This window comes from Chlorocebus sabaeus, chromosome 9, assembly GCF_047675955.1.
Source record: "Chlorocebus sabaeus isolate Y175 chromosome 9, mChlSab1.0.hap1, whole genome shotgun sequence".
In the NCBI taxonomy this organism is placed as follows: Eukaryota; Metazoa; Chordata; class Mammalia; order Primates; family Cercopithecidae; genus Chlorocebus; species Chlorocebus sabaeus.
The window spans coordinates 48,435,543-48,507,631 of NC_132912.1; the positions used below are offsets into that span (position 1 = coordinate 48,435,543).

A 72,089-nucleotide genomic window follows, 5' to 3' on the forward strand; every position below is an offset into this window, starting at 1 on the left:
CACTGTGCTGCCCAGGCTGTACTCGAACACCTGGCCTCAAGTGATCCTCTTGCCTTGGCCTCCCAAAGTGTTGAGATTATAGGCATGAGTCACCACACCTGGCCAGGACCTCCTGGTTTCATGATTTGCATCCAGCTGCTGCTGTCCCCCAAGTGAGAGGTGACGACATGCTAGCAGCCCTTGTTCTTGGCGCGGGCGCCTCCTCAGTCTCGGCGTCCACTCTGGCAGCGCTTGAGGGGCCCTTCAGCCCGCCACTGCACTGTGGGAGCCCTTCTCTGGGCTGGCCGAGGCGGGAGCTGGCTATCGCTGCTTGTGGGGAGGTGTGGAGGGAGAGGCGCGGGCAGGAACCAGGGCTGGGCGGAGCGCTCCGGGCCAGCGCGAGTTTCGGGCGGGCATGGGCTCGGCGGGCCCAGCATTAGGAGCGGCCGGCGGAGGCCGCAGGCCCTTGGCAGTGAGGGGCTTAGCACTCGGGCCAGCAGCTGCAGAGGGTACGCCAGTTCCCCCAGCAGTGCAGGCCTGCCGGCGGTGCGCTCCAACTCTCGCCGGGCCTCAGCTGCCTCCTCCACCCCCCCACGGCGCAGGGCTGGGGACCTGCTGCCTGCCATGCCTGAGCCCCGCCCCCCGCGCCTTGGGCTCCCGTTGCCCCCTAGCCTCACCGAGGAGCGCCCCTCCTTGCGCAGCGTTGCGCGGTCCCATCCACGGCCCAAGGGCTGAGGAGTGCGGACTCAGGGTGCGGGACTGGCTGACAGCTCCGCATGCAGCCCTGGTGCGGGATCCACCCGGTGAAGCCAGCTGGGCTCCTGAGTCTAGTAGGGACTTGGGAGAACCTTTATGTCTAGCTAAGAGATTATAAATACTCTGTATCTAGCTAACCTAGTGGGGACTTAGCGAACTTTCTGTCTAGCAGTCTGTGTCTAGCTAAAGGATTGTAAATGCACCAATCAGCTCTCTGTAAAATGGACCAATCAGCAGGATGTGAGTGGTCCAGACAAGGGAATAAAAGCAGGCTGCCGGAACCAGCAGTGCCAACCCACTGGGGTCCACTTCCACGCTGTGGAAGCTTTGTTCCTTTGCTCTTTACAATAAATCTTGCTGCTGCTCACTCTGGGTCCACGCTGCCTTTATGAGCGGTAACACTCGCTGCCAAGGTCTGCAACTTCACTCCTGAAGCCAGTGAGACTACAAACCCACCAGAAGGAAGAAACTGCGAACACATCTGAACATCTGAAGGAACAAACTCCGGACACACCATCTTTAAGAACTGTAACACTCAGAGGGTCCGCGGCTTCATTCTTGAAGTCAGCGAGACCAAGAACCCACCAATTCCAGACACACAAGCACCTGGGCTATTCCTCCGTGTTGTGAAAAGTGGGGCACAAGCTCTTCATTTGGTCATTTTGCTGCTGCAGAAGTCCTCGCCCTGTTCTCTTTTAAGTCTCTCTTTATTCTCAGGTCTGATCACACAATTTGATTGTGGTGAGGGAGGGGAGGAGAGGGAAAGGAAGTAGGAGATCAAGGAGGCAGATGAAGTTTCCTTTCCTCTTTGAATTTTGAGATGGCCGATCAAATTGCCACCTCCACCTGCCTCTCTTGCTCGGCTTCATCTTACTCTCCAATTAATAATGGTTCTGCTGGGCTCGTTGGCTCACGCCTATAATCCCAGCTCTTCAGGACACTGAGGCGGGAGGATCGCTTGGGGCCAGGAGTTTGAGACCAGTGTGGGCAACATAGTGAGACCTCATCTCTACAAAAAATTTAAAAAAGAAAACAGCGACTGGGCGCAGTGGCTCATGCCTGTAATCCCAGCACTTTGGGAGGCTGAGGCAGGTGGATCACAAGGTCAGGAGATTGAGACCATCCCGGCCAACATGGTGAAACCCCGTCTCTACTAAAAATACAAAAATCAGCTGGGTGTGGTGGCATGTACCTATAGTTCCAACTACTCGGGAAGCTGAGGCAGGAGAATCGCTTGAGCCCGGGAGGCAGAGACTGCAGTGAGCCAAGACAGTGCCACTGCACTCCAGCCCAGTGACAGAGCAGGACTCCATCTCAAAAAAATAAAAATAAAAAATAAAAAAGAAAGAAAGGAAAAATAGCCAGGCCTAGTGGCATAGCCTGTAGTCCCAGTTACTTGGGAGGCTGAGGTACTTGGGAGGCTGAGGTGCTTGGGAGGCTGAGGTGGGAGGATCGCTTACGGGGAAGTTCAAGGCTGCAGTGAGCCATTATGGCGCCACTGCATTCCAGACTGGGCAATAAAATGAGACCCTGTCATTCTCTCTCTCTCTCTCTCTCACACACACACACACACACACACACACACACTCAACAAAAATGATTGTAATCAGTACTTAAGCTTATATCAGATCAAATGACAGAAACCTGAACATTTGGCCCTGTAGACTCTAGGCTCACACTGAGGTCTGCTTGCAGGGACTCTGGCTAGGATTTTCTGGAAAGAAAAAAATAAGCCATCTCATTTTCGTTTTTAATTAATGCAGTCTCCAGTTTTTCATTCCAAAGTGTCACAAGCAAGAAATCAAAGAAAGTCTTATATAAATAATAAGAAAAAGAGGTTCTATTAGTAATGGAAAACATTTTCAAGGAGAGCTCGACAGAACGCTGATAGTCTCCACACCCCCTTCAGGTGAAACCCCTCACAAAATTCATAACATAATTATAGATATGTCCAAGGCTTTTTAGGATAAGATATTAAAAGCCTTTTGTTTTTTTGAAACGGAGTCTTGCTCTGTTGCCCAGGATGGAGTGCAGTGGTGCGATCTCGGTTCACTGCAAGCTCTGCCTCCTGGGTTCACGCCTTCACGCCATTCTCCTGCCTCAGCCTACCGAGTAGCTGGGACTACAGGCGCCTGCCACCACGCTCGGCTAAATTTTTTTTTGTATGTTTAGTAGAGACAGGGTTTCAAAGTGTTAGCCAGGATGGTATCGATCTCCTGATCTCTTGATCCACCTGCCTCGGCCTCCCAAAGTGCTGGGATTACAGGTGTGAGCCACCACACCTGGCCCTAAAAGCCTCATTTTAATAGTGTCTTAAGTCAAAAGAAAAAAATATAGAAGAGCTTCTTATCTAGGTCATAACACAAATTCTTCTAATTCAACCAAAATGAATAAAACTTTTAGCTTTTTTTCTGATTGGTTTTTGTTTTAGCTTAGTTACAATTTTGAGAAGGAATCTGTGAAGGATTATTCTAGGGATTTGTTTTTGTTCTCTCATAGTTTCTCTGAAAAACTTGATCAGGGAGTAGGAAAGGGTGATCCTGGTTCATTGGACCTGTCAGATCTGAATCCTCAGCTGGAGAAGGGATGGATTCCTTGCATCTTCTTCAGCAGCTTGCCACAGTGAGTATGAACTATCCATCATGGGGGTGTAGAGCTGTGCGCTCAGTCCCCTTTGGGGCTGGTTGGTTTCCTCTGGGTTTTGTTGTGTTAAGCCTGCTGAAATGTGCTGGCTGAAGCTTGCCACCTTTAACTCCTGTGCTCACAGCGAAATGTCTCTCTAGGACTTGCCAAGACAATGCAAGCTAATATTCACTTCAAATGGCAACAAGCCCTGGGCATTAGTTGCTATTTCCATTTTTATTCTTCCAGAAGAGGTTTCTTCGCTTACACACCATCCTCAGCTAACAAACCCATGACGTCATTGTGTTTCTCACCTGCGACTCCTCCCTCGCTTCTGCAGATTCACGAGTAGACTTGAAGCGAAAGCCATCATGTGGCAGGCAGTCCACAAGTATCCGCTGGGAGGCCATTGTTTGCTGGGAATGTTGTGTCTTGATGTACATCATCTTGTGTGCTTATCCCAGTCACCAGAGGAAGTTGGCAGGGAGGGAAACTTTTTGTCATCCCAACTTTACAGAAGGAGAAGCTGCTGAGGGTAGCATGGCCGGCAGACGGCAAGCTGACCTTTCAATGAGGAGAGACGTTCCTACTTCTGGTCGAGGCCTGCTTTCATGAGACAATGTTGCCTCTTAGAAACTGGTGTTAGGAGACGTGAAAGGATGTATGGTTGATATGAAATTAAAAGACCCAGGTTTACATGCAGCTCTGACCACTTCCTACTCATACGACCTGAACATTTGTTGTTTGTTTGAGACAGAGTCTCACTCTGTTGCATAGGTTGGAGTGTGCGGTGGCATGATTGTAGCTCACTGCAGCCTCAAACTCCTGGACTCGAGTGATCCTCCTGCCTTAGCCTCCAAGTAACTGGGACTACAGGTTCATGCCAAATGCCTGGCTAATTTTAAACATTTTTTTTTTGAGATGAAGTTTCAGTTTCATTGCCCAGGATGGAGCGCAATGGCATGATCTCGGCTTACTGCAACCTCCGTCTCCTGGGTTCAAGCAGTTCTCCTGCCTCAGCCTCCCGAGGAGCTGGGATTATAGGTGCCCACCACCACACCCAGCTAATTTTTGTATTTTTAGTAGAGACGGGGTTTCACCATGTTGGACAGGCTGGTCTCGAATTCCTGACCTCAGGCGATCCACCCACCTCAGCCTCCCAAAGTGCTGGGATGCCACTGCACCCAGCCAAATATTTTTAAAAATTATTTTTTTCATACAAACAGAGTCTCACTACATTGCCCAGGTTCGTCTTGAGCTCCTGACCTCAAGCGATCCTCCCACCTGTCTCCCAAACTGCTGGGATTCCAGATGTGAACCACCACACTGGGCCTGATCCAAGCGTTTAAACCTCTTGAGGGTTCCATTTTCTGTCATTCAAGAATATACTATTTCTACTTCGTATGATCACAGAGGAGCCTGAATTTAAAAATGCCCAGTGATAGTTTTTAAATATCCCTTTATTCCCCAGTAAAACCCACAAGGCTATTAAACATTTTGAAGTTGCCTGGATTTTGCAATGAAGGACATCAATCAGCTACTCTCTGTACAAGGAGGTGGGTTCGAAGGGTGCATGGAAGAAAGCCTGGGTCGAGAGCTCTGAGAGCGCTGCTGCCCTGGCATCACTACAGCAATGACAAAAGAGCAGAACCTTCCTAAAGTAATTTAGAAAACTTTCCATGCTACCAGGTAGTTCTTTTATTTGTAAATGAGGGGTGGAATAATTAAAGAAAAACCACAACTGCATTCTTAGAATGTGAATTCACTGATTTGCCAACAGATACTTACTGATTATACAGTATATACCAGGCATTATTCCAGGGACAAGTAGTAAGCAGGACAGACAGCTACTTTCTCTTATGAGTCTTACATTCCAGTGCAGAAATGGAGATAATAAAGAAGTAATGGGCTGGGTGCAGTGGCTCACACCTGTAATACCAGCACTTTGGGAGCTCGAGGCAGGTGGATCTCCTGAGGTCAGGAGTTTGAGACCAGCCTGGCCAATATGGTGAAACCCTGTCTCTATTAAAAATATAAAAATCAGGTGTGATGGCGTGTGCTTGTAGTCCCAGCTACTCAGGAGGCTAAGACAGGAGAATTTCTTGAACCCGGGAGGTGGAGGTTGCAGTGAGCCAAGATAGCAGCAATGCACTCCAGTCTGGGAGACAGTGTAAGACTCTGTTTCAAAAACAAAAACAAAAACAAAAACAAACAAACAAAAACAACAACAAAACAAAAAACAGAAAGCAATAATACATAAGAAATCATGGGTGTTATAATGAAAACAAAACAGTGTGATACCAATTAAAATGATTGGGAAATTTCTTTCGGCTGGAAAGCGAGATAAAACTTTTGTAATGGGGTGCTCTTTGAATGTCATCCTGAATGATAAGGAGACAGCCCTGTGAGCCTTGGGGAAGAGTGTGGCATCCAGTGGACAGAAGCCCTGAAGAGGGCATTCTAAAGTCATGGCTAATTGAAAAGTGGTCAGTATTTGCCCTTGAATATATTGCAAAAGATGTCCAGAAGGCAGATGTATTTTCACACACAAGGACGGGCACTTTGACATCTCAGAAACTTGGTGCACAGTTTCTGGTCCTGCCTAAGAAGACAAAGTGGTATGGGGTGTCTGTAAGTAACACACTTTCATGTGGCAGGTACCTTCATAGTCCCCAGTGAGGGACAGTGGTGTGTGCTGTGATTAGGTGAGTTGGACTTCCTGAAGGGGGTGAATTATTCTCTGTGTTTAGAAAGTGAAGGGCAGAGAGAAGCTGTGAAAGTCACTTGGGTCAAATATGGACCAAAACTTGGCTGTAGCAAGAGGCAAGCAATGTTTGGGGGCCAGTGAGCACATAGGTTTGGCTGAAGCAGAGGGTTTCCGAGGGACTAAAGAGAAATGGCTGTAGTGGAAAGGGAAGGGGTGTTTGTGGAGGAGGTCCAAGGGTGAGCTGTGGCAGTTGGGTTTCACGGGACGAGCAGTGGAGAGCCTTGGTAGTGCTGAGAAATGGACTTTCTGAAGAGAGGAAGTCTAAAAATGTCCATCTCTCTGTGGGAGGATACTCACAGCTCTTCCCTGCCTCGGGTTCCTCAGCCACCCCCACTTCTTCCCCCACCACTGTGCCCAGTACATACTCATTCCTCACTTGTCCAGTTTAATACGCTTCCCCTTCCAGATATAAGCAACCCCTTCCCTGAGTGTCCAGGTTTATAAATAGGAAGGCTGCCATGACAACAACATAGCAGAAACAACCAATAGAATTTAAACCCATCCATGCTAGAAAAACCTATGGTTTCGAGTGTCTATAAATTAGTGGAAATCAGGGAGAAACCTCACCTCATGCTCAGGTCAGTCCTGGAAGGTAAACAAGTGTTCTCATCTGACAGAATACAAAGGATCCAAAACCAGCCTGGCAGTTAGCATCTGGCAGACATTGGTCAGGAACTGGGTTATTGCTCCTCAAGAAGAAAAGTTGCTTGGCCATATTGCTCACTTAAAAGCTGTTTTTGCTTTTTGTTTTTTCCAAGACAGGGTCTCACTCTGTCACACAGGCTGGAGTGCAATGGTGCAATCAGAGCTTAGTGTTGTCTCCAAATCCTAGGCTTGAGCAAATCCCCCTCCCTCAGTCTCCTGAGTAGCTGGGACTACAAGTGCATGCCACCAGGTCCTGTTAATTTTTAAATGTTTTTGTAGAGACTGGGTCTTGCCATGTTGCCCAGGCTTGTCTTGAATTTCTGGCCTCTAGCTATTCTCCCATCTTGGCCTCTCAAAGTGTTGGGATTACAGGTGTGAGCCACTATGCCCAGCTGAGAGCCATGTTTTCTCATTTCTAGATTGCCTTGCATTTGCGCACCTTCCCTCCTTCTTATTATTAATCTGTCACCTGGTGATTATTCTTGCGTTGAAAATCAGTCCCGCCAAATTTCCAAAGCACCGCCAACCTCAAGAAGAGACTAGGAGGGGTAACTGGGCCCTGTTACTCTACCTCTTTATCCATTCCCCTTTCAGTAGAGATGTATTTAAGCCTCAAACCTGAAATTTGGGAAGAAAAAAATATTAATTAACTATAATTATCACTTTCCAGTCACTTTACAAATCCTATTTCTCTTCTCTGTCATTCATCATAAAAATAAGTGACTTGCTTTGAAAATTCGTTTGTCTTAGCAACTTTCTTCAGGAATTTGAAGGAGGATTCTTAAAGAAGTGAGAAATGGCACATCAAAATTTCAGTTATTTTGCCATGCTTGCTGTGCAACTGTAGGTGACTGGTGATTCTTCAGTAAAGGGGAAGATACAACTTATGAAGGCTGCTGTGGTCTTCTTAGGAGCTATTGAGTTGGAAATGTATGTCATAAGTCTTAGCTATAATACTCATCTGTATATCTACATGATTTGTAATTGAGCAGCACATATTATACTAAATGATTACCAAAAGGAACATAAAATTGATTTCTGCTGATTTTTTATAAAAGTAAACTCAAGTGAATTATATTCTATCTGAAAAGTACTGAATCATTTCATGTGAGGACTTTTGTTTTAATTCCCTGATAAGGCAAAATTACAAAGTGGGTTACCTATATATCTCTCACATCTTCTTTGGGAGCCTTTGTATAACAGAATACCATAGACTGGGTTATTTATAAAGAAAATAAATTTAGTTCTGGAGGCTGGGTAGTCCAAGAGCATGGCACTGGCATCCGGTGAGGACCTTCTTGCTGTATCCAAACATGGCAGAAGGGCAAATGAACCAATGAGACAGAGAAAGGCCCCAGGAGCTGGACTCACTTTATAACAACCCACTCTTGCAATAACAAACCCACTCTCATGATAATGACATTGATTCATTCATGAGGGCTCTGTCCTCATGACCCAGTCACCTCTTATTAGAACCTACCTCTCAACACTGTTACATTGAGGATTAGGTTTCTAACACAGGTTTCTAACTTTTAGGAAAGCCATTCACACCTTAGCAGCTCTGCTTGTCAATGCTGAAATTTATTTTCTGTGCCAAATGCTCTAATTCTGCCTAAATCCATCTGGACAGATAAATGATTCATTAATTATTTCAATAAATAGTTGAATGCATATTCTGAGCCAGGTGATCTGATAAACCAGTTCACCCAGAAGTGAATAGCAGTAACAAGTAATCTCTCTGAAGGCTATTTGATTTTTTTGGTTGTGTGTTTTGATTTTGTTTTCATTTTTTTAAAATTAAAATTAAAATTTTTAATTTTTATGGGTACATAGTAGATATATATATTTATGTGGTACATGAGCTATTTTGATACAGGCATACAATGTGTAATAATCACATTAGGGTAAGTGGGGTATTCTTCACCTCAAGCATTTATCATTTCTTTGTATTACAAACATTCCAATTATACTCTTTTGGTTATTTTAAAATGTACAGTAAATTATTCTTGATTGTAAGCACCCTGTTGTGCTATCAAATACTAGATCTTATTAATTCCATCTAACTATATTTTTGTTCCCATTAACCATCCTCACTCCCTGCCCCCACTCCACTACCCTTCATACCTCTCTCTGGTAACCATCGTTCTACTTTTTATCTCTGTGAATTCAATTGTTTTAATTTTTAGCTCCCACGAATTACGGAGAACATGTGGAGTTTGACTGTTTGTGTTTGGCTTATTTCACTTAACGTAATGTCCTCTAGTTCCATCCATGTTGTTGCAAATGACAGGATCTCATTTTTTTTTAAGGCTTTTTATTTGTTTTTATAGTACTCCATTTTCATTATGTACCACATTTTCTTTATCCATTCATCTGTTGATGGACACTTAGGCTTCTTCCAAATTTTGGCTGTTGTGGAGAGTTCTGCAATAAACATGGGTGTACATATATCTCTTCAATATACTAATTTCTTTTGGATATATACCTAGCAGTGGGATTGCTGGCTCTTATGGTAGTTCTATTTTTAGTTTTTAGAGGAAGCTCCAAACTGTTCTCCTTAGTGGCTGTACTAATTTACATTCCCACCATCAGTGTATGAGGGTTCCCTTATCTCCATGCCCTTGACAGCATTTGCTATTACCTATCTTTTGGATAAAAGCCATTTTAACTGGGGTGAGATGATAGCTCATTGTATTTTGACTTGCATTTCTCTGATGATCAGTGATGTTGAGCAACTTTTCATATGCCTGTTTGCCATTTGTATGTCTTCTTTTGAGAAATGCCTATTCAGATGCTTGGCCCATTTTTAATGGGATTATTAGGTATTTTTCCTGTTGAGTTGTTTGAGCTCCTTAAATATTATGGCTATTAATCTTTTGTAAAATGGATACTTTGCAAATATTCTCTCCCATTCTGTGGGTTGTCTCTCCAGTTTGTTGATTGTTTCCTTTGCTGTGCAGAAGCTTTTTAATGATGTAATCTCATTTGTCCCTGTTTGCTTTGGTTACCTGTGCTTTTGAGTTATTACTCAATAAATCTTTGCCTAGACCAATGTCCTGGAGAGTTTCCCCAGTGTTTTCTTGTAGTAGTTTCATAGTTTGAGGTCATGGCTTTAAGTCTTTAATTTATTTTGATTTGATTTTTGTATATGGTGGGAGATAGGGGTTTAGTTTCATTTTTCTGCATATAGATACCAAGTTTTTCCAGCACCATTTATTGAAGAGACTGTTGTTTCCCCAATGTATGTTCTTGCTGATGTCCCTACATTTAAAACAAAAGATCAGTTTCTCAGAAATTATATATTTGGTTTATCTTCCACTTTCTCTCAAAACTAAAAGTGTTTTAGTACAGGTACTACCCCTAAAATTTCTGTTAAACCAGCACCAGCCTGAGGATCACGTTCTCATCAAAGGGTGGAAAGAAGGGAAACTCAAGCCAGCCCGGGAAGGACCCTGCCTTGTGCTGCTAACCACCAAGACTGCTGTTCGCACAGTGGAAAGGGAATGGACACATCACACCCGAGTCAAGCAAGCACCATTATCATCAGAATCATGGCCATTGTTCCTGGATCAAGCCCTTCCAAATTAAAGCTAAGAAAAGCTTAGTCTATATATGTTTTCCTTTTCTTTCCTAACCCAGTGCCTATATCCATTACTCTTCCTACCACTAGCAACTCTAACCCCACTTTAGAGTGTTTCTATGGTTTAGGCGCAGAGGTCACTGGAAAGGATCCTATAGACTTCTTTAAGATGCACTTTGTTCTCCCTTCTCCACCTCCTACAACTGCCCGTTTCCCAAACCTACAAAATGAAACTATTCCTCGCCTCATGCCCAATGATGAAACCAAGTTCTCAGTAGTACAAATAGGAGACCTAAGGCAAACCATAGCCATTAAAACAGGGTATAAAGATGTAAATGCCTGGTTAGAATGGATTAAATATTCCATTCGCACTTTAAACAACAGAGACTATTACGCTTGTGCCCATGGTAGGCCAGAGGCCCAGGTTGTTCCCTTTCCATTAGGACGGTCCTCAAATCAAGTGGACATGGAGTGCATGGTAGCTCTTTTTCAAGATTCCACCACCTGGAATAAGAAATTGTGCCAAGCTCTTTCTCTGCTATTTCCTGAAGTCCAACACTCTGAGAGTCAGCCCCCAAGGGCCATCCAGCCTCCATCTTTCAAGACCAATTTTACCTCATGTCTCCAACAACAAGGGGAAAATTTTCACGTTCCTTGTAGACTTAACAGGATGCAGTGAAGTCAGGCACTTCCAAGAGCTGACTCATCAGTCTGCCCTTATTCATCCCTGATTATCTGGTGGTATTATGGAGGACCTTCACTGGACACTCTGCCAAATAATTAGAGCAGTGCTTGTGCTCTAGTTCAATTGGCTATCCCTTTTACCCTGGCATTTCATCAACCAGAAAAAGAAGAAAAAGAAAAAAAACATAGCCTCAATTCTTACCTCTTTAACAACTATAATAAGTATACTCCTTCTTCTGAGGTGTTATGTTGTATCATACATCCAGGAGTTAATCAAAACAACTAATCCAAGACATGTTAAGCAAGTTTGAAGAGGAAAACTATAAACAGGAAGGAATTGTAGAAAGTAAAAAGTTTCCTCTTCGAAGTTTCACTTCTTGTTAAAGAATAAATCATAAGTGTTAGAAATAATAGTTTCTTTTACAGACTAACTTTCTTCAAGCCTCCTTGCTTTGTGCTAATAACTCTTTGTTAAGCCCTATCCTATGTAACTGCTGGACATGCTCACAAACACGTTCCAGCTCACAGCCTATGCCCCTTCCTTATTTGGAAATGTTATTGCTTCCTTAAACATTTCCTAAGCAACTTCTTTGTTCGTCCCTGCACCTACCTATTTAGGAAAGTTTTAGGCTATTTGCAAATTGGGTATCAGTTTAAGAGTATGAGGTCCTGCTCCAGTGGATGCAGGACATAGCAGTAAGGATGACCCAAATGTGTAAGGGATAAACATGTTTGCTTTTCCTTTGTTCAGGTGTGCTCTTGCCATTGTTCTATCTGCGATTGAGTATCCTTTCTGCAGAAAGTAAAGATTGCCTTGCTGAGAGATCTTTTGTCTCCTTGCTGACTTTCCTTAACAGCACCGATGATCAATTTCTAACAATTTTGGTATTTCTAACAAGACCTCTTAAAGGAGCCAGTCCCCAAGAGGAACATGAACTGGGGCTAACCAGGAACCCAGGGCCAGGGGACTTTTGGAGGTCTTTTTGTCCTTCTTGTCTTTCTTTTCCTTTTTCTTTTTCTTCTTATTCTTAATGGCCCCAGAGATGACAGGTTTCCTGCTCTTGGATCACCAAGTTCTGATAGTGTTTGCCATGTGGATGGCCCCACATAGACTGCCCATTGGCAAAGTTGAAAAAATATTTGTTGCCCCTTATGTCCTGGCATAGTTTCTACTCCCCAGGCAGTGGGGCCACAATGCCCTCCCACGCCAGCCACATCAGTTCTGGTTCCCTGATGGGATCAATACCAATCTCCCGGGTAAATTCAAGAATGTCTTGCTCACTTAAAATGTAGGTCTAGTTATAAACCTCCTCCAGAACTAGCTGATCTCCTGTGCAGAGGGGTGGGAGGGGTCGGTGAGGTCATCTAGCTATGACTCACCTGGGCTCGAACCCCGGCTGTATGACCTTAGGCAAGATGCTTCACCTCTGTCAGACTCAATAACTGCAAGCGTATAATTGAAACAATCTTGACAATCCACATCAAAAGCCTGCCAGACCCCCAGCCTGCTCAGGAGCTGGTGAAATTTCAAACGGAGGCAAGGCACCGTTGAGGCACCCTTGCAGGTTGTCCGTTTTCCACTTCTTCCCTCAGTCCCTGCCCACACTCTGGCGCATTGTGCACTCACTGGCTCACAAGCTTCCCTCAACTACCCCACCACTCTCCCTTCCCCACCTCCCAACTCCTCCCTCCATGAGATCCTCACCTATCCACCACCCCAGAAGGCTCTGGGTGAGGCTCTGGGTGAGGCGCAGCTACCCCTGTGCCAACCAACAGGCTCTCGCTCTGTTGCCTAGGCTGGAATGCAGTGATGTCATCACAGTCACAATAACCTTGAACTCCTGGGTTTCAGGGATCCTCCTGCTCCTGCCTCCTAGGTAGCTGAAAGTGTAGGTACAAGCCACCACACCCAGCTATTTCTTTTTTTTTCTTTTTTTTTTTTTTTGAGACAGAGTCTCACTTTCTCGCAAGGCTGGAGTGCAGTGGAACGATGTCGACTGACTGCAACCTCCGCCTCCCAGGTTCAAGCTATTCTCCTGCCTCAGGTCCCCGAGTAACTGGGATTACAGGCACCTGCCACCACACCCAGCTACTTTTTTTAAGAAAATTTATTTATTTATTTATTTGAGACAGACTCTCACTCTGTTGCCAGGCTGGAGTGCAGTGGCACGATCTCGGCTCGCTGCAACCTCCGCCTCCCGGGTTCAAGCAATTCTCCTGCCTCAGCCTCCTGAGTAGCTGGGATTACAGGCGCCGGCCACCATGCCCAGCTAATTTTTGTATTTTTTGTTTGTTTGTTTTAGTAGAGACAGGGTTTCACCATGTTGGCCAGGATGGTCTTTATCTCTTGACCTCGTGATCCGCCTGCCTCGGCCGCCGGCCATATTTTTTTTTTTTTTTTTTTTTGAGACTCTGTTGCCCAGGCTGGAGTACAGTGGTGCCATCCCCGCTCACTGCAGCATTTGCCTCATGGGTTGAAGTGATTCTCCTGCCTCAGCCTCCCAAGTAGCTGGGATTACAGGCATCTGCCACCATGCCCAGCTAATTTTGTATTTTTAGTAGAGACAGGGTTTCCCATGTCAGGCAGGCTGTTCTCAAACTCCTGACCTCAGATCTCAAACTCCTGACCGAGGTATCCACCTCGGCCTCCCAAAGTGCTGGGATTACAGGTGTGAGCCACCGTGCTTGGTCACACCCAGCTAATTATTTTTTATTCGAATGAGGCAATTCACTAACCCAGCATGGTTTGTTCTAATGTTTCTTGGTGGCAGCTGCCACCTGTCCAGCGATTCTGTCCAGATCTCTCTCCCTGAAGTGTCAGTTTGCAGCCCTCATCTTAGTCCTTTTCCACCATTTTCAGTCCTTCCAGGGCTTGGAGGACCCAGCAGGCCACACTCTTGGAGCCTTAGCTGAAGTGGCTGGGCATGACGCTATTTCTCTGACGACCCCTGTAGATCTTGGTCATGGAACCAACCTCAGCACCACCCCAGAGGTAGAGGTGCCACACTGTGGAAGCAGCTCAGTTGTAAAACCAGTACTCATCACCGGGAGCAAGCTCTTTGTGCTTGGCCAGCTTGATGGTGTCCACCCATCTGGTGACTTTCAGCTTCCCAGACTTTTTGAGAAAGGCTGCCAGAGTTCTGACGAACTCCTGCTGGTTCACATCTTTTCCACCCAGCTAATTTTTAAAAAAATATTTGTAGACATGAGGTTTTGCTATGTTGCCTAGGCAGGTCTCAAATTCCTGGCCTCAAGTGATTCTCCTGCCTTGGCATCCCAGAGTGCTGAGATTATAAGTGTGAGCCCCCATGCCTGGCCAGTAATAATAATAATAATAATTACTATTAAGTAATTATTATTACTTAATAGAGAAGGATTCTCACTTTGTCACCCAGGCTGGAGTGCAGTGGCGTGATCTCAGCTCACTGCAACCTCCACCTCTCAGGTTCAAGTGATTCTTCTGCCAATTTTTGTACTTTTGGTAGAGATGAGGTTTCATCATATTGACCAGGCTGGTCTCGAGCTCCTGACCTCAGGTGATCCAGCCACCTTGGCCTCCCAAAGTGCTGGAATTACAGATGTTAGCCACCACGCCTGGCCCCAGTAATTATTTTATGGAATTATTTCCTAGCCTAGACTAAACAGCAGAAACTCTCTCTCATTTATTTTTTCTTAATAGGACATTCCTTGGCACCTAATAGGTAATCAGTATTTGTTGATTGGATGAATGGTTGTCTGTTATCAGCAACTGGTGATACTGACTTTACAATTCTAAAACACACCCAACATGCATGGGCATTCTCATGCACCTCCATATCTGTGATCAAAATATTGACAATCCCCAGACACTGCATTCCTTATTTACTTCTTTCAGAAGTGGCCATGGAGGGCAACTTCAGGAGATTCCTGTGGGTCTTTGCTCCTCTTTCCTTACCCTGGAAAGAGTAGAGCATGAAATAAGGCCACTTAATGCTGGTCAGGGGGAAAATCTGCTGTTTTGCAGATGCATGTGGATGAAGGTACTGACCTGTGGTTTGAAGGATATTCATTTTCTGTTTTTTCTTGTAGTGTGCAGTCTTCCATAGCTTTATATTGGCTAAGGTTTTGCTGGATTTTTCTCAAATATTTCTAACTTTAGTGTTTTGTGCTTCTGGAGCATTGGAAATGGAGCACATCCTGTTTGACGAAGGCCAGTTATGGTGTAATGCAGGCAAGTGGAGATACAGATATTACATCAAGTTCAGATAACTGAGATGAGTGACAGAGTAAAAACACCCTTGATTAAGCTTTCTCTACAAAAGTGTAACTCTTTGTTAAAATATTATAACCATCAGCTCACCCTTAATGAAGTACAGTTACACAGCTATTCACGGTGAAGACACCATGATTTAAAGAAATGCATCTATTCTGTCTTCTTAAATCTACAGTTTTCTGAAGGCCTACTCACTTTGTTTCCCCAGGAATTTATTTTCTGCACCATACTTCTCTCTTTCTGGCCAGAAGCAATTTGTAATCCTGGTTCTCTGACTTGACCCTGGGCAGTGTTCACTGAGAAGCCTTGGATTTTGATGTTCGTTGAGGTAGATCTAAGTTTGGGTTAATCATTCCGTCTGTGTACTATAAAAATGACAACAGTGGCAACGATAATAAAACACCCAAAATACCTCCGTAACTTTTTGTTTCAGGTACATAAGAAAAGTGTAGAAACTTATTGCCTCAACCTATTATTTTCTCCCTAGGGTCATAACACCTTTAAATGTTTTACATTATCTTTCTAGGGGAAATCTAATCTCCCACTGCAATTTTTCCCACTGTGCATTTACATTTTTCAATACACACACGTACATATGCATATACACACACATACACATATCACCACCACACAATAATAACAGAAATTCAATCTTTCCTGGCATTTTAAAGCTTTTAGTGTCCATATGACTTTTCAAGGTAGGAAGCATCTCTGAGAGGGAGAGAGACGGCTCTGGGACCAACTTCGGCTGCGGCCTATCAGTGCCTTATCAGATACAGGCAGATTTCTGAAATCGACAAAGTCAGCTTCCGTAGACTCCTAGTTCTTCCTTTTGGTGACACCTTATTAGTTTAAGTCACTTCCACATTTTCTACAGAAACATTCCCAGTGTATGTGAAAAGTACAATTTTAATAGCAAGCAGAAAAAGAAAAGTTCCATATCGCTGTCTCTAAAGAGGGTGACGGAATAGAAGAACATGAGCTTATAATCATATGATTTATACCCTAGAAAGGCCACGTGAGTACTTCAAGGCACTGGGGGACAGGGGCAACATGCTGATTAAACACGCTGCATTGAAGTCAGAGTTCTGCATAAATACTATTATGTGTCACTGTTGATTTTCTCCTTTAGCACAACTGAAAATAAATTGCTCTCAGTGTGTCCATCATCTCACCTTGAATGGAGTTTCCTTAGTGTACAGAATATCAGAAGTGGGGCTGCCTTGCCCCTGCAAAATGGCGAAGTAGCTAAAGTTTATTTTTGCTGCCATCTTACCTCCTCTCTGCTTGCACCCCGATTTCCTGGAGTTGTTCCTTATGCTGGATCCAATCCCCTGTCCAATTCCCCAGGGCCTCCTTGCTGTCAGTTAATAATAGCTTTCAATGCTGTTATTCTTCTCAGAGTTTTTGCATTTTAATAGGACCCCTAGGGATTAAAATGCCTCCAGAACCAAAAGAGTGAATCTCTAATGGTGGAATTTTAGGTACCAGTGACAGGCATTGTGGGAGATTTCATGGGGAGGATTCTCTCAGAAGATAAACACCCCCCACAAAAGCTTTCAACTTGACTGACTTGGTATGGTTGACCCTACAAAAGAGTACAGGAGAGTGAATTAATCAGCCATGAAATACTGAACATTATTGCAAAGAAAGCCTTCAGCTTTGCTAATTATACTTTAATGTTTTAATCAACTTTTCAGTAAATGAATATGTGGTAATATTGGAGGTGTTTCCTGGGTGGGAAAATTATGCAGTATCTTCAGGAAAGTTCTTTGGAGTGACAGTGAAGTAGGGGGTGGAGTGGAGTTGTTGGGATGGAAATGCTTAGTAATCTGTGTTGTAGGTCTTAGCCCATTACTGAAGGAAGCAATCACATTGACACAGAGAGAATCGCCTGATGAACTCTTAGGTACAGGTGTGAAATAATAATAAACTCCATACTGAACTGTTGTTTCTGTATATGTTTTCTACATGGACAAAAAAAAAAAAGAAGAAGAAGCTGGGATATTCTTCTCACCATTGTTCAGCACAGGAGGATGTCAGATTCCTGCACTTTATTTGGACTTCTCTATCATTCTTTTATTTTCTCCTGCTAAGTAAACAGTGGAGCTTCATCCATTATTCAGCTATCAGAGACTCAGGATTTTCTGGTTGTGGAACTTGGGAATTCTTACATTTCTTTAAAACTGTGGAAAAATGTATTTGCAAAACTGCTGGAAAGGGAAATTAAGAGAGATATCAACCCCTACAATTTAATTAATCCTTGTGAGCTTCTCCCCCAGAGGTCTAACTTGAGTTTTTCTTTTTTCTTTTTTTTTTTGGTTGCCATTATTCACACTTAGCTACCTGTGGCAAGTACTGTGGAGGAGAAAGACTGTTGTAAACAGGTTTGGGAAGCACAGGAAGGAAGGGCTTTGAAACCATGCCGGTGAGAAAATGCATAGAGCGGCTGCTCGCCACTCTACCTTAAAGCTGGTAAACACACAGCCCTTCCCATAAGCCAAATGTTACGAATTCTATTTTTATAGCTCTTGGAAGGCTTTCTGCAATCTTTTCCATGTTGAATGCTGCAGTTAAAAGATATCTTTAGGAGAGATTTTCCAGATCAAAAGTCGCAGGTATAAGAATATTGAAAAGAATGTAAAATCTTGTGCATGCAAATATCTATTTTATTGCTTTCATCTTTTGAATCAAGGAGGCACAGTAAATGGCCCCTTTAAGCAGGGGAGTCATTATACCCTCACATTTTCTGTAAGATTTCTTGTGGGTAAATTGCAAAGCACTATTGGAGTATAATAGCGCAAGGCACTATTGGAGTATTTACTATTTTGTAAACTGCAAAGCACTATTGGAGTGTGCCTTCATTAGAATGGTGGAAAAGTTATTCTTGTGAATTTAATCATAATCTGCATCAGTCTGAGGTTGTAATACATTATTAAATGCAGTAGAGAGTGCTCAGAATAGAAAATGGTGGATTCTTTTGAGCCTGCATTGGTGAACAAAGAAAAGGAAGCACACTCCTTTCCTCTGTTTTTTTATTCTTTGATGAAGTGATTACTGTTAGAGTAATGGATTGCTGTAAACTTGATGTAATCATGATTTAATAAATCATTTGAAAAACTCTCTCGTGGTAGCATGTGAGTGTTCAGGTGAAAATAGTGACAATAATGACAGCTGACACCCAGGAAGCATTTGTTACATGTAGGGAGAAATGTCAAAAGAAGAAATCTAGTTAGAAAGATCCATAGCTTGTGAACAACCATATATCAAAAGTCACCAATATTATCGCAAAGAGCAGAGGCTCTCAGGGGAATGTTACAGGGCTTCATATCTTTCGAAATACTTATTAATGGCTGCAGGAAGACGAAGAAGACGCATGTGGAAACCTAGGTGGAATAGCCAACAAGATTGATGAAACTACTAATTTAACATAGAATCCAATGATAACAAATATCTGAGCACTCACAGTTTAGATCTTCAGGAGTGGGTACATATCATATTGGGGATTCTACAATTTTAACTGGGAGATCCAAGCACAAACAACTAAAATAAGATGCAATTAACAAGATGTGCACTTAAGCCTGCATTCGAATCCCTGTTCTAACACTAATTTGTACAATCTTAAGCTAGTTACACTTAGTCTCTAAAATTCTCAATGTTCTTATCTAGAAAATGGGATAATATTAGTGCCTAGAATAGAACTTAATAGGATAGGCCATGTCAAATATTTAGCATAGTAGCACCCAGTACCTTTTAGCTATTATTACTATCATCATAGTTGTTATTAAGAATAATAAATATGGATAATAAACATGGCCAGCATGGTGGCTTATGTCTGCAGTCTAGCACTTTGGGAGTCCAAGTCAGAAGGATTGCTTGAGGCCAGGAGTTTGATACCAGCTTGGGCGACATAGTGAGACTCTGTCTCTAAAATAATAACAATAATAAATACTATAGTAGAGTTATTTAGTCTTTGTAGATAACTGCACATTTAATCAAGATAATGATGAATTTTAACATTTAAACAATCAGTTGTGCAAGAAAGGATTGGGGAAGTTTGGCTTAACAAATGTACATGTGAAACAGAGTGAAAGTTTTTGTTAACCAGTGGTGTAAATGAGCTAGTGAAAAAGATAATGGCTAAATGGATAAAAGCATATTGCCCAGGTTGCGAAAGTTGAAAATGCCTTAGTATTCTAAAACAGTCAGATCTTACGTGAAGGACGGGCCCAGTTATGAACAGCCGGCTCTTTGAGCTGGACTCCTTAGAGATGCCTCTAGAATCTTGAGGGAGGTGATAAAGGATACAGTTAAGGGCACAGAAAAAAGTTTTGGAAGGGACTGGGTAACTGCTTTCAATGGGTTTTCAGGCATCTCACTGATCACACACATCAATTTTATTTATTTATGTATTTATTTATTTTTTGAGACGGAGTCTCACTCTGTCACCCAGACTGGAGTGCAGTGGCTCTGTCATGGCTCACTGTAGCTTTGACCTCCCAGGCTCAAGCAGTCCTCCCACCTCAGCCTCCCAAGTAGCTAGGACTACAGGCCTGCAGCACCACAGCTGGCTAATTTTGTTTCTTTTCTTCTTTTCTTTTTTTTAGACGGAGTCTTGCTCAGTTGCCTAGGCTACAGTGCAGTGGCGCAATCTTGGCTCACTGCAAGCTCTGCCTCCGGCTTCCTGTCATTCTCCTGCTTCAGCCTCCCCAGTAGCTGGGACTACAGGCGCCCACCACCACACCCGGCTAATTTTTTGTATTTTTAGTAGAGATGGGGTTTCACTGTGTTAGCCAGGATGGTCTTGATCTCCTGACCTTGTGATCCACCTGCCTCGGCCTCCCAAAGTGCTGGGATTACAGACGTGAGCCACCACACCCAGCCCTATTGTTGGATTTTTTTCTTGAGATGGAGTCTCATCTTGTTGCCTAGGCTGGAGTACAGTGGTGTCATCCCCATTCACTGCAATGAGTGGAGTACAATGGCTGGAACTTGGCTCAGTGCAACCTCCACCTCCTGGGTTCAAGCAATTCTCCTGCTTCAGCCTCCCAAGTAGCTGGGATTACAGGCGTGTGCCACCATGCCCAGCTGATTTTTTGTATCTTTAGTAGAGATGGGGTTTCACCATGTTGGCCAGGCTGGTCTCGAACTCCTGACCTCGTGATCTTGTTTTTGTTTTTATAGAGGTGGGGTCTTGCCATGTTGCTCAGGCTGGTGTTGAACTTCTGAGCTCAAGCAATTCTCCTGCCTTGGCATCCCAAATTGCTGGAACACACATTGATTTTAATTTATAAAGGTGACTGAGCAGCTGTGATGGAAAGATTTTTGTTGCTTCTACTTCCCAAGAGGAGGGGCATGGCAGGCCACACAGGGCCACACTGGGGGAAGGCCAGTGTTGGACAGGAGGTGGAGAGGAGTGAGGAGAGGGCATGGGCCAGTCTTCATTGTGTTTTCTGTGGAACAAGCGTGGTAGGGCAGGGGAAACAGCTTAAGATTGGTTAGTTTGAATGACGCCAGTGGGTTTAGGGGCAGAGTGGCTGTCCCTAGTTGTCTGGTACCTGGCCCCGCATTGATTTTGGACAGGGAAAGTATTGGCCTGGTATGTGTTAGATACAGGAGGTGGTTGGAGTATAGCCTTTGGATTGGCTGGTTTGTGTATGAAAGGCACTCACACAGATCAGTCATTTATCGTCTTAGGAATTAGCTAGCCCCGAGGAGGGGGTCAGTCTCTCTTACTCAACTAGGTCCTCCAAGAGGTCAAAACATCATAAAATATAAAAACTAAAAACTGTGATTAATACATCAGAGTACAAGCTGTAGCTCCAGGGGAAGAACCAGGAACTACGGGGAGAATTTCTAGAGAGGCAGATTTTAGGGAAAAAGGAAAAGAAATCTTTTTGTGAAACAGGACCATTGGAAAGTGGAAAGAATGTCTTTGTGACATCAAGAATGCCTGAACTCAGATATATTCTGGGACGGCATAACCAGCTTGCTCATGTTGTAGGTGGGATTCCTTCGAGGACTGGGAGGTTGGAATAAGGTCCAACTCATAGATCCCATTAATCAATGGCTGATGGCCTGCCTGGAAGGAAATCGGATGTCCATTGCTTCTCTTCATGTTCTACTTCTTAACTTCTTGGGAGTAGAACTAACTTAGAAAGATTAAAATTCAGCAATGGGAATAAATGACATTTTTATTTATAGTTGTAATAACTGGGGCTCTGACGGGAAGGACTGGAAATCAGCCACTGGAAAAAAGAACCCCTGTTTTAGTGCCAGTTAAGTGGGAGCCAAGTGGCCAGACGCCTACATTAAAAACAATGGGCTGACCTTGAGTTCTCCTGAGAAACCAGAAACTATAAGGTTTGTATTGGCAAAGTCTTTCTGTGAAGTCATTCTTCCACTAGAAATATACTGAGCTCTGGCTTGGCCCTGTCCACTGGGGATTTTACTGTGTATTAGGACCATTTTTTTAAGAATCAGCCTACTTTTTTTTTAATGGTTATCTTTTTAAGTCTGTTCTTCCATTAAGTATTAAAAGATGCTAATGGATGGTAAGATTCTCAGTTTCCTCTTCCTAAACAGGAAGGAACAATACTAGAATGATCTAAAGATTTCCTTCTGATTCTAAAATTATTTGATTTTGTGACGATATTCTCTGTTGACTCTCAAAACTCTATTCCTTGAATTGACTCTACTTGCATGAACTATACACTGTTGTTGACAGTGTACTGTGTGCCTGCCTAGTGTTATTCTAGGCATTTCCATTTGTTATCAGATAGGTAGGGTTGCTCTTATTTTAGAGCCAAAGAAGCAGAGACTCATGTTAGTAACCTGTCCAAAATGAGGGAGCTAACAAAGGGGAAGATTAGGGAAGACTAAGTCTCTCCCTCTAACTCTTCCTGTCCTATTGCAGAGTTCCATATTACAGTGATGAGCATCAGAAGCTGTCAGGAAATGGCTCTGGGAATGCCATTCTTTGTTAGACAGTAAAGCCACTGCCTCTGGCTTGGAAGTATTGATCACTGCATCTGAGATTTGAGAATTGAAGGCGGTTAACTATGGTCCCACTTGCCCCTCTCTCCAGATGAGGGTTTGTTTCTTTCTGGTAAGGGTGTAGAGGAGAGAGAGACAAGAGAAAATATCCATTTAAAAATCATGGAAATATTTTGATGTTTCTTTCATTTAATTATTTCTTTTTATCCCATGTTTAATATCAGTTTCTGTTTGTTCCAATTCTACTTAAGGCAAGAAGAAACTTCCCTTTTACTTCTAAAATTCTGTTAATTTTTTTCTTTTATATTTCTTTTAAAATTTTTAAAATATTTTTTGTGGGTACGTAGTAGGTATATACATTTGTGGGGTGCATGATATATTTTGATACAGACATATAATGTGTAATAATCACAACAGGGTAAATGGGGTATCTGTCACCTCAAGCATCGATTATTTCTTTGTGTTGCAGATATTCCAATTAGGCTCTTCTGTTTCGATATGCAAACACGGATACTATCTGCCTTGCTTTTAAAATCCATCTGAGCTCAGCATGCCTTTCAAATTGGGCATTTTAAGGTAATGAAGGTTGTTTGAGAATCCTGGACATTCAGTGCTCACTTGAGGCACTTGAACTCTTATCCAATCCTAGAAAACAGGCTATTTCCATCTGGATGGCCTCTAACTTCTCATGGGAAATATAACAGATTATTTTCTTTCTCAGATACGGGTTGCTGGATCTCCATTTATTTTGTCAATCACGTGGTCACCATAACTGAAAGCGTCATTTTATGTGTTATTGCTATGAAAAACCTCAACTTTATTTATTTTAAAATGAACACATCAACTATGTCAGGTGTGGTGCTTTGTAATGTACAAAAAATCGGGAGTGGGAGGTTCATTTATAAATTCGTGACATTTAGGCTGAAGCATCTGTTGGGACTTTGAATTGTCTGGAAAATAGATACTAACCAAGGAGGCTAAACAGTTTCTGTGGCCATCTGTTCAGAATTAAAACATGGAGGAGAAATTAGATTAATCATTCTACAGTTTGAGGAATTCAGTATGAAGATCTGTGTTTACTGTGAATGCCTCCATTTGTAAGCATTTGAATGAAAGTTTTTCTACATCTGGCTTCCTCTATATACTTGTGAAAATGAACTTTAAGCTGTGTGTGTGCGTATGGTTGTGGCATGTGGTATGTGGCACATGAGTGACACAATTTTGGGGATATGGTGGGGGCAGGTGAGACAATTAGCCAAGTGACTAGGCATATCACAGGCTTTAAAGTTAAATAACTTTTGGGTAAGAATACCTTACTTTTCTCAACTGTACAAGAGAGTAATAAAAGTATTTACTTCATAAGGTCTTAAAAGGATTACTTAAGATAATTATTGCATGTAAAGTACTTAGTATAATCCCTGGCACATAGTAAACACACACTAAATATTAGTCACTATTCTGTGTCAACATTTATCATCATCATCATCACCATTATCACCTTCGTTCTCTTATTTCAAAATACAAAATGAATTTTACACCCTTCAAAAATAGCTTTCTTTAGATTTATTTTCTAATAGGTATTTACTGCATTAGTAACAAATTAAATGGTGTGTGTGTGAGACTGTGTGAGTATGAGCATAAGTATTAGTGTGTGAAAGTGTTGATGAGTGTGTGTGTGTGTTTTAGTGGATCCAATCTTTAAAAACGCCGATCCATTTAAATTAATTGCTTCATCTGCAGAACTACTGCCTGGTATTAACAGAGAATGACTCCTTTCTCCCTTTTAAATATACAGATACACTGTTGAATATGTTGTTACACTGAATGTTAAAATAATGACTAATACACAAGGGGCCAATTTAGCAGGAACTCTTAATCATGACTTCCTGCAATTGGGCCTCTGATGGATGTATATAATTACGGGTCAGAAACTGTAGATAACAGAACACTGGAAAATTGAGTGTAAGGCCAATGCCAATAGAAATCAGCCCCCAAGCTCCTTTCAATGTAGATTTTAAGAAACTGAAGCTATCTTGGGTATAATCTTGCTTCATCTTTGTGTCTCCTCTTCCACTTATTTTGGACTCCCACTTCAATCTCACCATCCCCAACCAGCAGTTCATAATGACCAGAACTCTTCCTCCCTCCCTCCTTCTCTCCTTCCCTTCCTCCTTCTCTTCTTCCCTCCTTTCTTTCCTTCCTCTTCCTCTCTCTCCTCCTTTATTTCCTTCTTTCCTTCCTCCCTTCCTCTTCCCCGCTCTCCTCCTTCCCTCCCTTCTTCTCCCTGTTTCTCTTTCCTCTATTGCCCTTTTTTCCCCAATACATCAACTGGGTATACACTATGTGTCAAGCCTTGTGCTTGATTAAGTGGTGAATAGTATAGACATTTTATTTGCTTTCATGAAATTTACAGAGCAGACATTTAAAAAGTACACACATAATTAATGTTAACGTTTATGACAATGAAAGAGAAGTTCACAGTGCGTGAGACTTTGTAACAGGGGACTAACTTGTGTTATGGTGGATTGACAAGAAAAATCATTATGGCAGGATTACCTTTGAGCTTGATGGTGGAGGAGGAGTTCACTAAGTGACACAGGCAGACAGGTATTTTTATTAGAAGGAATAGCTCAGCTTATATGAAGGCTCCGAGACAGGAAACGTCACGGACAGTGGAGAACTGAGTCTGGAAAGAAAACAGCTGGAAGAAGAGCAGCTTGAGGCTTTTGTCTTTCTTCTAAGAGAAGTGAACAGCAATGGAACGACCTTCAAAGTGATTGTATTGAAATATTGTATTTCAAACATAATGAAAATTATACAGTATAATAAACAAAGGTATGTATGCACGATAAATAACTTCTTCGGGTTGGTGATTTATCTTGTTTATGATGTTTTTTGACATACAATAAGCTTTAACTTTTAATTTAATGAAAGAATGTCGTGTTTTCATTTATGGTTTGTATTTTTCATTGTCTAGTTTAAAAAATCATTACCCAAGATGTTATTCTAAGTTATTTCTCATATTATTTTCTAAATTTTTAAGAATCTGATACTTCACTTTTAGGTCTTGAATCCAACTGAAATTTTTTGGGGTATGGGTGTAATTTTACTCTATTTTCCTTATGAATAATCAATCATTCTAGTACCATTTGAGTTTTTCATCCTTTCTCCTTCCCTTAATTTACATTGTCACTTTTTCTATATGTCTAGTTTTCATATATGTGTGGTTCTCTTTCTATACTGTCTATTCTGTTCCATGAGTTTACTTGTAGACTTCATTACTATAGAACATGCAATGTCTTGGCATTTTACATCATAAATTGTTGTTCTAGCTCTTGATATTTGTTCTCCATATGAGCTTAAGGAGCAGCTTGTCAATGAAAACCTCTTTGGGGCTTTTAATCAGAATGGCTTTACATTTATAGATTAATTTTTAAAGAACTCATATCTTTACTCTGAGTTTTTCTGTCTATAAATATAGTTGCTCTCTCATTTATTCCAAAATTCTTGTATGTCTGTTAATAATTATTTTTTATAAAGCTCTTATATATTTTTGTTTGTTGGATTAATACCAGGTATTTCTAATTTTGATAGGAATTTTCTGTGGTATTTTTAAAAATTATATTTTATATTACATTTTAAGTGGCTATTACTGGTGTAAAATAAAGTGATGTTGACTTTGTATTTAGCACCTTACTATACTCTCTTATACATTCAAACAATTTGTAAGATTTTAAAAATATTGGTTCCTCTTCTAATAGCCAAGTAAGCTCCAATCAGACTGAGCTTTCACCTTTAATAACTATATACAAATTGAACAGACAAACAAAAGAAAAGGAAAATTAAATAAAGCAAAAAGAGAAAACAAAAGCAACACTAGAAGGCACTGGAAGGTGAACCAAAGCAGGAATATTATGAAAGGGAGTTGATGCTTGGAAGAAGGCAATGACTCTAGATGAGTGTCTCATTTTTAGACAACTGAGGGGATTCTGCAGCATGTGAGGCAGCTAAAATTCTGAGAGAAAATCTATAGTATTTCTGGCATGAAGAACCAGAGGAAAAATTTAAGCAACAGTCTCTGGAAAGTTAAGGAGGAATCTCAGATAGCAGAGAGCCAGAAAGGGAATCTCCAAATTGTTTGTATAAACTCTGCCCAAATCTTGGTTAACACTTGAGCCATATATATGTGAGGCAGACTCTGAGAAGCTCAATCAATAATATAAGAAGTGAACTGAGATTTGAGTTGCTATCAAACATACAGAGTTTTTACTTTGAGTCTAGTCATATTGTTGCCTTGTAAACAAACCCAAACAATCCATACTCTTTGAAAGACTAATGATAAAACCCAGAGATTCCATAACATAATATTCACAATGTCCAGGATAAAATCCAATATTGTTTGGCTGCAAAGATTCAGGCATATGTGACCCATTCTCTAGGGAAAGAAAATCAGCAGAGACCATTCCTGGCTGTTGAAATTATCAGGCAAACTGTATAAAGCAGCAACTATAAAAATCCTCAATGCTGTAAAAGAAAATATGCTCAGAACTGACAAAGGCAGAGGAAATTTTAGCAGAAGAATAAGAACTCAGAAATATGGAAATTCTCAAACTAAAAAATCAAATATATTAAATTAAAAATTCACTAGACAGTCTTAACAATTGAATGGAGATGACAGAAAATTATAGTTATCTTAATGATTGATCAATGGAAATTATGCAATATGAAGAACAGAGAGAAAAAAGATGAGAAAAACTGAACAGAGCCCCAGAGAACTGTGGAGAAATAATGATATCCAACATATGCGTAACTGGGGTCCCGGAAGTAGAGGAGAGAAGTAATGGACAGAAAACATTACTTAAAGGCAATGTGCTGGGCGTGTTTGCTTACACTTGTAATTGCAGCAATTTGGGAGGCTGAGATGAGTGGATCACTTGAGCTCAGGAGTTCAATACCAGGCCTGGGCAACATGGCGAGACCCAGTCTCTACCAAAATTACAAAAAATTAGCTGGGCATGGCAACGCATGTCTGTAGTCCCAGCTACTTAGGAGGCTGAGGTGAGAGAATCACCTGAGCCTGGGAGGTTGAGGCTGTAGTAAGCTGTGATTCTTCTGGGCAACAGAGATTCTGTCTCAAAAAAAAAAAAAAAAAAAAAAAGTCATAATGCTAGAAAACTTTCCATATTTGATAAAACATACAAATTTACAGATTCAAGAATTTCAATAAATCCCAAGTAGGATAAATTGACAGAAAAACATGCCTAAGCACATCACAGTCAAACTGATGAAAACCAAAGATGAAGGGAAAATCTTGAAAACAGAGAAGAATGATACATGACATATAGGAAGCAATTATTCAGATGACTGATGACTTTATCAAACAATAGAATCCAGAAGTTGGTGAAATAACATATGTAAGGTGCTGAAAGAAAACAAAAAATCTGTCAACCCAGAATTTTTTATCCAGATACAATAATAGGAGTAATAACAACACAAAAACATTTTCAGATGAAAGAAATGAAGTTTATTGCCAGCAGAACTAGCAATGCTAAATTTCAAGAAATGTTTCAGTTATAAAAACGCTAAAGCAAGTTTGTCATGCTTAAAGGAAATGATACCAGATCTTTCTGAAGGAGAGAAGAACATAAGAAATAGTTAAAATAATAGATAAATTTCCAAGTCTATATTTTCCTCCTAATTACTTGAAAGTACATATTCTTATTTAAGACATAAATTATAAGAATGACTCGTGTTGGTTATAAATCCATATATATATATATCAACTATAGGATCAAAGCTGAAGATTGTCAATGTACCTATATTACTGCAAAATTTCTATATTAAAAGAATTACAATAATAACTCTAGTCTTTTGGATTTCCTCTAAGAAATTATAGCAGCTACAAATAAAGGCAAATTTTGTCTTTTTCTTTATAATTTTCATACTTACTATTTATTTTTCCTGTCCTATTGAATTGAATAGGGCATTCAATATAATGTTAAATACAAATTGTGGTAACTAGAAAGTTCTTGACATGAATAAAAATTTTCTAAATTTCAAACCTAAGTGCAACATTTGTGTAGATTTGTGGTGAGGTATTTTAGTTTAAGAATTTTCCTATTCCTATCTAGTTTTCAAATATATTTTAATAATAAAAATATGTTGAATTTCATCTAGTTTTTTTGTTTGTTTGTTTTTGTTTGTTTGTTTGTTTTTGAGACGGAGTCTGGCTCTGTTTCCCGGGCTGGAATGCAGTGGTACAATCTCGGCTCACTGCAACCTCCCCGTCCGGTGTTCAAGTGATTCTACCTTCTTCAGCCTCCCAAGTAGCTGGGATTACAGGCGCCCGCCATTACCGCAGCTAATTTTTGTATTTACTAGAGACAGGGTTTCACCATATTGGCCAGGCTGGTCTTGAACTCCTGACCTCAAATGATCCACTACATGGTTTGTATGCTGTATCACTTTTACAAACATATAAATTTGATTTGCTTTTAAAAACTTATATTTTAAGGATTTTTGCATGTATGTACACACACAAGATTTAACTGTAACTTTCTTCTATGGTATCGATCCTGTCTCTTTTGGGTATCAAGGTTTTAACTAATACCCCAAAATGGTACTTTTTTCTTCTCTTCCAACTCAGAAACAGTTAGTAAAAGAGAAATTATTCCACCAATGCTTGGTAAAACTCTCCTTTAAAATGCGCTCGGTCTGATGACTCCTAGAGATGAAGATTTGACTACTAATGTAATTTTAAAATGGATTATTGATTTATTCAGTTATAAATTTCTTCTATAGTCAATATTGGTGATATGGTTTGGGTCTGTGTACCCACCAAATCTCAGGTTGAAATATAATCTCCATTGTTGGAGGTGGGGCCTGGTGGGAGGTGATTGGCTCATGGGGGAAGAGTTCTCATGAATGGTTTAGTTTCAAGTGTTTATAGCAATGCAAGAACAGGCGAATACAATTGCTAATTTTATTTTCTAAAAAGTTATTTGATGAAGTTTAAAAATTTATTTTCATAAAATTGTTTATTGAACTATTTCAATTAAAAATTTTATGCCTATAATCGTGGCTTCCTTTTATTCTTAATATTATTAATATGTGTTTTCTAATTTTTTCTTAACCAGTCTTTCAAGTGATTTGTCATGATCATTTTCAAATAATTTCAAATTAGATTATCTTATGTTACATGTTTGCTATTATTTCTTATCCTTATTATTTCCTTCTCCTTCTTGTATATAGTCTTCCCACCAAGCATCTAAGTTGAATGCTTAATGCTTAACCTATCTATATTTCATCTTACATGTTTTATAAATTAATACATTTAACATTATAATTTTATACTTAAATACTTTTGTGGCTTCATCTCATAAAATTTTATATGTAGTTAATTCATTATTATTGTTTAGTTCTAAACAGTACTCATTTTTATTGTGATTTTCTGTTGTACTTATGAGTTAATTTGGGGCACTTAATGTTTATAATCACACATTTTTTGGTGCCATCTTTATATATTTTTACAAAATTTGATTACATTTTGATGAGAAAATGTGGTTTATATTTTACTAAATCTTTGATCTTCATTGAGATTTCCTTCGTAACCCAAAACATCACCATTAAAAAATATTTGATGTAAAAAGAATGTATATTGCTAGTTCTTTGAGTGCAGAATTATATACAACCATTTCTTTCTATCCCCCTTCTGTCTCTTCTTACTTGTTTTTGCTTAATTCATATTTTGCCTGGCATTAACATTGCTGTAATAGGTTTGTCTTTAACATATATGTTTCCCTGGCATATTATTTCTCCTTTATTTTTAATCCTGTAGGATCTTTTGTTTTAGATGTTCTCATACAAATAGCATATAGCAGGAGTTTTTATTTTATTTTATTTGTTTTCAAAAACAGGGTCTTACTATTTGTCCAGGTGTGATCATAGCTCACAGTATCCTCTACCTACCCTGAGCTCAAGCTATCCTCCTGCCTCATCTTCCTGAACAGCTAACACACGGCTGTGTACCACCACACCCAACTAATTTTTAATTTTTGGTAGAGAAGGAGTCTTGCTTTGTCTTCTAGTCTGGGGGATCCTCCTGCCTTGGCCTCTCAAAGTGCTGGGATTGTAAGGGTGAGCCACCACCCCTGGCCTATTTTTAAAATCATTGGATAATCTGTACCTTTGAATATGTGGATAAATCCTTTTACATTTAATGTGCTTACTGATACATTCTTTACCACCCTATTTTGAAATTTTTTCTTTCTTTCTTTCTTTCTTTTTTTTTTTTTTGAGACAGAGTCTTCGTTCTGTAACTCAGGTTGGAGTACACTGATGCAATCTCGACTCATTGCAACCTCTGCTTCCTGGGTTCAAGTGATTTTCCTCCTTCAGCCTCCCGAGTAGCTGGAATTACAGGTGCACACCACCACGCCCAGTTAATTTTTGTATTTTTTTGTGGAGACAGGGTTTCACCATGTTGGCCAGGTTGGTCTCGAATTCCTGACATCAAGTGATCCCCCTGCCTTGGCCTCCCAAAGTCCTGGGATTACAGGCATAAGCCACCACACCCAGCTTGAATTTTCTTTATACCATCTTTATCTGCCTTTTTGTTTTTACTTTTCTGCTCTCTATTGGATGGACAAAGTTTTCTAGAGTGCCCCCTTTTAATCTGTACTGATTTGGAAGCTGCACATTGTGTTTCCATTTTTCTTAGCTGTACATTTTTCTGTTTCCATTATTCAGTTATTTTAAAATTTTTAACCAACACCCTTGGCTGTACATTTTTCTAACATAGTATTTCTTTCCTGCCCCTGAATGTGACATGGGCACATATCAACCATCCATGGAATATTGTATCCATCTTAGCATTGGTTTTAGTTTCTTTTTTAAAAAATATTTTTTCACTTAATAGTTAAACATGTTTACTAAAGCATTTTACCTTTTTTCCTGATCACCTTTACTTTTAAAATTCTATATACATATATCTCTGAGTTTACTATTTTTCCCCCTGAAATAATCCTTTAATTATTTTCTTAGTGAGGGTCTATGGGTATTTAACTCTTGATTTTTCTAAACACAGATTTCCCCCCCATGAGTCTTGAGTTGATAGTTTATCTGTGTATAAAACTTCAGGTTGAGAGTTACAAATTTTTCTTATCAAGTTGAAGATATAATTTCATTGTCTTCCATCATTTGTTGTTGCTCATGAGAACTTCCAGTGTTGTTCTAACTGCAGTTCTTTTGCAGGTAATCTGTCTTTTCTCTCTGGTGGCTGTAAACATTTTCTTTTATTCCTCACGTTCTGCAGTTTTACTGTGACGATTCTGGGAATGGCTTTACCATTATTTATCCTGATGGGTAGTTGGGTTGTACTGTCCATTTAAGGATTTATGTCTTTCTTCAAATCTGGAAATTTTTAAATTCTGAATAATGCTTTTTCACAATTTTTTCTGTTACCTTGTTGGAGAATTCCTGTTGGACACTTAAATCCTCTCAATCATTCTCTATGGATGTTAATGCATGTAATCTTTCTGCACGGTGTTCTGGGCAGATTCCTAGCAGTTCTGTGCTTCTCTCTGTGTCAGATCTGGGCATATATCATTCATTGAGGGTTTTTTTTTTTTTTTTAACTCAAGCCTTAATTTTTTTTTTCATTTATATCTGCTTTTATTTTAATTTCTCACACTTTTAAAATGCAAGTTATTCATTTATCTCATTGGGCAACTAAACATACCTATTTTGAAGTTTTGCCAGCTGGATCCACACCCTTAATTTCCTCTGAGGCATATTCATGTTTTGAAGGTTGATTTTGTTGGCTGTCTTTCTCAGTATTAGATTTCTTCCTCTGTTTTGGAATTTTGCTTTGCAGGCTTATTTTGAGTGGAAGGCTTTTGTTTTTGTTTTTCTTCTTTCTGTTTCTTTCTGTGTTCACCCCTCCTGGGCCAGGGGTTTTGTGGTCACCTTTGTGCAGCTATTCAGGACTCCCTGCCCTAAACCTGGCGGTGCTGCAGTGCTCCTGTCCCACAGTGGCTTTGGGGATATACTGTGGCTTCCTTCCTGTCTCGATCGGACACTGTGTTTCTGTCTTCTTCTTCCTTCCTAGGTTTGTAGCTTATTCAAAACTCTAGCTCCCAGGGAAGAGTTAGTCACAGCTTTCAATTTGTTTTATGGGTGGGTATTGGGAGCGGGGGTGGGAGTTGGTGGGTGATGCTAGTCTCAGACTATTCAGTGGAGTAATTGTATCCTCTTTATCCCACTGGAACCAAACTGCAGACTGTCAGAGCCTCCTTCCAGAACAGCTGTCTAGCAGGACCCCGGCTCCAGCAGAGCCCACTGACTTGGTTTCTCCTCTGTTTCTGGTTCATAGGGAGATTTATCTTGTTATTTGAATTTCATTATGCTTTCAGTGTTCTGTGTTTCTATTTAATCTATTTTTTTTTCCTCTGTATTTGGACTGGGGGAGGCATGTCCCATAAATAGGTCTTAATTAGGAAATGTCATAAATAGAATTACGTTTTAGAAAGAGCTCTCTGGGCTGGGTGCCGTGGTTCATGCCTGTAATTCCAACACTTGGGAGGCTGAGGTGGGAGGATTGATTGAGGTCAGGAGTTTGATTCCAGCCTGGGTAACATAGTGAGACCCTCAACTCTACAAAAATTTTTAAAGAAATAGCTGGGCATGGAGGCATGTACCTGTCCCAGCTACTCGGGAAGCTGAGGTGGGAGGATTGCTTGAGCCCAGGAGTTCGCAGCTGCAGTGAGTGATATTTGTGCTTCTGCACTCCAGCCTGGGCAACAGAGCGAGACCCTGTCTCTAAATTTAAAAAAGAAAAAAAAGGTGGCAGAACAGTTTCCCCTCTAATTTACTACAAAATTCCAAATCTTTACCAGCTGAGAAACAATTAGTACTCCCCTGGGTAGGAATTTACATTTGCAGAGCCCCTCACGTGGGGTTTCCTAGGATCCCCAGAGGGACCCAGGAGGGAACAAGGGCACATACTGTCATCTCACTTTTGAAAAATGAGAAAACTTGGTTGGGTGAGACATTCAGAGCCACAGAGCCAGTGGGTGTGCAGGATAGCCATAAGCTCCGACCTCTGGAGGGTCTCTCCCCACAAGTCTTGCAGGTCAGTGTCTTGTTTTGGAGCAGATTAAGTGGTAAAATTTGGAATCACTTGGTAGGATGAGGGGAGACCCAACTCTTTTCCCCATGAAATCTGGTAACTGGTTCAGTAATAGTAAAGGAAGGAGGGAAGGAGGAAGGGAGGGAGGAAGGCAAGGAGGGAGGGAGGGAGGAGGGAAGGAAAGAAGGAAGGATGGATGGAAGGAAGGAAGGGAGGAAGGGAGGGAGGAAGGGAGGGAGGGAAAGAAGGGAGGAAGGGAGGGAAGGAAGGAAGGAAGGAAGAAAGAAAGGAAGGAAGGAGGGAAGGAGGGAAGGAAGGAAGGAAGGAGGGAAGGAGGGAAGGAAGGGAGGAAGAAAAGAAGGAAGGGGGGAAGGAGGGAAGGAAGGAAGGGAGGAAGAAAAGAAGGAAGGGGGGAAGGAAGGAAGGAAGGAGGGAAGGAAGGAAGGAAGGAGGGAAGGAAGGAAGGAAGGAGGGAAGGAAGGAAGGAAAGAGGGAAAGAAGGAAAGGAGGAAGGAGGGAAGGAAGGAAGGAGGGAGGGAAGGAGGGAGGGAAGGGAAGGAAGGAAGGAAGGAGGGAGGGAAGAAAGGAAGGAAGGAAGGAAAGAGGGAAGGAAGGAAGGAAGGAGGGAAGGAAGGAAGGAGGGAGGGAAGGAAGGAAGGAAGGAAAGAGGGAAGGAAGGAAGGAGGGAAGGAAGGAAGGGAGGAAGGAGGGAGGGAAGGAAAGAAGGAAGGAGGGAAGGAAGGGAGGAAGGAGGGAAGGAAAATTAAATGCAAAAAATCAGACCACTTTCTGTGTCTGATTCTCTGTGGTCAATTTGTAGTGGAGTCTAGTTGGGCGTGGGTCACACCTTAGCAGGTCGGGAGACCTGTGCCCTGTGGGTGATCACAGATCTGGGAGTGAGGACTGCTCTCTGAACTATTTGTGTTTGTTGGAGCCAGCACAAAGAAGTTCATGAGAAGATCCCATGGTGCTTTCTGCTTTTTCCCCACCGTTTTCATCCAGGTAAAATCAGATGGCACATGGGGAATGCAGGGGAAGGAGAATCATAAAAGGCCCAAGTGAGGGCCAGAAGATGCAGGGTAAGGGAGTCTACAGACCCACACATCTGCTCATTTATTATAAAGACATCTGGGCCAGGCACGGTGGCCAACACCTGTAATCCCAGCATTTTGGGAGGCCGAGGCAGGCAGATCACGAGTTCAGGAGATAGAGACCATCCTGGCTAACACAGTGAAACCCCAACTCTACTAAGAATACAAAAAATTAGCCAGGCGTGGTGGCTAATTTTAAGGCTAATTAGTCCTACTGGGGAGGCTGAGGCAGGAGAACCGAGGAGGTGGAGATTGCAGTGAGCTGAGATCGTGCCACTGCACTCCAGCCTGGGAGACAGAGTGAGACTCCATCTTAAAAAAAAAAAAAAAAAAAAAAAAGACATCCACGACATTCCTCTGACATGCCAGGCCTTGTGCATGATCCCAGGATGCAGTGTGAGCCATGACAAAGCCCTCTGCTCCCCAGGACAGTCTTAAGTCTCACAGACAGACAAGCAGGTAGACATACCTAAGGTGGAAAATTATGAGTAACATTTCCCTCGGATGGTGAGGAGCTTTGTGGGCTGGTTCAGGGCACAGTTTCCAGGACCAGTTGGCTGGGAAGGCGGATCTCTCCCCAGTTGTCTCCCTCATCAGGGGATTCAGGGAAGGAGGCCAGTTGTGGCTCTGAGCCAAAAATGGAGTGCCCGCTTTCTCAGAATCAGGCATCAGTCTGGCAAAACTTCCCCAGTGGTGACCAAAATTGCTTCCCTGGAGGCGTGTCTTTTCTGCTTTTCTCTGTTTCAGGTGAGAAAGGGTCAGAAAAGGGAGAGAAGGCAGAGCCAGTCATGACACACAGCCTCAGTAGAGGCTGGTCTCCAGCATCAGGCACTGATGACATTCACTGAGCCACAGCCCATGCCCAGAAGGTTTCCGATGTTCACATAGACCATAGGCCTTCCCCAGAAGTAAGCACCAACAGGGGCTACAAAATCACTGACAAAGAAATATATCAGTACCATTCTAGCAAAATGGATTCTTAAAAATACATGCTATGACTGAGGCAGAGTAATTGCAAGAAGGCCATTGTAGGAATAACTTTTATTGCCTCTGTACTGCTCCCTCCCAAGATCACCCTACATGACTGTGAATGTTTTTGCAACTTCCTGTATAATTCTAGTTATTCTAATATAAGTATTTAATAGACTGCACAGGTCATTGGAAACCTTCAAATCCCAGTTAATTTGGATACTCCACTAAACATGATTACTGCCTGTGTGGTTTAGGCTTCCAGGGAGAAAATTAAATAGCAGGAATGTCATTTGATATAGTTTGGCTGTGTCCCCACCCACATCTCATCTTGAATTGTAGCTCCTATAATTCCCACGTGTCATGGGAGGACTTGGTGGGAGGTAATTGAATCATGGGGGTGGGTCTTTCTCATGCTGTTCTTGTGATAATAAATAAATCTCGTGAGATCTGATGGTTTTATAAATGGGAGTTCCCCTGCACAAGCCTCTTGCCTCCCACCATGTAAAACATGACTTTGGTCCCCCTTTGCCTTCCGCCATGATTGTGAGGCCTGCCCAGCCTCACAGTGGAGCTGTGAGTCTATTAAATCTCTTTCCTTTATAAATTACCCAGTCTCGAGTATGTTTTTATTAGCAGCGTGAGAACAGACTAATACATTGTGTATCTGTAAATAATATCAAACCTGTGATAAGAATGCATTTGATTAGATGAAGAGAGAGCTCCTGGTGTTGGCTCAGTGAGCAGTGCTGCTGACCTGCAGCCTTGGGAGGCCCAGGGAGAGAACAGGCCTTTCTGCCTCTGGGTGTCCTACAGACCACAGCACCCACCCCATGCCCAGCTTGGACCCTGTAACTCAGGACCCTGCTTGTCAATCCTGAGCACTTGCTAGGTTTTCTCTTCAGTTGCATGCACCACACAGTTAATTACTGAGATGAGGAGAAAATGCCCCCTTCCATGGAAATTGTGGAAATGCTACCAGATGTTAAGGATTAATGAGTATTAGATGCAGGTGTGAGATTAGATGCAGCTGAAAAGAATACAGCATGGTGGCTGGCTGCTTGTTAACCGTCATCGTTAAAGCTGCCAAAACAACAAACTCTTGCTCAGGTGATTTTTCTTAAAAAACATTTTTTTTTCTTCTTTTTCACTAAGCATTCTCATTTTCTTGCCCTTGTAGCTACTAATCCCGTTGATGAAGGACTTTGCCTCAGAGGATCAGTTTCATCACTGGTAGCTTCACAGAGAGCTCACACAAGGCCTCATCCTTGTCAATCCAGAGTCCATGCGAATTGGCATCCCTGAGAACAGGCCCCACCAGCTTGAAGTAATTTTTCCAATCAGTCATGTATAAGGAAAAGCTTGCAGGAGTGGTGGACACTTTTCAGGAAAGTCTTGTCCCTTTTTACAAAACACACTAGACATGAGAATCTCAGAACTTTATTGTGCGTTTTTTGTTTGTTTGTTTGTTTGTTTGTTTGTTTGTTTTTGGTGTTGTTGATATTCAAATCCCCCCCAGTCAGCCATGGGGTGATGTCTGATTTCAATTACATGCAGGACTCTAAAGCTACAGGGTTGAAGATGCCATGAGATTGCCACCCTCCCACCAGGGGTCCATCCACAGACAACAATGATGAAATGTGGAGCGTGGGGAGAGTTTGCTTTTGTACTTGGTATGTTTGATTAATTAATGTGAGAAAGAAATCCATGTCATGTAGAAAGTGCTAGAACTGACAGATTGAACCTTTTTATAGAGAATTCGTTTTTCCTAGAAGGAGCTTGTATTCAGAGTGGGGAGATAAGACTCTGTCAGGTAATGGATCCAAAATGGATTTCATCATCTTACTGTCATAGTAAGGATAGGGGGCCCTGGTGAGATTCAGTGCTCATTGCTGGCATCCCTGAAGGCCCATCTAGGGGCTGACTGTGACCATGAGCAGGTTAAGGGCCTCCCTTGGTATTTGCTCCAGTGGGAGTTGTTGGCTTCTGGGTCTTGGGTTCAAGCGACCCAAATTTACAACAAAAGGGGGATTGATGAACTTGATGCTGAACATTTATGCTGAGAAACTTAACTGTGAAGATTGGGATTCTATTTATAATAGCACTATATAGAGACACTCGCCTTGTAGGTGGTCCTTTCTGGGGAAAGAATGTGCATCTCTGTGTGGCACTTCTCAAAAGGGAGCACCTCTCTTCAGGGTGCTGAGGCTTCTCCTGGGAGGCTGTGAGCTGAAACTAGCATTCAGTTGCATCATGATGGGAAGGGAGAAGTGAGGGGAGTTTGAAGTGGGGGAGGGCAAATGTTAAATTCTGGAAAATATCCTTGACCATGAAGGCAGTTTTCCACAGATGCAATTGAGCAAGCTGTTACTTCATCTCAGGAAAGCCGGAAAGAGACATTCTGGAGGCAGACTCCAAAACCCCCTAACCGCCCACACTTCTCCCAGCCTACTGGGTGAGGTTGGGAGCTTTCCCCAAATCAGACTGAAGTTTTAAAATGCAAATCCTGGTTGAGGTGACACAATGAAATTTATGCCCACTAAATAAAATCACACTGCTGGTCAAGTATAAATGACAAATAGCAGACTTACTCTGTAAACTTTCAGATAGGAAAGAGTGGAGGGAGGGAGCTTGGGGTAGCTCTGGGAGTCAGAACTCAGGGAGAGGGAACACCAAGAGGAGAAGCCGAAGAGAAACCTCACATTTGCTGTGATGATGGCCCTGAGGCAGAAATTTAAAAATAAATATGTGTTCATTCACTCCAAGAAAGTAACAGGCAAGACAAGGCTTAAAAAGAAAAGAACAAGTTTTCCTCTGCCTAGCAAGCTCACTTGAAGGACAGTTATAACACTGTTAGAGAAGCCAAGGCCAAAGGAATGGGCTCCAGACACTCCCACCCCCCTTCCAGAGCAAGGTTGAAGGAAAAAGAAGAGAAAGACAAATTAGTTTACTGTTACTCCTTTCCCTGGCTCCTTAGGCATGATTATGTTTTACAAATGTCTGTATTTAGCCAGTTCTTATTTTTCTTTCGATGCAGCTACAAGGCCACCAGCTATGCAAGGTCACAAGTTACGTTATGCTATAGATTATGTGACCTATCACTGTGATTAACTGCTTTTGTTTTGCTCCTGTAAGTCCGCTTATAAAAACCCCGCTCTGTCTTTGTTCAAGGCTCAGCCTTTTGGATGTGAATCCACTGAGCTGCTGCATACCTAAAATAAACAATCCTCCTATTCTCCATATTGGTCTCTCCAGTCCTCAGTTTTCTGCAACAGCCCTATGAAGGCTTATTAGTTTACTATGTTCCAGGCACAGGCTGACTACTTAATTCCACTTAGTCCTTTCAACAATGCTATGAAGTTATTTATTCACTCCCATTTTATTGACAAGGAAGCTGAGCCTTCAGGAGGCTACACAGTGAAATTCCTCCAATCCCCAGGAAGCACCTTGCAGCATTTTGTCACACCAGCTGCAGGCCTTTGCAGCACAGCTTCAACAGTTTCTACAGTTTTTTTCTAATCATTCATGTGCTTTGATACAGAGAAAGTTTCATCCCACAAGCATTATAATTGGGATTTTCATTTGAACTCACACAGCTATGGCAGCCACTGCTAAGTGGCCCACAGAGAATTGCTGAGAATTAAATAACACAGAACGCAGTTCAGTCCAAGGAGCTTGGGAGGCTTCCTGGAAGGGGAAAGGTGTGAGCAAGACTTGGCAGGAGGAGGCAGGATGAGGACGTCTGCATACAGGAATGGGGAGGAGCCGTGGATGACAGAGACTTTAGGAATGAAGACACTAAAGAAATTGGTGGCTACTTTGATAGGATCAGGGATGAAGAAACGGAAGTGAAAAACGTTCTGGTAATTGTACACTAGGAAATGGTCATACCATTTCCTTTTCCTGACTGGAGTTGGATGTAGGCTCTAAATCCATCCTTTAATCATTAACACCCACCTCCCACTCTCCTTTTGTCCATTACTTGCTTTACTTTTCTCCTCAGCATCATCATGCAATATATTTATTTGTTTTATTGCCTTTACCTCAACTAGACTGTAAGGTCCCAGGGCAGGGCTATTTGTCATTTTGGTTCATTGCTGTATCCTCAGAAACTGGAGCAAAATAGGACTAAGTGTTCTCTGTGTATGCATATATATGTATAGCATATATATGTATATACCATATGTATGTGTGTATATGTAGACAGAGCAGTTAGTCCTGTTTTATATTTCATATACCTTTTAATTTTTTTTTCTTTTTTTGAGGCAAAGTTTCGCTGTTGTCACCCAGGCTGGAGTGCAGTGTCAGCTCGCTGTAATCTCTACCTCCCAGGTTCAAGCGATTCTCGAGCCTCAGCCTTCTGAGTAGCTGAGATTACATGCACCCACCACCACACCTGGCTACTTTTTGTATTTTTAGTAGAGACAGGGTTTCGCCATGTTAACCAGGCTGGTCTCAAACTCCTGACTTCCAGTGATCTGCCCACCTTGGCCTCCCAAAGTACTGGGATTATAGGCATGAGCCATCATACCCGGCCTTTTTAATCATTAAATAAGGAAATTTCACATAAATGGTAACTAATTTATTCTGCTAATTGTCAATATAGCAGAAACTTCAAGTACCCACAATACCACTTTGTTTTTTACTTTCAATACAATATTCAATAAATTACATGAGATATTCAACACGTCAGTATAAAATAGGCTCTGTGTGAGATGATTTTGCCCAGCTGCAGGCTACTGTAAGTTTTATGAGCACATTTAAGGTAGGCTAGCGAGGCTAAGCCCTGCTGTTCGGTAGCTTAGATGTATTAAATGCATTCTGACTTACTATATTTTCAACTTAAAATGAGTTTACTGGGGCGGGGTGTTACCCCATTGTAAGCCAAGGAGCATCTGTATTTCCAAATCAACATTTGGAGTAAGTGAAGGGAAATGAAAAGATTTAGGACCAGGAGAATGGAAAATCCTGAGGAGTCTCTGCAGGTCTTGCTTGTCTGGGGCTGCCTGGGAAGAAGGGAGCCAGGTGATTGCACTCAGCGTCTGACACAGATGCCTGGGGTCAAGGACCCTGCGGAGTCAGCAGTGGAAAGTTGTGGGCTGGCACTGAAATGAGCAGCTGCTGCCATGTCGCTGAGTGGATGTGGGGTGCCAGTGAAATCAGTGTATCACTGAGCCCTGATAGAATGGTGGAAAATATATATTCCCAGCAATATGATTCTGCCAGTTCCTATAATAATATAAATGGATAACTTCAATAACGAGAAAGTAAGGAGGCAGCATGCCTCCTCAAATCCTCCTGCACTGAATTAAAGCTACAGAGAAAAGCTTTCAGTGCAGATAAGCTCTATATTTAGGCATAGGCTTAGGTGGTTTGTTTTTGATCTCACATGTTTTCCGATAAATATATCTGGAATTATAAATTTCCTTCTGAGTACTGCATTTGTTTTATCACATACATATCATTGTGAAGTATTTTTCCGCTTTATTTTTATTTGTCATCTAATAATTGTACATATTTGTGGGATACAGAATATTTCGATGTATATACATTGTGTAATGATTAAATCAGGATAATTAGCATATCTATCCCTTCGAACATTTATTCTTTCTTTTTGTTGTGAATGTCCAAACTCCTCTCTTCTAGCCTTTTAAAAATATACCATATTGGCTGGGCACAGTGGCTCACGCTTGTAATCCCAGCTCTTTGGGAGGCTGAGGCAGGCAGATCACCTGAGGTCAGGAGTTTGAGACCAGCCTGGCCAATGTGGTGAAACCCCATCACTACTAAAAATACAGAAATTAGTCAGGCAAGGTGGTAGGAGCCTGTAATCTCAGCTATTCAGGAGGCTGAGGCAGGAGAATTGCTTGAACCCCGGAGGCAGAGGTTGCAGTGAGCCGAGATTGCACCATTGCACTCCAGCCTGGGTGACAAGAGCAAAACTCCGTCTCAAAAAAAAAAAAAAAAAAAAAAGGAAAACAAAAAAGAAAAAATATACCATATTACACTGCTGGTGAGAACATAAGCTAGTACAACCACTGTGGAAAACAGTGTGGGGATTCCTTAAAGTACTAAAAGTAGAACTACCATTTGATCCAGCAATCCCACTACTGGGTATCCACCCAAAGGGAAAGAAGTCATAATATGAAAAAGATAAATGCACATGCATGTTTATAGCAGCACAGTTCACAATTCCAAAAATACAGAACCAGTCCAAATGCCCATCAGTCAACAAATGGATAAAGAAATTGTGGTATATATATACACCATGGAATACTACTCAGCCATGAAAAGGAATGAAATAATGGCATTCACAGCAACCTGAATGGAACTGGGGACTATTATTCTAAGTGAAGTAGCTCAGGAATGAAAAACCAAGCATTGTATGTTCTCACTCATAAGTGGGAGCTAAGCTATGAGGATGCAAAGGCATAAGAATGATACAGTGAACTTTGGGGACTTGAGGGAAAGGGTGTGGAGTGTGAGATAAAAGACTACAAATTGGGTACGGTGTATACCGTTTGGGTGATGGGTGCACCAAAATCTCAGAAATCACCACTAAAGAACTTATTCATATGGCCAAACACTGCCTGTTCCCCAAAAACCTATGGAAGTTAAGAAAAAAATACCATAAATTATCTTTGACCATATTTACCCTAAAGTTCTGACATGAAGTACTTTTTATTGATGTTCAGTTTTAATATTTCAAAATTATAATTTCTTAATCAGATAAGATGTATTTAGTGGCATTTGTTTTTGTTTCAAGACATACGGACTTTTAATTTTTTATTAGCAAACTTTTTTGTTAATTTCTACTTTTGTTAATAATTGTTAGTAATTTCTACTTCTACCTCATTGTGATAAATAAACACAGTTTATACAATGCTATTCCTTTTTCTAAAATTTATTGAGAATTACTATGTGATTTGTATCTGGTCAATTTTTACAAATATTATATGTATGCTTAAAAAATTATATTTTTATGATTCTACATTTATCTAATATTTTAAACTTATTTAAAGTCATGCTATTTAGATCTTCTATGTATGCAAACTTTTTGCAGCTTGATCTATCCCTTTCTGAGATGAACATGTTAAATCTCATTGGACATAAATAAAGGGTATATTATAAGATGCATATATATTCATGATTATTAAAACATTTTGATCTGTTTTTTCCTTTCCTTTCCTTTCAAGCCGTATCAATATCTGAAGGTCACAGAACAAAGGAGTGGGAAAGTGAGGTTTGAACCCAAGCCTAGTGATGAAGAGTCCAGCACTTAACTTCTATTCTCTACTGTTTACATTTAAAAAACGTTTTAAACCTCTGGATAAAATAATTGGGAACCAGTTGACAGAGTGACAATAACAGAAGGGAAGATACATGAGACACTTATAATCAGGTACTTAACTGATCAAACAAAGGATACTGGATTTCCTTCTTGCCTGCCTCAGTAAAGAAAGTTTTTTTCTTTAGTTTCTCAATGTCTACAGGAAAAAGATTAAGAGATGTAACAGAAGAGATTTTTGGACTGTACATCCACTCACTGTTAATTCTGTTCATTCTGAAGAATCAAATTGGGAGGAAATTCTCAATTCATAACATCCTTTACTCTCTGAAGGGGATTAATATTTGTTTTCACTCTTCACAAGTATGCTAGAAAATACTAGGCTTTTCATAGTTGCTGTAGTAAAAAATGCTATCGATTATTGGCACATATTGTAAGGCACTGAGCTGGCTAGTCCCAGGTGTATGCAGCATTGCAGACATACATCCCACAGGCTGTTTGGATTGGTGCAAATAAGGTTTTGATGTCAATAACACTTTGTTTTGTTGCATTCCGAGCAGACCAATGTGATTTTCTTCTCGTCTCCAAAGGCAAAATTATCTGGGTAACAAATGCAAGAGAAGAGGTCCCATCATTGCCTAGAAGCCAAGAAACCAGAAACAATTCCAATTCAGAACACGCAGCAGAAACCATGGAATGCTTAGCAAAGAGAATTATGCAAAACACAAAATCCAAATATTCGGCTCACATGACAGCGGTCTCATCCGCAGGTGAGAAAATGCAGAAGTGGGACAGAGAACTGCTCGCAAACCCCAAGTGATGCCGCCAGCTCCCAAATTACCTTTTTGTTTTTTCTCTGGGGGCTGTTGACCTATTCTGAGGATTGGTCAAGGCATATATTGAGTTTCCTTTCTTTACTACCAATTATCCTCTCTACTAATTAATTCTTCCAGGAAATAATATATAAAGGAACAACAACAAAAAAAAGAGTGAAATTTCAGTTAGTCACATGGCTGGCTGATTTTTAGGAGACTGGATGCTGGCTGAAAATACTGGCAAAAAGAGACTTCCGCATTCAGGCAGGCTCCAGAGGATATTTCAATTTTGTGCATTCCATTGCCCTGCCCTGGCAGAGTTAACTGCAGATGTCAGGAAAAAGAGAATAGCCCCCATCTGCCACCTAAGAGAACCCCTTTTTCCTATGAAGTTTCCTTTCTTCATACCACACAGCCCCAGCAATGGGAGCCATTTGTGGTGCCAACTGAGGGGGCCACAGTCACTGACTGACCACAGATGTCTGCCTGGGAGTCAGCCCAACCCATAAACATCCTCCATCCTTTTGGCTTCAGTGTTTAGGAACCACAGTGCTTTACGGCTCAATCTTTCATTCTCTGTAGTCACAACCATAGAATCTCATCCAATTTGTAGCCTTAAATGTACGCTGATAGTGCCCCAAATTATATATGCAGCCTAGATGTCTCTTCTGGACTCCAGATTCTTATACCTCATTGCCTTCTCAATGAGATACCCCAAAGGCATTTCAAATTTAAGATATTGAAACCCAGCTCAGGACGACCTCCTCTCCTCAATCCCTCTCCTGATCTGCTCTTCCTATAACCTTTCCTAGCCTTCCAGTTGCTTAGACCAAAACCCCACAGTTAACCTTAACTCTCTCCCTCCTCATCTAAACTGTCACCAATTCCTGTTAGATTTACCACTGAAGCAGATCTAGTATCCGACCATTACTTGTATCACTGCCATTACCATTTGGATGAAGCCAGCATCTACTCCCACCAAGATTACTACAATAGTCTCCTATCTCTCAGACTCTCCGCTTCCACCCTTTCCTGTTGCCCTCCAGCCTATTTTCAACACAGCAGCCAAAGAACTCTGAAAAACAGGGGCTGCACACCATGGCTCATGCCTGTAATCCCAGTGCTTCAGGAGGTTAAGGCAGGAGGATCATTCAAGCCCAGGAGTTTGAGACCAGCCTGGGTAACATAGCAAGACCCCATTTCCACCCAAAAAACGAGAAAATCAGTGGGGCACATTGGTGGATGCCTATAGTCCCAGCTACTTGGGAGGCTGAGGCAGGAGGATCACTTGAGCCTGGGAGATGGAAGCTGTAGTGAGCTATGATTGCACTCCAGCCTGTGTGATCACATAAGACTCTGTGTCTAAATAAGAAAGTCAGATCATGCTATACCTTTGCTTAAAACCCTTCAATGTCTTCCCATTTGTATCAGTTTCCTTTTGCTGCTCTAACGAATGACCACAAGCGGTGGCTTAAAACAACAGAAATCTAGTCTCTTAATGTTCTACAGTGCACAAGTCCAAGAATTGGATTTTATGGAACTAAAATTAAGGTGCCAACAGTGCTGCATTCCTTCCGGAGGCTTCAGGGTTGGGGGCAGAAATCCAGCTGCATGCCCTTCCAGCTTCTGGAGGCTGCCTGCCTCGGTCATGGCCCCTTCCATGAGTGACTCCAGCCTCTTGCTCCTGTCACCACGTCTTCTACTCCTATCTCTGACCCTCCTTCCTCCTTCTTATGAGGACCCTTGTGATTACATTGGGCTCACCTGGGCAATCCAGGATACTCTCCCCATCTCAAGACTCCAATGCCCATAATCAAAGTCTGTTTCCCTACATAAGGTAATAAATTATCATATTCTGATGATTAGGATGGGAGCAGCTATTGGGGTGTCCGTTTCACAGAGTAAAAGTCCGAGTTCTGACAATGTCCTACTAGTTCCCATGTGAACCAGACCCCACTTCCTGTATAAGCTCATTGGTTACAACTCTCTCCCCTTCACTCACTCAGTTCCCGCTACACTGGCCTTGATCTTCCTCAACGCAAGCCCACCCAGGACCTTTGCACTTACTGTTCTCTCCATCAGGAGACCTCTCTCCTTCCTTTAAGTCTCTGCATAAAGGGCACCACCCTATGAGTGAGGGTTTCTTTGATTACCCCTTCCCCAGCCAGACACTCCCTTCCATGCTCAATTTTTTCCCAGAGCTCTTAATATCATGTGTCTGTCATTCATAGTCTCTCTTTCTCTCTCTCTTTCTTTCTTCTGTCCTCTCCCACTAGAACATCATCAATAACGGGTGTTCTGTCTCTTGTCATAATCCTTAGCAAATACCAGGGGCTCAACAAACAGTTGTTGAATGAGTGAATCTTACTTTACTGGAAGAGCAAGTTCCTTGGACTCAAAGATCTGCCCTAAAGTAGGAACTTAGCCTGAATAAATAAATGAATGAATGAGTACACGACAGACTCAATTTACATCTCATTTTTGATAGATATATAGACTAATATGAAAGCAAGTGCTTTACTACTTAGAAATCAGACATAACAGTTTAAGTAGCTTACTCAAGGACGTACAATAAAGGGAAAGTAATACAATCACACATTAAAACTCCAGCCAAGCCCCTAACTTTATTTTGCCGTGTTCCTGCATTTCTCAGACCCGACAAATCAGAACTCATCTAGATTCTCTTGCTTGGCTGAAATTCCAGTACCAAAAAAATTACAAGTTAATAAATTCTGGATTCATTACAAAAGGAAATTTCACAGAAATCTCAAAAGCATTTATCTTGTATATTCAGATACGTAAAAATATACAGGGAGAGATCATCATCCATGCTTAAAAACACCCCCAGAAGCAAACGTGCAGCATAAGCTTCATGTTCATCATCAGTGCCTGGCACTGCCCATCAGCCAGCTCAGAGCAGCACCCGGATGGTCACATCAGGTGTTGGGGACACAAAGAAACAAAAGACGTTCCCAATGGGGGTCATGTTTGTTGAGGGGAAAGAGACATGGGGACAATGCAACTGACTTGGAATGGGACAGCAATTTGTCTTCTAGAGGCCATCTCAGCTGCATTTTGCAAAGTGTTATGCTAGCCTTGCTCACACACTGGCAAAGTCGATGCCAACTCACCATCCAGCAACTCCGCCTGCTGTTTCAGGAGGGTGTGCCGGGGTTGTGTTTTGTTCAAACTTGAAAACTGCATTTCTAGGAATCCTCTTACCAGCATATGGGTGGGAAAGAGGACCTCACTGTGATCAGGAAGCTGGACCCAGAGGAGGGACTGCCAGGTTCAAATCTCACCTCTGTGACTCACTAGCTGTGTCCCCAACAGACATGTCACCAACCAACCCTCTCTACACCTCAATGTCCTCACCTCTAAAAAGTCTGCTTATAATTCTTATGATAATTGTAGGCGATATTGCAGGAAAAACACTTATCATAGTGCCTTGCAATTCCAGGCCTTCATACATACTACCTATTATTACAACAGCTGTTACTGTATTAGTATTATATATATTAATGTTGACTTTTTAAAAAAATCACCATTCAAAAATAAATAGTACATTTGTCTTCATCTTGAGTTTAGTTTGTGACAGTGACTTCTAAAGGTTTATCATTTACTTACAACTAAGTATTTGCCTATAATTGGGAAAAACTGCTATCAGGCAAATGTTAAGATTAAGCTTTTCTACATTTGGCTGGGAAAAATCAAGTCATTTAAAGCCTTCCCCCTCAATTTCACACCTGAATAAAAATATACATGCTTTGTTAATGGAAATCTTAACAGAAATGTTGAACAAAGATGACCTCATGTAGTATTTAAACAAGATAAGCAAAATGAGTAAGATTTTAAAATATATACGTAGGCATGTGTAGGTTCAACTAGACATTTTTGTGGCAAATTACGATCTGATTAAATAGTTGTTTAATCTAATATCCTACGTTGCCTCACTGCTTGAAAAATGAAATAAGATCAAGTGACACCAAAATATACATTTATTTTTCTGTTTCTACTAACCACGCTAACCAAGGACACATGTCAGAGGCATTAAGTGAGCTTTACACCAAGTTATACAAAAATTCACCTCACACGTGGAGATCCTGATTTAGTAGGCTGGGGAGGAAGCAAGTAACATCTGTGGTTATTAACCACTGTGCAAGATCTCTCTCTTTATTTTCCCCCTTTCAACAGAGTCTTGTTCTGTCACCCACGCTGGAATGCAGTGGCACAATCATGGCTCTGACCTCCCAGGCTTTGATGATCCTCTCACCTCAGGCCTCCTGAGTAGCTGGGACTACAGGCGTGCACCACAATGCCCAGCTAATTTTTTTGTACTTTGTAGAGACGGGGTTTCACTACGTTGCCCAGGCTGGTCTCAAACTCCTGGGCTCAAGCGATCCAGCCACTTTGGCCTCCCAAAGTGCTGGAATTATAAGTGTGAGCCACTGTGTCCAGTCCAAGATCTCTCCTTTGAAAAGAAGTTTTTTGCCTTGAAATTGTTTGCAAAAAGCATTTCTTGATTCTGTAACCCTGCTCCCTAAACAAAACTTGACTGCTTGCAACTCAATAAAGAGAAATGTTGAGTTGCTTCTCAGCCCTTAAAAATCATTAAATAATCCTCTGATCTTTTAACACTAACAAGAGAGTTAAGGGAAATGGGAAGAGAGGAGGCGGAACTTTCCAGCTGTTCCAGGAAATCACGTGACTGCCTTCCCTTTATACTGATGAGGCTGCCAACAGAACTCTCAGTGCTGATGGGCGTGCTCTGTGTCTCACTCTTCCTATGTGTAACCATTAGCCACACCAGTCTGCTCATAACCTTCCTAACCTCCTGCCATCCAAGGTCCTTGCTTCTTTCGTTCATTCAGTCAATGTTTGCTGAGCACATACTGCACCCCAGGGAACAAATGTGAAAATGCCCCTGCCCTCCTGGTGCTTGCATTCTAATTTCTAAAAAATGGCCTCCTGAAACTGCCAGACTTGTTTAAAGAACTGCTTCCTCAATGTGTTTCTTAAAAATGATGGTATTTTGGGGCAGAAAAGCAAATAATTGCAGTTTGAGAAAACAATGTGGTTCAAAGGATTAAAGAAATTAGAGGTTATCGAGGGTCTGTACGAGAAAAGATATGGGAACTCATGAACCTTTTGCAGTGGAATGAAGCAGTAACAGAATGACTGGCTTGGAGGTTATTTCTGACGGGGTATATAAACCCACTCTGGAAATAGGAACGACCTGGCAGAGGATTAGGATTCAGTGGCCAGAAGTAGGACCTGTTCCCAGCAAGAACATATTTAACAATTCCTACTAGAAATGGGATCAGGAGAGAGGCAAATTCACGACCAGCAGAGGTATCAACATTTTCAAGTAGCTGTAACAACTACTTTAATTCTTTGGTAAAAGTTTTTCCAGTCAATAAAAAATTAAGGGGTTAAAAAGTAAGAGTGAAACTTAAATAAAGTTAATAACAACCAAGACCCAGAAAGTTTACCCGGCTAGTCAATGAGGAGCCATGGATAAGGCTCCTCACCTTAGTTAGAAAGGTTAACTTACCTTAGTTAGTAAGGCTTAGTTAGTAAGGCTACTAACCCCATGCTTTTTCCACTGCATCATGCAGGGAGCTGAGCAGGGTCATCCTTCATCAGCAGTTTCTAAGACACAGGACACTACAGCTGCAGAACGCAGCATTGGGGAAGGTCAAACCTGTAACAGCTGAACTCTGGTCAATGACACATGGTTCTCAAATGATGAGAACTGGGTGTCTAGGTGGGGAGTAGTTGCCAAGAAGAAGAGAGAGGTTGTTCAGAATTGCTACATTAGGATCCTTGTTATTCATGAAACTAAGAACTAAATTCATTCATCAGCAACCTTACCTAGTTCTGGGGGCAGAGCGGCGAGGCGTTTCCCCTGAATGTGGACCTCTTTAAGCTGGGTAAGCTCCCCGATTTCCTTAGGCAGTGAGATCAGGTCGTTATCCCTATTGTTGAGCTAAATAGAAGAAAACAAGGAGTTGTCAACACATTTTCACATTAAAAGGTGCTCCACAGAAACTCTCATCCTCCTCCATGTCCTCTCTCTTACTAAAGCTCAGTCCTTCCCATTTGTTTACAAGTGCAGGTGGATAAACAAGAAACACTACCAGGAGTAGTGGTTTATTCCTGCAAAACAAACTTTACTCCTGCTCAAATTGACTTGATGCTACCCCTACAAGACTGCAGCAGTGATTTGATTTTCTTAGAATTTAGATAACTTACTGTCTGCAACTTTGTGAACTTCCCGATATCTGGCGGCAGGATTTCAAAATCATTATCACTTAGATAGAGTGCACACAGGGTGGCTGCAAATTAAACAGCAATGTATAAACATGTTGTCATGGAACCCAACCATTTGAGGTCTGATCAATATGAGGGAGTCAGCTTTGATTAATAACGCTGGCTTGGTGAAAAGCCTTTGACATACCTAGGGCTCCCAATAATAGCAAGCAGGTCAAACTTAGATTTACTGACTTATTGTGCATCCGGTGTGTCCAGGAAAACATCTATATCCAAGAGGACTGACGCAATTAACAATGTGGGCACTAGCATTTTGGGGCACAGAGTTTTAACACATTTTGAAAACAGATTGCTATTTTTCTCATAGATTACTTTTGATTCAATTTATTTCTCCATTTGCATCCAAAGTAAAACAAAGGAAACTACTGTGCCACTTTTATGGATACCTAGGGCAAAAAGGTTCTTTCAAGTGACCACAACTATGTTAAAATAGACCTTTTCCTATGTAAATAGCACTGTGTCAAAAATTAATGAAAGGCTTTCTGGTGATGGAGGCTATAACCATAGCTCATCAGTTCCATAATCTGACTAATTATTACTGGTTGTTTCTACAGCCTTAAGGACAAAAGTAAATGAAGACAAAGGGGCTAAAATAATGGCATGAAGTTGACAGAGTAAATCCTAACTTAAGCAGAATATCAGTAGTCAGAAATTTGTTCACAATTATTACACAATGATAATACAATTCCAAACTACTGAAGGCTAAGATTCTAAAGCATCTGTTTATCCTCAACCAAAAAAGCTGGGTATAATTAGGTGTATGTTTTGTTTATCTGTATTTATTTATTTTTTAGAGATAGAGTCTTGCTCTGTCACCCAGACTGGAGTGCAGTGGGTCACTGCAGCCTCAATTTCCTGGCCTCAAGCCATCTTCCTACCTTGGCCTCCCAATTAGCTAATTTTACAGGCATGTGCTACTAATTTAATTTATATGGTTAATTTTTTAAATTTTTGTTTCTAGAGAAGGGTCTCTCTGTGTTGCCAGGCTGGTCTTAAACTCCTAGCCTCGAGTGATCTTTGGAGCTCAGACTCCAGAACCGTATGCTAATATAACATAATAAAAACAGGTGCTCCACTGCCCATGAAAATATTTTACAGTTGGTTTCATGTGCTTGAGAAAGTCATAGAGAGATAATGTACATAAGGTAAAAAGTGAAATTTTAGAGACCAGCTCAGAAAATTCAGATTTTCTGAATGCTATATAAGTTACTAATTGAAGAAATAGAACACTCATTTAAGAGAAGCAAACCTTGTCTGAAATAGTGCATGAGTTCCCAGAAGAAATCATTTTTTAATTTTCAAAAGCATCTTCAGCAAGAAATTTGTTGGCATATAAAAGAATAAAGTGTATTCACCTGTGGCCAATAATTTCTTAATGCCTGTGTACTGGATAAATAGGTCAATAAGAGCACTTTTTAAAAGGCTGAAAATAAGAATCCTGGCTGGAAAATTTAACAATTCTGTTTGTGGTTTATCAATAAATATTTTTATAAATAATTGATTGGGACATCCTAGGCATATATCATACAAAGAATTAATACCAACATGGGAGGGTACCTTATTTTGGCATGCTATTTAAAAAGAAAGTCAAGTCTCTTAGTTAAATGTGATGCTTGATCTCATTTAGGTATATAATCTCTTTTAGAATGTTGATATGACGTTACCAAGTCCACTTCAGCCCAATGGTGTCACATAATGATATATCAAATGCACATACTGCTGAGCTACAAAGGAATACTCAAAAGGAGTCTCTAAAGAAAAAAATTATCTCTGTTCAATAATTTATCTTGGAGTTTAAGTCCTGGCAAATAAATTTCACTCTTAGAACGCAAAGTGTAGTGTTGAGAAGATTTACAGAACTGAAAGTTTCTAACTCAGTTAGAAGAAGTTTCCAGGAAGAGAATTTTCATTCAAGTTGTTGTAAGTCAAGTCCAGAACCTCAAGAGCTGGCAGGGAGCTGAAGCCTCGTGGCAAAGTGTTCAGCCTGTTCATGCTGTTGCAGAGGGACAAAAATCTACATCAGGACACCAAAGACACGTTTATACAGACTATCAAGGGCACCTCTGTTTCACAGGCTGAAAGTGTAAGAGTGCCATGATCCTGGAGTCACTTTATACTTTATTTTTATTTTTTATTTTTTTGAGCTAGGGCCTTGCTCTGTTGCCCAGGCTGGAGTGCAGTGGCACAATCTCGGCTCACTGCACCCTTGACCTCCACATGTTCAAGCAATCCTTCCATTTCAACCTCCCAAGTAGCTGGAACCACAGGTGTACACCATTACACCCCACTGATGTTTGTATTTTTTGCAGAGATGAATTTTTGTCAGGTTGCCCAGGCTGGTCTCAAACTCCTGAACTCGAGTCATTCTCCCACCTCAGCCTCCCAGAAATGCTGGGAGTATAGGCATGAGCCACCATGCCCATCCTGTTTTTTTTTTTTTTTTTTTTTTAATTAAAAAAAGCATTTATTTAATATTTACATTGGCAAATGAAGATTGTACATACCTATGGTGTACAACATGATACTTCTGATATATGTATAATCCATTGTGGAATGGCTTAATCACACTAATATACACATTGCCTTGTATCATATGCTTGCCTCATATCATATGCTTTTATGGTGAGAATACTTAACATTCACTCTCTTAGCAATTTTCAAGTGTGCCACATATTGTTATTGACTGCAGTCACCATGACGTATAGTCCATCTCTTGAAAGTATTTCTCCTGTCTAACTAAAATTTCGTCTCCTTTGGCTAACATCTCCACAATTCCCCTCCCTCCAGCCTCTGGTAACCATTTTATTCCCTGTTTCAATGAGGTTTATTCTTGTACATTCCATATATAAATGAGAGGATGTGGTATGTTGTCCTATTTAGACTAATAATTTTAGTCAGAGAGCTTATATATTCCTGAAACATTTGAAAATTTCTTAGTTGTCATTTTTCTCCAATGGTGAAATTTAATCACTGTTTTACACAAAAACTCAAACCATCACAAAGTATCTGTCCTTGTAAAGAAAAACTTCCTTATGAATGTAGTGATAGTATCTCAAACTATACACATGAAACTTCATAGTTTTCAGACTTTTGCTTTATTTCATTTCATTTATTCTTTTTAGGAGGGAAAATCATGGGTTTTTTTCCTACAACTGTTAACATTCAAAATTGATCTTCAATTAGAATGGTGATGGCCAGGGGCTGGAGGGAGGGGTAATGGAGAGATGTTTTTTAATGGGTGTAGGATTCAGGTTTGCAAGATGAGAAAATTCTGGAGATTGGCTGAACAACAATGTGAATACACTTAACACCATTGAACTGCATACCACAAAGACAGTAACTTTCTTTTTCTTTTTTTTTTTTTTTGAGTTGGAGTCTCACTCTGTTGCCCAGGCTGGAGTGCAGTGGTGAGATCTTGGCTCACTGCAACCTCCACCTCCCCGGTTCAAGTGATTCTCCTGCCTCCGCCTCCTGAGTAGCTAGGACTATAGGCACGTGCCACCAAGCCCAGCTAATTTTTGCATTTTTTAGTAGAGAAAGGTTTTACCATGTTGGCCAGGATGGTCTTGATCTCTTGACCTCGTGATCCTCCTGCCTCAGCCTCCCAAAGCACTGGGATTACAGGCGTAAGCCACTGCGCCCGGCCAGACAGTACATTTTATGTGCATTTTATCACAACTTAAAAATTTTTTTTTTTTTTTTTTTTTTTTTTTTTTTTTTGAGACGGAGTCTCGCTCTGTCACCCAGGCTGGAGTGCAGTGGCCAGATCTCGGCTCACTGCAAGCTCCGCCTCCCGGGTTCGCGCCATCCTCCTGCCTCAGCCTCCCGAGTAGCTGGGACTACAGGCGCCCGCCACCTCGCCCGGCTAGTTTTTTGTAATTTTTAGTAGAGACGGGGTTTCACCGTGTTAGCCAGGATGGTCTCGATCTCCTGACCTCGTGATCCGCCCGTCTCCGCCTCCCAAAGTGCTGGGATTACAGGCTTGAGCCACCGCGCCCGGCCTTAAAAATTTTTTATATCATACAATTGACCCTTTAGCAGCATGGGTTTGAACTGCCTGGGTCCAATGACACATGGATATTTTTCTTCTGCCTCTGCTACCCCTGAGACAAGAAGACCAACCCTCCTCTTCCTCCTCAGCCCACTCAACATGAAGAAGAGGATGAAGACGTTTAAGATGATCCACTTCCACTTAAAGAACAGTAAATGCACTTTGTTTTCCTTATGACTTTCCTAATAACATTTTCTTTTCTCTAGCTTACTTTATTGTAGGAGTGCAGAATAAAATACATATAACACACAAAATATGTGTTAATCGACATTTATATTTTGATAAGGCTTCTGGTCAACTGTAGGCTGTTAGTAATTAAGTTTATTCAGAGTCAAAAGTTATGTGTGGATTTTCGACTGCATGGGGGATCAGTGTGGTGCTCCCTCAGCCCATGTGTTGCTGAAGGGTCAATTGTGTGTGGGTGTGTGGTGTGTGTGGGTGTGTATGTGGTGTTGTGTGTAGTGTTATGTGTGTGTGTACAGGGGTGTTATGTGTGGTGTGTGTGGGGTGTGTTGTGTGTGTGGTGTGGTGGTCTGGGGGGGTGTGCTGTGTGTGTGGTGTGTGGAGGGAGTGTGGTGTCTGTGTGGTGTGTGTTGGTGGGTGTGGGGGTGTGAGTGTGGTGTGGTGTGATGTGTGTATGGAGGGTATGGTGGTGTGTGTGGTGTGTGTGTGGGGTAAGGATGTGGTATGGTGTGGTATGTATATGGGGTGTGTGTGTGGGTGTGGTGGTGTGTGTGTTTATGCTGTATGTGTGTGGTGTGTGTGTGCGTGTTTGTGTGTCTCCGATGAAGGCTAAGGGAATTTTTTTTTCTTTTTTTTTTTTTAAGTATACTTTAAGTTCTAAGGTACATGTGCACACGTGCAGGTCTGATACATAGGTATACATGTGCCATGTTGGTTTGCTGCACCCATCAACTCATCATTTACATTAGGTATTTCTCCTAATGCTATCCCTCCCCCAGCCCCCCACCCCCTGACAGGCCCCAGTGTGTGATGTTAAGGGAATTTTTTTCTACACTATCTTTTATCCTTTTCTTTAAGCCCCTTATTTTTCTCAATGTAGTTCCCTTTGAACATACTTAAAAGCCAATTAAAAAAAAAACTTTAATAAAAGTTGACAGGTATTGAAAGGTGGAAGGGACTGTGACAATAAAAATCATTCCAATCATCGATGCTTCTCATAACAGATCAAGCTCAGTCCAGTCCTACCAAGCGGGCCTCACCAGAAACAGCTGACAGCAGAGGGGGAAACCAAAATGGAAACGCGGGTTTGCCTTCTCAGGCAGAAAACGTCCCAGACAGACTACACCCAGCAAAACTGCCTTCACGACTATCTACTGCCATGACAGCAACAACGAACATTCTCCATGAAGTCACAATTTGTGAAGCACATTATGGCAAGTACTTCGCTTGTTCACTAAAACTACCTTGTAATACAGGCAAGATGGAGCTTGTAATTAATGCCATCTTGAGATGAAAAAACAGCCTAAGAGAGAGTAAGGAGCAAAGACTTCAGAAGTGGGTGACATGTGTCTGGAAGCACCCTGTACCTCACGAAGGCCAAAGCCACTCCAGACCCGTGGGCTCCTATGCAAGGATTCTGAGAAGAAGTGCAAGTCAGAGACAGCAAGGGAGGTAGAGAAGCATACACTAGGTGCTTCTGTCTTTAAACACTGCTTTAAGTTATCCGTTTTTGAAAACTGCTGATTCCTTAACATTTTTCTCTGCAAATAAAGAAATACACTTTTGCAATATTAGGTACAGGAAATCCATGGTTAGACAAGTTTAGAGAGAAGAGGCATCTCACTTGAGAGAGAGCTCCCATTCAATCTCCAGCCCAGAGCAAGCCTGGAGCCCCTCCACCTCTTGGTGGCAAGAATCTACTTAACCGAAGGTTCCTTTCTCCTTTGAGTGACAAAACAATACCTACAACGTGTAAGGAACACAGCAGAGTCCCATGTGCAGCTGACAGCAGTATGTAACAGTAGTAGGCACGCCACCCTGGGGGGCAGAAAGGAAGTCTTAAAACAAATGCTGAAACTTCAGAAGAGCTAGCAACAGCTCCAGCTACAAAGCGGGCAAGGAACTGCAGAGACTTCTGGCCACCTCTTCAGAGGCCAGACCATGTGCACAGTGACCTGGTGGCATCTCTCTCTGCAGAATGAAGGCTGGAACACACTGGCTGTCCCCCTTTCCCCAGCAGGTGCTAACATCCATCTCCATCCACCCACATTTCCACGTTTGGGAATTCCATGCTCAGGGCCCCACTCTGACACTGCTAGCAATCAAGGTTTCCATGAGAGGTTACAGGGGGAGTAGGAACAGAATGGAGCTTTAAGGTAGGAGACAGCTAGGTGAGGAGTCTCGCTCCAGCGCTTGCCAGCTGCGTGACCTTGACCAAGTTACTCAGCTTCTCTGAGACCGATTTTCCTCAACTATAAAACAAGGCTGATAACATCTTCAGGGCAGGATCACTGGGAGGGTGAGAGAGAAAATATGTGAAGCACCCAACACCCGATCCATGGCTCGCACGCGGTTTCTCAGGAAAGGAGAGCTGTTGCTAGAATTATTTTGCAAAAGGTTTGAGAGAAAATTTTGAATCAGCCCTAAGCGAGCAAGCTCACTTCATGACAAGCCACTTTGGATGGTCCAAATATCAAGTGTGGTTTTACTATTTGTGCCACACTTGCTTAATCTCAGGTGACTTCAGGTGTTGAAACATAAAGCTTCATAGGGCTCAGCTATGCCAAGTGGTATCAATTCTTTGTTTGCATGGGAAGATTTTTCAAATGCGTGTTGGAAGTGGGCAAATGTCTGCATATGATGGATAAATTTATAAAACCAGGGTGTCTAAGGCTATTCAGCATCGTTTTTCCTTTTCTTCTAAAGCCCCAGAAAGGTCTGTACTAATGATTCCTTTTCAGAGCAGTTTCTTCTCTGCAGATTGTCCTGAGCACCTCCAGCTTCAATAAAACCTTCTTGGCTAAAGGCACTAATTTTTCTCACCTCCCCAGTGACCTACTCACACACTTATCAAAAGTAAAAATTTAAAAAATTCCAGTCCAAGCCCGGTGGCTCACGTCTGTAATCCCAGCACTTTGGGAGTTCAACACAGGCAGATTGCTTGAACTCAGGAGCTCGAGACCAGCCTGGGCAACATGGCAAAACCCCATCTCTACAAAAAAACTACAAAAATTAGCCAGGCATGGTGGCGCCTACCTGTGGTCCCAGCTACTCAGGAGGCTGAAGTGGGAGGATCACTTGAGCCCAGGAGGCATAGGTTGCAGTGAGCGGAGATCACACCACTGCACTCCAGCCTGGGAGACGGAGTGAGACCCTGTCTCAATAAATAAATAAATAATCCAAATCCATAAATACTCAACATTGTATGTAACAAAAACTTCCATACGTTCATGAGACAAGCTCTAGCAACAAATGAGGTCAAATGTTATTCCCGACTAGTTGGGCACAGTGGTCCTGCTGTGAAGTATCCTAGAGGTAATCATCAACATGGAACCTATGTGGCTTAACATTTTTTGGAAAATAACTCTATGAAATAAATTGCATTTAAGGAATTAAGAACAGAACTAAACTTTCTTTTATTTGTTCAGGTAGCCTAAAATTCTCTCGTGTCCTACAACCAACAGAATGAACTGCAAATACTATACAAAACTTTGAAAGCAAATTCTTATTGAGGGTGCCTTTTGGATCATGCATACAAGTGGCTTCCCTGCTCCGTTTTGTGATCTCCTGTGTGTATGCTTTCTTTCACCCTGGCTCCTTAGAATAAGGAGTCCTCGCTATAACTTGCCTTACTGTGTGAGTATAATTCTTTATGCCGTTTGAGGACAGAGGTATCCTTTAGTGAAACCCATCTTAGCTCCTTTCCCAAAGAACTGGGAAGTTTTTTTTCAAACTTTGACAACTCCGTCTATGTAGCTATGTAATTAAATACAAAAAGCTTTACACAATCAATAAAGCACCAACAGCCCCAAATGCAAACAACTCCAAAGAGAACAAGAAGGCAACTAAGATGCATTCACTGAAAAAGAAAAGTTTAGGGCTGGGCACAGTGGCTCATGCCTGTAATCCCAGCACTTTGGGAGGCCAAAGCAGGTGGATCCCCTGAGGTCAGGAGTTCGAGATCAGCCCGATCAACATGGTAAAACAGCGTCTCTACTAAAACTACAAAAGTAATTGGGTGTGGTGGTGCGTGCCTGTAATCCCAGCTACTCGGGAGGCTGAGGCAAGAGAATCGCTTGAACCTGGGAGGTGGAGGTTGCAGCGAGCTGAGATTGTGCCATTGCACTGGAGCCTGGGCAACAAGAGCAAAACTCTGTCTCAAAAAAAAAAAAAAAAAAAGGAAAAGAAAAGTTTACGTCTCTGTCCTATGGTGCCTCAAACCAAACAGAACAAAACCTGAGCTTATTATTTTAATTTCTTCCCAAACCTGTCTCCATCTGTTCTATTTTTCAGCTGTCCAACACAGAAACGTAGGTATCATTCCATCCCATCAGTTACTGTCTGTCAATGTTACCACCTGTATAGTTTTCATATAAAATCCCTCCCTGCCTCCACTGTCACTGTCCTAGTTCACATGGGACATGAAGCTCATGTTCTTACTGGTCTCCTAACCTCTAGTTTCCCTCTCTCCACCCTCTTCTCCATACTGATTTTTCATAAGAAAATCTGAGCATGTCTCATATCCACTACTTGGCTATGCAAATTTCTCAATGGTCAGCCTGATAAAATTGGAGCTCGTTTATTTATTTATTTATTTATTTAATTTTGAGATGTAGTATCACTCTGTCACACAGGCTGGAGTGCACTGGTACGATCTCAGTTCACTGAAATCTCTGCCTCCTGGGTTCAAATGTCTCTCCTGCCTCAACCTCCTGGGTAGAATAGCTGGGATCATAGGTGCATGCCACCACACTTAGCTAATTTTTGTACTTTTAGTAGAGATGAGGTTTCACCATCTTGATGAGGCTGTTCTTGAACTCCTGGCCTCCGCTAACCTGCCAGCCTCAGCCTCCCAAAGCGCTGAAACTACAGGCATGAACCACTACGCCTGGGAGGAGCTTTTTATTTAGCACAGAGGCCTTTCATTAGCACTTTTGACTCCCTGTCATTATTATAAACAATTTATTTGTTTATAGTTGGTTTCCTCAACTGTAATGTAAGCTCCATCAGGGCTGAATGGCCAGTAGCTAGAACAATGCTTGGTACACGATTGGGAACTTGGTAAATACTCACTCACAGAACAGCAGATATCCAGGATTCCCTGTCTAGCCTGACCTCTGACCTTATAGCAGCCTGCCTCACACTTTATACTCTACAGTGCCAAAATAAACTGACAATTCCCAGGCCCCAGGCAGGCAGTGCTGTGAGCTTTCAACTAAGTCATTTGCGACTGGGCGTGGTGGCTCACGCCTATAATCCCAGCACTTTGGGAGGCTAAGGAGGGTGGATCACGAGGTCAAGAGATCGATCAAGACCATCCTGGCCAACATGGTAAAACCCCGTCTATACTAAAAATACAAAAGTTAGCTGGGCATGGTGGTGTGAGCCTGTAGTCCTAGCTACTCGGGAGGCTGAGACAGGACAATCGCTTGAATCTGGGAGGCAGAGGTTGCAGTGAGCTGAGATCACCTCACTGCACTCCAGCCTGGTTACAAAGCAAGACTCCACCTCAAAAATAAAAATTAAAAAAATTGGCAAATATCTGGCCAGCATCTATTGCCACTCCATGTCAATCACGAACTTAACCAGAGCATTTAGTGGCTACAATTTCATGAATATACGACTTTGCACAGAGACTGAAGCATGAGTGCGCAGTTTCATCTAATAGCTGTGCCAATGAAGATGGAATTCTGAGGCCACAGTTCCGGTTGGGGTCTATGGATATATCTGTCTGTTCTCCCATTGTTATAAAGGAATGCTGAGGCTGGGTAATTTACAAGAAAAGAGGTTTAACTAACTCATTGTTCTATTGGCTATATGAGAAGCATGACAGCTGCTGCTTGTGGGGAAGCCTCAGGGAGCTTTTACTCATGGTGGAAGGCAATACGGGAGCATGTGTATTACAGGGCAGGAGAAGGACAGCATGAGGGGTCTTGCAATAACTCACTCACTATCATAAGGACACTACCAAGAGGGGATGGTGATAAACCATTCATGAGAGCTCCACTCCCCATGATCTAATCACCTCCCACCAGGCCCCACCTCCAACACTGGGGATTACAATTCCACATGAGATTTGGTGGGGACACAGATCCAAACCATATCAATGGAGTCTTGATGGAGCCTTTAGACCCAGAACCATGGGGTTCTCTTCCCAGCTTGGCCATTAACCTCAGGGGTGACCAGAACCCAGTCCCTTAGCCCCTTTGAAAAGGCTTGGCTTCCTCTGTATAAAATGAAAGCATAAAACCTACCCTCCCTACCTCACAAATGTTGAGAGGATCAAGTGCTGCAAAGCAATACAGGAAGACAGGTTATCATTATTATTATTTACTGCTCCCCAGTTCTGCAACCTCAGTTGAATCAAAACTCCTCTCTTCACCTTTGCATAAAGAAAAACAGAGAACTGTCACCTCTCAACTACAGAGAAGAATTGCAAAAATGAAAGAAGCAACATTAGGGAATATATTCTTCCCTCCATGACATGAAGGTGCTTTATAAACTATTTCTATTTAACTCAGAGAGAAAAAAATCAACCATATTACAACTTGTCTGCCAGTTCATGCTAGGCAAGTAAGTCCCTTCTTGGTCAACAGAACTGAGATAAAATTTTACTGGACACAAAATACAGTAAAAATTTAACTTCCTTATTGTGCCAACTATTAGCTTCTCAATTAGCTCCCAAATATTCACTAATGTAGGCCACCAAAAGGATATATTAAAACAATAAAACTTTTTTTTAAAACACAAAACACAAAAAGAAATTAGAAATCCACTTCTGTGCATGATATAAATGGAATCCCTCCCCTGGCCCTACCCAGCACGCCCCTTTCACTCTCTTCCTCTGCATCCTTTACCCTCCACTGATACTCACCCAAGGTTCAGGTGTTTGAGCACTTCCAGATTCTTCAGTTCTGCTATGTTTGGTGGCACCACCATGGAAACATAAATGCTGAGTGTGAATCTGGGAACAGAACTCCTAGCAAAGGATGGCAGCAGCACATTTTGTTTTTCTTCAAAGCAAAGAAAGATATAACTCCAAAAGGACCGTTGAATTCACCTATCAGTCTTACTTATTTTTTACGGGTTTTTCATAAGCAGTCGCTCACTTCTGAGTGGCTGCTGAAATGCTTCTTTGTATATCGTTAGCTAAGTGCTTGGCATAGTTTGTTTCAGAAGGACAATGAAGAGGGAAACAGAGTAAAAATGCACAAAAGAGAATTTGTGTACCATAGCAGCCTATAAAAGTGAATGTTACGAAGCATACATACTTATAGTTGTCATATAGGATATTTTAAGTGCAATTGTTTTTTTCCTTTCAGTTTTCTTGCATTGCCACCAGAAGAAAGACAGCAACCTCCAAATCTCTTCCTGGGTAATGTACATTGAAACTGTTTAAATAACCCAGTATCTGAAGAGCTGTCCTCTTAACATTGCATTAATAACAATAAAAGCTCAATTTTAAATAATGAAATATTCGACCTCCCTAGTTTCTGATTTTGCCTTCTGGAGTAATGTATCTTGATCAATACCACACACACATACAGACACACACACATACATACACATACACACACACACACACACAAAGGTTACATCAGATTAGCAACAGATTGATATACTGTTATTATATAGAAATAAAAACATCAACTCAGTAACATGCTATGAACACTAGTATCCAGATCAAAGGTGAAAACCTTTCAGGTCCCTCCTTCCTAGCATATGTATACTTGAAAATACAAATGTAAAAGCCAAAGGCATCTTTATCTCAAAAGCACAACCTACAAATTGGTAGCAGAAGAACTTTCCATAGGCTGTAATTCATCTATCCCGTTTGCTATTCAATCATTCTTCAAATATTTGTATGGCGATAAGCTTGGCCATAGTTCATGTAAACTCTGATACCACGACTATCCAGGTAACTAAAAACATGAACAGGGGCCTGGAGCCCAGCCTGAAAAAGTGTGGGGTCTCATATCAGTCAGGTTTATTTCCCATCCCATCTGCTACCCCCAGGGGTGCCCCAGGAGGCCAGAAAACCAACCTGCTTGCCTGCAGTCAGACCTGAACTCAGACCCAAGAGCACCTGTGATTAGAACCAGTACAAAGGTGGGTGTAAAATGCCAAATATACATCTAAAATATTTAAGCAGCTAGCCATACCAAGGAGACCAATTGATAACTCCCAGGGGAACAAAAGTAAAGGGACAGGCACATTGCTAATTACAGTTTTGAGTCATCATTTTCCACTTTCTGAAATGTCTACAGTATCACTGACCTGATTTCTTTTAGAGGGGAGGCTTGGTGAAAGGTAAAAGAAACGCTTTCATTGGAAGAAGGGACTGTGAAGAATACAGATTACTCTGAACTAGGGCACATGGGCAGGGAGCAGTGGTCTAGTGAGCAGCCCCTGGGTGAGTTCCTGAAGTGGCTGTTGATAAAAGAACAAGTTTTCATGGGGTAATCTAGACAGCTGGAAGTTCCTCCAGAGCCCTCCCTCTTGGATACCTGCAGGAATTCAAAGGAACCCTACCTGTACAATATGGCTGCAAATGCACATTATTAGGTGCATGGTCCATGGAATACTTCTGTGGAAATGAATGGTATTAACCTTACGTAAGCGATTATCAAGAAAATCACTGGGGCCAGGAGTGGTGCCTCACGCCTATAATCCCAGCACTTTGCGATGCCGAGGCAGGTGGATTACCTGAGGTCAGGAGTTCGAGATAGCCTGACCAACATGGTGAAACCCTGACTCCACTCAAAAAACAAAAATTAACTGGGCATGGTGGCAGGTGTCTATAATCCCAGCTACTCGGGAGGCTGAGGCAGGAGAATCACTTGAACCCGGGAGGCAGAAGTTGCAGTGAGCCAAGATCACGCTATTGTACTCCAGCCTAGGTGACAAGAGTGAAACTCTATCTCAAAGGAAAAGAAAATCACCAGGTTGTGTCCCCCAGGTCACTGGTTGTCATCTTTTGCCTCCAGATCATAAAGTATATACAGTGCAGCTGCCCACAGACCTCATCCCTCCCCTGCCCAGCCTCCAGCTACCACTAAGCCTTCATCTGATTAGTTTGAAGAGCAATAAAGAAAATTAGTGAAATCAGGAGAAAATGATGATCTCAATTTAGCCACAAACCAAGAATAATGCAACCAGAATTACTGTCGTCTTCCCAAAGTTACGCTGCCAGTGGAATTAAATGCTGGTCCAAAGGTATCACTTTTTTGATAGGATGAGAGATTATTTCAGTCTCCTTGCTAAATCAGTCCAATTTAAAACCACAAATTATGCTCAATGTGATTTAGGGCTTTGTCCTGTGGATGCAAACAATAACTTCATATTCAATTTACAAAACCTCTCCTAGCCTTTTGGTGAGCATGTGAATTTTTTGTTTAAGACTCCATTCAAGTGGGGTGGAGTCCACCTCAGCTCAAGGAGGCCTGCCTTCCTCTGTAGACTCCACCTCTGGGGACAGGGCATAGCTAAACAAAAAGCAGCAGAAACCTCTGCAGATGTAAAAGTCCCTGTCTGACAGCTTTGAAGAGAGCTGTGGTTCTCCCAGCATGGAGGCTGAGATCTGAGAACAGACAGACTGCCTGCTCAAGTGGGTCCCTGACCCCTGAGTAACCTAACTGGGAGACATCCCCCATTAGGTGCAGATCGACACCTCTCACCTCACATGGCTGCATACACCCCTGAGATGAAGCTTCCAGAGCAAGAATCAGACAGCAACACATTCTGTTCAGCAATATTCTATCTTCTGCAGCCTCCACTGCTGATCCCCAGGCAAACAGCGTCCAGAGTGGACCTCAAGCAAACTCCAACAGACCTGCAGCTGAGGGTCCTGACTGTTAGAAGGAAAACTAACAAACAGAAAGGACACCCACACCAAAACCCCATCAGTACATCACCATCATCAAAACCAAAGGCAGATAAAACCACAAAGATGGGGACAAAGCAGTGCAGAAAAGCTGGAAATTCAAAAAATCAGAGCGCATCTCCCCCTCCAAAGGAACATAGCTCATCGCCAGCAACGGAACAAAGCTGGACTTGGAGAATGACTTTGATGAGTTGAGAGAAGAAGGCTTCAGTTGATCAAACTTCTCAGAGCTAAAGGAGGAACTACATACCCAGCGGAAAGAAACTAAAAACCTAGAAAAAAGAATGGATGAATGGATAACTAGAATAATCAACACAGAGAAGACCTCAAAAGAACTGATAGAGATGAAAACCATGACACGAGAACTACGTGACAAATGCACAAGCTTCAGTAACTGATTCAATCAACTGGAAGAAAGCATATCAGTGATTGAAGATCAAATGAATGAAATGAAGCAAGAAGAGAAGTGTAGAGAAAAAAGAGTAAAAAGAAATGAACAAAGCCTCCAAGAAATATGGGATTATGTGAAAAGACCAAATCTACATCTGATTGGTGTGCCTAAAAGTGACAGGGAAAATAGAACCAAGTTGGAAAACACTCTTCAGAATATCATCCAGGAGAACTTCCCCAACCGAGTAAGGCAGGCCAAACTTTGAATTCAGGAAATACAGAGAATGCCACAAAGATACTCCCCGAGAAGAGCAACTCCAAGACACATAATTTTCAGATTCACCAAAGTTGAAATGAAGGAAAAAATCTTAAGGGCAGCCAGAGAGAAAGGTCGGGTTACCCGCAAAGGGAAGCCCATCAGACTAACAGTGGATCTCTCAGCGGAAACTCTACAAGCCAGAAGAGAGTGGGGACCAATATTTAACATTCTTAAAGAAAAGAATTTTCAACCCAGAATTTCATATCCAGCCAAACTGAGTTTCATAAGTGAAGGAGAAATAAAATCCTTTACAGATAAGCAAATGCTGGGAGATTTTGTCACCACCAGGCCTGCCCTACAAGAGCTCCTGAAGGAAGCACTAAACATGGAAATGAACAACCAGTACCAGCTACTGAAAAATCATGCCAAAATGTAAAGTCCATCGACATCAACTAATGAGCAAAATAACCAGCTAATATCATAATGACAGGATCAAGTTCACACATAACAATATTAACCTTAAATGTAAATGGACTAAATGGTCCAATTAAAAGACACAGACTGCCAAATTGGATAAAGAGTCAAGACCCATCAGTTTGCTGTATTCAGGAGACCCATCTCACATGCAGAGACACACATAGGCTCAAAATAAAGACATGGAGGAAGATCTACCAAGCAAATGGAAAACAGAAAAACAGCAGGGGTTGCAATCCTAGTCTCTGATAAAACAGACTTTAAACCATCAAAGATCAAAAGAGACAAAGAAGGTCATTACATAATGGTAAAGGGATCAATTCATCAGGAAGAGCTATCCTAAATATATATGCACCCAATACAGGAGCACCCAGATTCATAAAGCAAGTCCTTAGAGACTTACAAAGAGACTTAGACTCCCATACAATAATAATAGGAGACTTCAACACCCCACTGTCAACATTAGACAGATCAACGAGACAGAAAGTTAACAAGGATATCCAGGAATTGAACTCAACTCTGCACCAAGCGGACCTAATCGACATCTACAGAACTCTCCACCCCAAATCACAGAATATACATTCTTCTCAGCACCACATCGCACTTATTCCAAAATTGACCACATAGTTGGAAGTACAGCACTCCTCAGCAAATGTAAAAGAACAGAAATTATAACAAACTGTCTCTCAGATCACAGTGCAATCAAACTAGAACTCAAGACCAAGAAACTCAATCAAAACCACTCAACTACTTGGAAACTGAACAACCTGCTCACTGAACAATGACTACAGAGTCCATAACGAAATGAAGGCACAAATAAAGATGTTCTTTGAAACCAATGAGAACAAAGATACAACATACCAGAATCTCTGGGACACATTTAAAGCAGGGTGTAGAGGGAAATTTATAGCTCTAAATGCCCACAAGAGAAAGCAGGAAAGATCTAAAATTGAAACCCTAACATCACAATTAAAAGAACTAGAGAAGCAAGAACAAACACATTCAAAACCTAGCAGAAGGCAAGAAATAACTAAGATCAGAGCAGAACTGAAGGAGATAGAGACACAAAAAACCCTCCAAAAAATCAATGAATCCAGGAGTTGGTTTTTTGAAAAGATCAACAAAATTGATAGACCACTAGCAAGACTAATAAAGAAGAAAAGACAGAAGAATCAAATAGATACAATAGAAAATGATAAAGGGGATATCACCACCGACCCCACGGAAATACAAACTACCATGAGATAATACTATAAACACCTCTACGCAAATAAACTAGAAAACCTGGAAGAAATGGATAATTTCCTGGACATTTACATTCTCCCAAGACTAAACCAGGAAGAAATTGAATCACTGAATAGACCAATAGCAGGCTCTGAAATTGAGGCAATAATTAATAGCCTACCAACCAAAAAAGTCCAGGACCAGATGGATTCACAGCTGAATTCTACCAGAGGTACAAGGAGGAGCTGGTTCCATTCCTTCTGAAACTATTCCAATCAATAGAAAAAGAGGGAATCCTCCCAAACTCATTATATGAGGCCAACATCATCCTGATACAAAAGACTGGCAGAGACACAACAAAAAGAAAAGAGAATTTTAGACCAATATCCCTGATGAACATCGACACAAAAATCCTCAATAAAATACTGGCAAACCGAATCCAGCAGCACATCAAAAAGCTTATCCACCATGATCAAGTGGGCTTCATCCCTGGGATGCAAGGCTGGTTCAACATACACAAATCAATAGACGTAATCCAACATGTAAACAGAACCAAAGACAAAACCACATGATTATCTCAATACATGCAGAAAAGTCCTGTGACAAAATTCAACAGCCCTTCGTGTTAAAAACTCTCAATAAATTCGGTATTGATGGAACATATCTCAAAATAATAAGAGCCATTTATGACAAACCCACAGCCAATATCATACTGAATGGGAAAAAACTGGAAGCATTCCCTTTGAAAACTGGCACAAGACAGGGATGCCCTCTCTCACCACTCCTATTCAACATAGTGTTGGAAATTCTGGCTAGGGCTATCGGGCAAGAGAAAGAAATAAAGGGTATTCTTAATTTTTTTTTTTTTTTTTTTTTTTTTTTTTTTTTTTTTTGAGACGGAGTCTCGCTCTGTCGCCCAGGCTGGAGTGCAGTGGTGCAATCTCGGCTCACTGCAAGCTCCGCCTCCCGGGTTCACGCCATTCTCCTACCTCAGCCTCCCCAGTAGCTGGGACTACAGGTGCCCGCCACTGCGCCCGGCTAATTTTTTTCTATTTTTTAGTAGAGACAGGGTTTCACCATGGTCTCGATCTCCTGACCTTGTGATCCGCCAGCCTCGGCCTCCCAAAGTGCTGGGATTACAGGCGTGAGCCACCGCGCCCGGCCAAAGGGTATTCAATTAGGAAAAGAAGAAGTCAAATTGTCCCTGTTTGCAGATGACATGATTGTATATTTAGAAAACCCCATTGTCTCAGCCCAAAATCTCCTTAAGCGGATAAGCAGCTTCAGCAAAGTCTCAGGATACAAAATCAATGTGCAAAAATCACAAGCATTCTTATACACAAGTAACAGACAAACAAAGAGCCAAATCATGAATGAACTCCCATTCACAATAGCTTCAAAGAGAAAAAAATACCTAGGAATACAACTTACAAGGGATGTAAAGGACCTCTTCAGGGAGAACTACAAACCATTGCTCAGTGAAGTAAAAGAGGACACAAACAAATGAAAGAACATACCATGCTCATGGATAGGAGGAATCAATATCATGAAAATGGCCATACTGCCCAAGGTAATTTATAGATTCAATGCCATCCCCATTAAGCTACCAATGACTTTCTTCACAGAATTGGAAAAAACTGCTTTAAAGTTCATATGGAACCAAAAAAGACCTTGCATTGCCAAGACAATCCTAAGCCAAAAGAACAAAACTGGAGGCATCACGCTACCTGACTTCAAACTACACTACAAGGCTACAGTAACTAAAACAGCATGACACTGGTACCAAAACAGAAATATAGACCAATGGGACAGAACAGAGCTCTCAGAAATAATACCACACATGTACAGCCATTTGATCTTTGACAAACCTGACAAAAACAAGAAATGGGGAAAGGATTCCCTATTTAATAAATGGTGCTGGGAAAATTGGCTAGTCATAAGTAGAAAGCTGAAACTGGATCCTTTCCTTACTCCTTATACAAAAATTAATTCAAGATGGATTAGACACTTAAATGTCAGACCTAAAACCATAAAAACCCTACGAGAAAACCTAAGTAATACCATTCAGGACATAGCCATGGGCAAGGGCTTCATGTCTAAAACACCAAAAGCAAAGGCAACAAAAGCCAAAATTGACAAATTGGATCTAATTAAACTAAAGAGCTTCTGCTCAGCAAAAGAAACTACCATCAGAGTGCACAGGCAACCTACAGAATGGGAGAAAATTTTTGCAATCTACTCATCTGACAAAGGGCTAATATCCAGAACCTACAAAGAACTCAAACAAATTTACAAGAAAAAAACAAACAACCCCATCAAAAGGTGGGCAAAGGATATGAACAGACACTTCTCAAAAGAAGACATTCATACAGCCAACAGACACATGAAAAAATGCTCATGATCACTCGCAATCAGAGAAATGCAAACCAAAACCACAATGCGATACCATCTCACACCAGTCAGAATGCAGATCATTAAAAAATCAGGAAACAACAGGTGCTGGAGAGGATGTGGAGAAATAGGAACAGTGTGGCCATTCTTCAAGGATCTAGAACTAGAAATACCATTTGACCCAGCCATCCCATTACTGGGTATATACCCAAAGGATTATAAATCATGCTGCTATAAAGACACATGCACACATATGTTTAATGCAGCACTATTCACAATAGCAAAGACTTGGAATCAACCCAAATGTCCATCAGTGACAGACTGGATTAAGAAAATGTAGCACATATACACCATGGAATACTATGCAGCCATAAAAAAGGATGAGTTCGTGTCCTTCGTGGGGACATGGATGCAGCTGGAAACCATCATTCTCAGCAAACTATTGCAAGAACAGAAAACCAAACACCACATGTTCTCACTCATAGGTGGGAACTGAACAATGAGATCACTTGGACACAGGAAGGGGAACATCACACACTGGGGCCTATTGTGGGGAGGAGGGAGGGGGGAGGGATAGCATTAGGAGATATACCTAATATAAATGATGAGTTAATAGGTGCAGCACATCAACATGGCACATGTATACATATGTAACAAACCTGCACATTGTGCCCATGTACCCTAGAACTTAAAGTATAATAATAATAATAATAATAATAATAAAGTATCATATGACTCTGCAGGCTTTTTTTCTCATTCTTTTCATTTCTTACATGCAATACATGGATACAGTCCATTTTAACTATTACATATATTTTCATTGTATGAATATACCGCAGTTACTTTTTCCATTATCCCCAAAACATTTAGATTATTGTGGGGTTTTTTGTGTTTTTTTTTTTTTACTATTATAGACCATGCCACATTGATCAGTCTTGTACATGTTCAGTTGTACATGTGTGCATGACTTCTCTAAGGCATCCGAAAAATTGGTAGCAACTGATTTCAGCATTGGTAGAGGTAGACAGAGTCCTTTCTTAAAGAGGTTTTATTATTTTGTATTCACACCAATTGTGTATTAGAATTTTTGTCATTTTGTATCTCCTGCTGTGAGTTGGGTAGGTCAAAAATCTTTTTATTATGGAAATTCTCAAACATATACAAAAGTAAATGTAGAATATAATAAACTCCTATGTACCCCTCAAAAAAGAAAATACTCCATTCAAGCTAGACAAGAAAAAAAAATTACACAGTTAACATTCTCCCTAAATATACAGATTTTTTTTAACCCCCAGTCATAGTGAAAATCTAAAGAAATGAACATGCAGACCTGTCTGGATGGGATGATATTCTCTCTTTGAACCAATTGATTTAGAGAATGTTGGTTAGGTGCACAGTGCCATACTTTTCACACATAGCATCTCAATACTTTGGTTGTAAAGTAGAAGAGGCATGTTATTTAAGGAAAGTAAGTTACAAAAGACAGAGTTTCAAAGTCGGTAAACTGAAACAGGCCTAGTGGCTGGAAAATAAACTACTCCCAACCAAACTAGTTGTCTAGAAAAAATAACCAGGTAGCAATATGAATTGTGTCATGACTAAATCATATACATATGTGGCAGGAACAGTTTTAGCTATTTCAAAAAGGCAACTGCAATATCTTACCAGTCGAAATATTTTATTGGAATTTTCCAGATATCTATAGGATGCATGAGCAAGAAGCATTTTAAAAACTAGTAGTGCGTGTCAGTATGTATATTATCATGTCTTTGAAACATTCCTTTTTCATCAATCTGTCCTGCTTCTGACCTATGACCCCTGTTGACCTATGACACCAAAGAAACTGAAGAGCAATGTGGTCCCTGACCCTACAGTGCTGCGTGTGCCCTTACTCAACTCATAACCTCTCTGGGCCTCTATAAAATAAGAAGGCTGGATTATGACCATTTCCAAGGTCTCTTCCACCTCGTTTTAACATTCTAGGATTCTAAGAGGAGATGGACTATGAAAATCAATGATATGACTTGAAATAATTCAACAAATGGGGCCCTCAATTAGGAAGATTAGTCATGTAGAACTTTGCTTCTGACAAAGAATTGAGTATCATTTTCAGCCTAGCCAAAGATGGTTGCTTTAATTTTGAGACTTCAGTTGCTAGGTTTGGGGGAACAGTCCCAAAGGACTCAGATATTGCCTGGCTCCTCAATGTCACATTTCGCTCTAGCCACAGGATCACAGGACTTCTGGGGATGCTCTTGTCCCAGAGCGTCTGCTGGTGTTTTGGAAAGGTGACAAAGATGTGGTCACATCACCCCAGAGACAAATCTCAAAGTTTCTTCTGGGCTTTGCAGCAGTTCCCCCTAACACACCCGGCATGACCTTTTTTCCTTAAAGTTCTCCTAAACTGAAGAACCTGAATGTGATTCAAGAGTTTTGTCCATCTGATGTGTCAGCCCTAGATTTGGCAATTCAGCACCCCTGTCTCCTGCAGCATAGTTTCTGGAAGGTTCCACAAGTAGCCCAAAGTGCCTGAAGGGCTCATTAACTTCTCTTTGGCCGGAAGCACCTCCACTTTGCTGGGCAGGCTAGAGAAACCACAGTCCATCTGTGCAAAACACTGACACAGCCCCTTCCTGAGCAGCAGTTTTACTCCTAAAAGGACATGTATCTACGGCCATTGGTTATATCTGCAACAGGCATGAGCCACCTGGCACTGCACAGTTAATGCACATTCACAAAATCAACAATGAATCAGCTCAAGAATAGGCTTCCCCCAACCGGCCAGCAGACCGCAAACCATCTCCCTTCCACATGAAGAATCAAAATCAACTACTTAAGTTATAACAATTGCATTTCAATTCTGTTGAATTGAGTAAGGAAGATTCTGTTCTATGATCTAAAATTAATAATTCCACAACCAACAGCTTAAGCATTTTAGGAGTTTACACAATAATAATTAGCAGGGTGTGTTCTGGGGCTGGGCTATCTGATGGACAGACACTAGCTATATGCAGCTATTTGAATTTAAACCCAGATTAATCAAAATTAAGTAAAACGATGAATGCTATTGTTTGGTCACAGCAGTTACATTTCAAGAGCTCGACAGCCACATGTGGTGTCTAGTGGCTCCACTACTGCATGGCAGGGATACTGACCATTTCCATCACCACAGAACATTCTATTAGACAGCCCTGCTCTATGGCAGTGGATCTCAAATCACGGAGACATCAGAATCACCAGAGGACTTGCTAAAACACAGATGGAGGGGTATCTCGGAGTTTCTGATTTAGTAGGTTTGGGGTAAAGCCTGAGAATCTGAATTTCCAGCA

General features: G+C 41.5%; 1 pseudogene; it reads right to left on the minus strand.

Annotated features, from left to right (window-relative positions):
* Positions 1 to 13,626: 13,626 nt before the first annotated feature.
* LOC119619991 (small ribosomal subunit protein eS19-like) lies at positions 13,627 to 50,090 on the minus strand (annotated as a pseudogene).
* Positions 50,091 to 72,089: the final 21,999 nt, after the last annotated feature.